The 69279-nt window shown below is 36.3% G+C and overlaps 8 protein-coding genes across 12 annotated transcripts; 3 read left to right on the forward strand and 5 right to left on the reverse strand.

Annotated features, from left to right (window-relative positions):
- Positions 1–1783: 1783 nt before the first annotated feature.
- LOC311299162 (uncharacterized protein) lies at positions 1784–3580 on the reverse strand. Of its 2 annotated transcripts, none has more exons than XM_084422590.1 (2): positions 3446–3580; positions 1784–2911 (listed from the first exon to the last, which is right to left on the reverse strand). In XM_084422590.1, the coding sequence occupies exon 2, from the start codon at positions 2860–2862 to the stop codon at positions 1978–1980; it is 885 nt and encodes a 294-aa protein (XP_084278716.1). In that variant the 5' UTR covers positions 2863–2911; positions 3446–3580; the 3' UTR covers positions 1784–1977. The 2 variants fall into 2 exon arrangements, with proteins under 2 accessions (XP_084278716.1, XP_084278717.1); XM_084422591.1 differs by having other exon boundaries at positions 3373–3474.
- Positions 3581–9392: 5812 nt separating this feature from the next.
- On the forward strand, positions 9393–11118 carry LOC311297443 (uncharacterized protein). The gene is made up of 2 exons (XM_084419705.1): positions 9393–9450; positions 9991–11118. The coding sequence occupies exon 2, from the start codon at positions 10040–10042 to the stop codon at positions 10922–10924; it is 885 nt and encodes a 294-aa protein (XP_084275831.1). The 5' UTR covers positions 9393–9450; positions 9991–10039; the 3' UTR covers positions 10925–11118.
- Positions 11119–14258: 3140 nt separating this feature from the next.
- Positions 14259–16403, reverse strand: lrrc3cb (leucine rich repeat containing 3Cb). Its single transcript, XM_084422558.1, has 2 exons — positions 16104–16403; positions 14259–15693 (listed from the first exon to the last, which is right to left on the reverse strand). Exon 2 carries the CDS (start codon positions 15668–15670, stop codon positions 14855–14857), a length of 816 nt encoding a protein of 271 aa, XP_084278684.1. The 5' UTR covers positions 15671–15693; positions 16104–16403; the 3' UTR covers positions 14259–14854.
- Positions 16404–17163: 760 nt separating this feature from the next.
- tmem86b (transmembrane protein 86B) lies at positions 17164–19559 on the reverse strand. Its single transcript, XM_084384821.1, has 3 exons — positions 19384–19559; positions 18829–19072; positions 17164–18061 (listed from the first exon to the last, which is right to left on the reverse strand). Exons 1-3 carry the CDS (start codon positions 19549–19551, stop codon positions 17607–17609), a joined length of 867 nt encoding a protein of 288 aa, XP_084240947.1. The 5' UTR covers positions 19552–19559; the 3' UTR covers positions 17164–17606.
- A 1760-nt stretch (positions 19560–21319) lies between these two features.
- Positions 21320–24619, forward strand: aspdh (aspartate dehydrogenase domain containing). Of its 3 annotated transcripts, none has more exons than XM_084434745.1 (8): positions 21320–21448; positions 21779–21829; positions 22177–22321; positions 22501–22585; positions 22667–22816; positions 22947–23170; positions 23373–23512; positions 23785–24187. In XM_084434745.1, exons 2-8 carry the CDS (start codon positions 21781–21783, stop codon positions 23820–23822), a joined length of 831 nt encoding a protein of 276 aa, XP_084290871.1. In that variant the 5' UTR covers positions 21320–21448; positions 21779–21780; the 3' UTR covers positions 23823–24187. The 3 variants fall into 3 exon arrangements, with proteins under 3 accessions (XP_084290871.1, XP_084290872.1, XP_084290870.1); XM_084434746.1 differs by having other exon boundaries at positions 21369–21463; positions 23785–24619; XM_084434744.1 differs by having other exon boundaries at positions 21382–21829.
- Positions 24620–25087: 468 nt separating this feature from the next.
- On the reverse strand, positions 25088–36592 carry gys1 (glycogen synthase 1 (muscle)). The gene is made up of 16 exons (XM_084434733.1): positions 36482–36592; positions 35218–35336; positions 33997–34178; positions 33241–33432; positions 32567–32752; positions 31980–32124; positions 31617–31734; positions 31400–31520; positions 30102–30208; positions 28733–28792; positions 28460–28652; positions 28231–28357; positions 27656–27751; positions 27372–27535; positions 25884–25964; positions 25088–25539 (listed from the first exon to the last, which is right to left on the reverse strand). Exons 2-16 carry the CDS (start codon positions 35333–35335, stop codon positions 25327–25329), a joined length of 2103 nt encoding a protein of 700 aa, XP_084290859.1. The 5' UTR covers position 35336; positions 36482–36592; the 3' UTR covers positions 25088–25326.
- A 1270-nt stretch (positions 36593–37862) lies between these two features.
- Positions 37863–53570, forward strand: pold1 (polymerase (DNA directed), delta 1, catalytic subunit). 2 transcript variants are annotated; one of them, XM_084406111.1, is made up of 27 exons: positions 37863–37982; positions 38916–39113; positions 40239–40352; positions 40445–40585; positions 40679–40804; positions 41348–41516; positions 42248–42362; positions 42444–42573; positions 43121–43287; positions 45064–45168; positions 45315–45455; positions 45551–45661; positions 45787–45978; positions 46069–46157; positions 46847–46963; positions 47098–47211; positions 48226–48373; positions 48454–48549; positions 48637–48774; positions 50440–50615; positions 50802–50954; positions 51353–51455; positions 51534–51666; positions 52765–52878; positions 52969–53021; positions 53128–53225; positions 53339–53570. In XM_084406111.1, the coding sequence occupies exons 2-27, from the start codon at positions 38927–38929 to the stop codon at positions 53424–53426; spliced, it is 3318 nt and encodes a 1105-aa protein (XP_084262237.1). In that variant the 5' UTR covers positions 37863–37982; positions 38916–38926; the 3' UTR covers positions 53427–53570. The 2 variants fall into 2 exon arrangements, with proteins under 2 accessions (XP_084262237.1, XP_084262236.1); XM_084406110.1 differs by lacking the exon at positions 37863–37982 and adding an exon at positions 38559–38781.
- Positions 53571–54268: 698 nt separating this feature from the next.
- On the reverse strand, positions 54269–60146 carry LOC311277219 (GTPase KRas). Its single transcript, XM_084387446.1, has 5 exons — positions 59805–60146; positions 59078–59189; positions 58150–58328; positions 57595–57754; positions 54269–55690 (listed from the first exon to the last, which is right to left on the reverse strand). Exons 2-5 carry the CDS (start codon positions 59186–59188, stop codon positions 55577–55579), a joined length of 564 nt encoding a protein of 187 aa, XP_084243572.1. The 5' UTR covers position 59189; positions 59805–60146; the 3' UTR covers positions 54269–55576.
- Positions 60147–69279: the final 9133 nt, after the last annotated feature.

Genomic DNA, 69279 nt, shown 5'->3' on the forward strand with positions numbered 1-69279 from the left:
CCAGCTCGAAAGTCAATGGAGAGTTACTAGACTACACTGGCTAAAATAAATTTTGCTGCCGCTAGGGTGCGTCTAGATTTCTAGACTAGCGAATCGGTTTCTAAAATCGTTGTGTCCGTTTCTGAGAAAATGAATTTTATGAAAGTTTTGCCGCTAGTACACTTCGCTATAGAACATGCTATGCGGAAGTAAAGACGCTGGCTGAGATTCTACCGGAAATACGTCAGCAGCGTTCGTGCATAGAGCAAAAAAAGAGAGACGTTTTTGAAAGTTGTATTAAACGGTCTGAAAACAAAACAGGCTTCAACTGTCTAAATATGTTCACCATGATCCATTTCTGTATATAATAAAGAGTATAAACTATATAATCGCAATAAATGTCACTATTGCTTTGTCTGATACAGATCATTTGATATGTGCTCACTTTACTTTTAATTTACTGAAAATTATGATGATAGATGAATATAAGAACGACAATGGTCATTCATTCATAACACTGTAAGTTATCCTGTCAACTATAACTGCATTAACTACAAGTTATTTGCTGCAAAAGCTTATGTAATGTGCATTAATATTATCAGTTGGCAAATGTTTCAATTATGTAACAACATAAACACCTTTCTGTAGCGTCTTTGTTTCAACACTAAATATAATGTAATAAATTACAATACTATAGGTATACCTTACAAATACACAATAACAAACAACTATAAATACAGATAATTAATCCTTGGTGTATAGGTTCGTTTTCTTCTGATTTGGGTTCAAACTCACTGATTAGCCATTTTTTAGCGTCGGAAGTTTTCAAAACAATTCCACATGTGTAATGGCGGGAATGTTGAAATACCCAATCATAGCAGTGAGCGTTGCAGCACGCCTATCAAAAGTGAGTGTTTCAAAGGAAGAGGTCAAAAATAGGATAGAAAATAGCCTATTACTTCTAAATTAGGATTTTTTTTTTTTTTTTTTGTAAACATCTTGCTAACATTATAAGTGGACCTCAAAGAACATTATAAAACCTTTTTCAAAAAAATGCAGTTCATGACCCCTTTAAAGCACATTAATACTAGGTGATGTTTTTTTGAAAATGTAAAAATTCAGAGAGTTTTATGTGATTGGTAGGTTTAGGGGTAGGGGGTAGAATCAACATTTTGTACAGTATAAAAAAATAATGTTTATGGAATATCCCAGATGAAAACACAAAGTATGTGTGTGTGTGTGTGTGTGCGTGACAAAGATGAATAATGGCTAAAAGAAAAAAATGCTTTATAATGGCATGGCATACTTTTTTATATACCTGTGCAGCTCTTTGTAACTTTGTGACTCTTTTTGGATTGTCATGTTTTGTTCTCATCACAGAGACATGAACTCAAAAGTAAAGTGATTACTCCACTTAGTGGACATAATGGGCAGTGACCTGAGAAATTATAAGAGTTATAGGAGGATATTTGTAATTTTGTAGATATTCTTATATCCAAAGTTGCTCACAGTACACTTACAGTCAATATAGTGCAAGGTGGGGTCAAGTTCCTAATGGGCTTACTTTTTTACCTTTTACATTTGCACTTCACCTGTAACCATCAATTATGAATGTGGAATAGTATTAGTATCTAAGCACTTGGTCTTATAGTAAACAACAGCACCAAATAAAGAGAAGATTCACCTTTTTTGTTTTGTCCTTGAGCATTATGACCCTGAAATATGGGTATATTACGAGTGAACAGTGCATATTGACATTGTTTGTTCCAAAGACAGGCGCACAAATGAAAAACCTCACCAAACATTTGTTGTGGTTAAAAATGCTTTATTTCATAATGAATTATAACAAAATCACAAAAGCCACTTGAATTGTGTGTGGTTGGGTGTATTACAAAACCCTCAGTGACAATATGCTTTTAAATAACATATTACGATTTTCAATGATTGTGCTTATAGTTGCCATACAGTGGCACAAATTTGATTATTTAAGCTTGAGCGCTATTGGTATGCTATGTACATTTTCTGGCCTTTGTTGCCCTCGTTGAGATTTTTGTTAATAAAGTTGACACCAGCTTTCTGATACACCTGACAGGCGTCAGAGTTGATCAGCAGAACCATGACTTTGATCTGCGATTCACATCCTTCGTTCAGGTGCCATACGTAGACATCGTTTCCAGTGGTTTTGGAATTGAGATTTACACTGACCTTTTTGAAGCCTTCATTATGAATCCTTACATTCTCCTGGAAGTCAGTGGATACATTAAGAGCAGTGAGAGCTTTGCTCTTATCGGTTGTGCGCCGATACCACAGGTAGACATAGTCTCCACCAGCACCACGATTGGTGTCTTCATCCACACGAGTAAAGCCCAGATCAAACTTTTGCTTGTCAGAAGTGAAGTCAGAAGTCGCTGCAATCTCACTGATGTAGCTCGGCTTCTCTCTCTTCACCCACAGGTACATGAGGTTATTCGTCGCACCACGGTTCAGTTCACAGCCCAGTCTCTCCCAGCCGTCTTGCAGAAGAGCAGTCTCTTCTTTGGCATCTTTGCTCACCTCGAGGTTCACAATAGGAATGTCAAATTCAGTGTTACCGTAGAAGTACCACAGATTGATGTGCTGGCCACCAGATGTATTCAGATTCTTGTCGATCTTCTCATACCCAGCGCTATCAAGACCTTTGCTCATTTCATCTAAGAATGAAAACTGAATCCTGGTCACAGGTCTCATGCCACACTCTTTCTTGTACCAAAGAAAGACCCGGTTTTTAGCAGTACCTCCACTGAGGTCAACATTGATGAGCTGATAATCTTGAGCTCCAAGTATTTCCTCATCGTCCTTAGAGGTGGAAACCCCGAGCTTTGTTATTAGATGTTCATTTGCCATTTTAGTTTCTTCAGAATTTTTCGGCACTTATAGGAAGTAGGTGAACTTTCTGCAAAAAAAGAAAGGGAACTTTAATTATTTATTGCTTTATGCAGCAATAAGAAAACTATATAAATTCTGTATACATGCATAATATTTCTTATAAAAGAACTTCAGAAGTTTTAATGCAATGACAATATTTACAATTTACATATATTCATATATTTTCTTCAAAGTAACTCAAGGTAGGAAAATATTAAATGTTACATTTTTGTTGTAATAAAAATGTTCAAGTCAAGTCACACTTATTTACAGTATATAGCACCTCAGCTTCAGATTAATAAACAACAAACAGTGTTAATGTTGAAAAAATGATAAATTATGAAATTACTTCAATTTGCTATACAGAAGACAACAGTGTCATTATTCAGTTCAGTTCAGTTCATTTCAGTTCCATAACAATGTCAATGTTATCTCAGTGTCAAATAAATGTTTGTTTTTTAAAACAATTCAGTTATAAAAGCATCTCACCAGAAGGCAATAGTGCCATTATTCAGCTCAAGTCAAATTTGATTCAATTCAGATCAATACATTACCACCTTACCAGTAGAGGACCTGGATCTTGTGTGTTGTAGAAGACAGATGAAGGATCTCTTATTTATATATCCTATAACCAGCTTCTCCTCCACTCCCTTGTTATATCGTCATTAACCAAATTATTTCTCAACCTAGCCGGCACATGACTGACCATCAACATTGAAATGTGGTTGAAGTAATTTCAGTTGCTGTTTTAATGGTTCAATAATCAAATGCTAAATAGTTTTGAAAAGGTTAACAAAATACATTTCCACAACTCATGTTGAAAAGTAAGAAACAAGGACACAATATCAATGGTAATTCAATGTGCAAAATCAAAACAAAATTCAACAGTGATTCAACCTTGGTCATAAATTTGCATGTGATACTAACTTTTTCCAATAAAAGAATGGGCTGGGGGAAAAATCTCCAAAAACTCACTGTGACCGCAGTATTTTTTGTCATAAGGTCTTTTTTTGTGTGTCATTTTTCAGTAAAGCTGTGGTTTTATCTCACATTTGATGAATTTTGTTTCATTTACCCTTAAAATGTTTTGTTTTTTTTGTGCATTTGTGTTCTTACCTATCCCTATAAGTACACAAGAAATACGCTGACTTCACTCATTGTCAATGCAAATCCATTTGACTGAAACCAAGCCATGTACGTTTTCCAAGGCCAAAAGTGATATGAAAGTAAAAAATCTTCTCTATACCTGGTTTTGATGTGCATTTAGTACATTTTTCCTATTTATTGTACTCTTTATTTGTCTGTTCTGCCCGTTAACAAGAATTCTGCATAAAATTAAGGTGTATTTTTGAATTCAAGGAAATGATTATAACTAATGTTTTACTAGGCCTAATTAACACATTAACACATTCAAGAGTAATAGATTATACATAGCGGTAAAGCACCTTTTGAATTCTGTTAAAAATCACTTTATCACTTTTCTCACTTTTAGGATAATAAAGAGAAAGTGGGGAAGAGTAGGCTAAAGTCCAGAAAAATAGAGCAAAACTTTACAGTATATATTTTACAGTATGAAATAACATACATAGGCAAGGCAAGTTTATTTATATAGCACATTTAATGCACAATGGTAATTCAAAGTGCTTTACATAAAAAAGGAATTAAAATCATCATAAAATTAAAGTCTCATTTACATTCTTAATTTTTTCAGTTTTTATATCTGCAAAACTGTAAAAAAAGTTGCTGCCTTAAATTTTTAAGTACAATCAACTTGGATGATTAAGTAATTTCAACTTAAATTACATTAAACTGACTTAAAGAACGAGTTGAATCTTGTATAATGTATATAAAAAAAGTAGACAGATGACACAGCATTATAATTTTTATGGAAAGTCCTGAACAGTACAGTAAATTGTCATCTGATCTACCACACACCACAGAAATTTGTATTAAGCACAGCAGGTTTTAGATATAAAAAAAAAAAAAAAAAAAAAAACATGATCAGGAGTTTCAGTTTATCGACTCAAATAATTTCACTTCCTAAAAGACAATTTAATACAAATTAATAGCAGTTCAATCATATACAGTATACATATGAATGCAAAATGCATAATACTGGCTCCTATAACAAATTTATAAAACACTTGTGTGAATCACTTGCATCTGATCAGTAAAGCACAGACATATAAAACCATTTAAAAAGTCAGAGGAACATGGAATTTCCCTGAATTCCATTAAGAGTAAATAATCTCAGGGTTATTAATCTCACAAAAAATCGAATCTACTGTATGTAGAACATGTGAATTTTGAAAGAGACATTCTTTAACTAAAGGAGCCAAGTATATTCAAATATATTTTCAATTGTGTGTCCTAAAGAAACGGTGACCAAGTCTCAGTATATCAAGTTTGAACAGATAGTAATAACTGTACATTTGCATGCTAAAAAAAACAGATGAACAAATTAAACAAAACTGCAGAAATAATTTATCTTGTTTCATATTCAGTTTTTGTTTTCAGTGGGAAATAGGCTATACCTTTTGTTTTACAACTTTTGTTTTGAATCTGTATTGTCAGACGACACATAGAAAAAGAATGAAAAACAGCATTTGTCACAGTTTTTAAATAGTCATTTCATAGTGTGAGTTAATGCCAACTCATCAATGTCAGTTAACCGAGGCCTAAACATCCCTATAAAATCCACAGTGAAATATTAGGAATATATCTTTACAAAGAATTTATTGAATGAAAATGTGAATCTGTGGAAAGTAATTAATAAATGCCAATCCAAATTTATGATAATGAGATATACAGTATAAGTTTATTGGGAATATATCAAGCTGTATCTACCCTGGATACTCATTAGCGATACCAAATAAAGTGATAAAAAAATGAATCAGGTTAATTTTGATTATATCTGGAGAAAGCAAGTTAATTACATTAAAAGAGCAGAGTTGACTAAAGATTTCAAAGATGGAGCTCTAAGCCATTGGCTTTGATTTCATAAATAGAATCCTAAAATTAACTGGTTAATAAAAATCTTTTCTTAATAACAATAACTTTGTTTCATATCCCCAGAGAATTGTTTTAAAAAGTGGGAGGGATAGAATTTTTGTCACATTGTCACAGATGACACATTTAAAAACAAGCCACTATAGCCATACTTTCACAAAGTCATGAGGAATAATTGGTCAAAAAGAGCATCTGATCTGCCATAAAGCACCAAAATCTATGCTGAGCACAGCTTGTTTCAGATGTTACAAAATAATTAGGAATTTGTGGCTGATAAGTTAATCATTAACAGAGAAATCACATTTTCCTTGACCTTTTGACATTTAAAGGAAGGATAGGCAATTTGTTTTATAAACACTTTTTGTTATACTGGATAAAACTCTCTTCACATCCTGGTAGAAATCAATAATAGGAGTGACCTAAATATTAAAATATGTATTTTCTGTTAAAGTCTCAGCACCAAAAAATGGTCATCCAATCATTGCATTCAGTCCGAATAAGGTTATGCAGAGTTGTAGACAGATGTCAGTCACCGAGAGCCACAAACAAACAACAACAGCCTTATACAGTTTCTCCTGAACCAAAACAACAAGCTTATGCTGTGTTCACGCCATGTCGTAACCGTAATTACGAGATAGCAACCCTTGATGTTCTACCAGGAGGAGCTGTTCAAGTCCTCAGACTCGCATTTATGCGTTTCTCTCGTGGCGCTTTCCAGACTCTACTGTGTGTATTCGTGTGTTTTAAAGAAGGTGGGATCTCATGTTTTCCAAGCTAACTTGATATTGCTAGCCACTCCGAAATTGCCTACCCTACCTTTAAGAGGTTATTACTATAAAAATATCCTATAAGTTTCAGAACTCAAAACTTTCTCATTACTCCAAAAACTCCATCATTGCCTCTTTAGCCCCTCCCACTGATTCACATGTTGGGTATGCACATCATGTCACAGTTAGTGATGGGAAGTCCAAATCTTTTCCACAAACTGGGTCTTTTGGACAGTTTGTTTCAATGAACCGGTTAAAAAAAAACTATTCCAACCAATTAATTTACATAATCACACAATGATGTCACATACATGCAATTCTATTATGAAAGCACCCAATAATGATGTGAAACGTGGATGTTTTACATGTCTAAAGCATTTATAGTGAATAAACTATATTCAGTGTAGTGGTGTGACTCGAGAACTGTTGTAACCATTACCCGTTGGAGTACTGTTGGAGTAACTCCTGCCTACTAGCTGTGTCCCAATTCAGGGGCTGCATCCTGGTCGGACCGAGCGTTGTTAAGTGGGACGGACTATAGCCTATGGAGGACTGTTCTTGTCGCAACAGGCTCGATGCCATAGACAGGAAAAGAAAGGGACACAGCGACCCCATAGACTTCAACTGAGAAAAGTGAAGTCAATTAGAAGCACTCACTTCCTGATGGCTGAGCGTACTGCGCAGCCTCAAACTGAACTTGACGACGTAGATGTGACGTGAGCAACCTGCCTGTTTTCTAGTAGCTGTGCCAAGAGAAATCTGAATCATTCCCTTCCGAATCTTGCAGAGACGGAGAGCGTGAGTAGGAGGTGTCCACACTGTAAAACCTGATGAGTTAGTTCAACTCAAACCGTTTGAGGAAACCGATTGCCTTAAATCATTTAAGTTTATTAACTCAAACAATTTAAGCATAAAAAAATATTTGATTTGTGTCCAAGTAACTCAATAACTTATTGTTAAGATAACTTGGGTAAATAAAGTTAATAGTACTAATTCTATTCAGTTAATATAACTTAAATCTATGAAGTACACTGTAAACCCGAATAAGTTGGCAGAACTCAAAACATTTAAGGCAAGTTCTGAAATTCAAAGTTTGAGTAAGCAGAACTAGCAGATTTTTATTTTGTACTTAAACATTTCAAGTTAAAAACAATTAAAATGTTTGAGTACATTAATTCATACAATTAACTTAAAACTTTCATGTAATCTCAATGTGAACACTTTTATTAGTTTAAACTTAGTTAGCTTTAAAAAGCTAATCTGCTAACATACTAATTTGCTAACATATTAGCAATAGTATGTCATACAGAAGCACTTGCTGTATGAGCGCAACAATATAAAGGGATTATTTGCTCTCAAATCAAGCTGCATGCACCACTTGTCACCATGATGGTCACTATCCTAAAGCCAGCATTAACAGAAATTCTTCTAAATTAGCATAATAAAACATGAATCACTACTAAATCTCACACTTAACATTAATCTTACAAAAAAAAAAAAAAAATTATATTACACTTAATTTTAGCATTTACTCTCCCTTTCGAGTGCCATCGGCAAAGCATGCTGGGAAAAAGACATCCCAGCCGTTTCAGTTAAACTTAAGTTCGTCTAAATTAAAATAAATAATTTCATAAAACTCAAAACAATGAAACAGTTCAGTTTACTTAAAATATATCAGTTCTGTGAACTTGAAAGAAAAAGAAAGTGCTAAATACTCATAAAAGTTTATTTGACTGAACTAATTCGTATAATTTAAGTTTGTCCTACTCAAACCACTTAATTATTTTGAGCGTTACGGTTTTATAGTGTAAAGTTTTGCTCTATTTTTCTGGACTTTAGCCTACTCTTCCCCACTTTCTCTTTATTATCCTAAAAGTGAGAAAAGTGATTTTTAACAGAATTCAAAAGGTGCTTTACCGCTATGTATAATCTATTACTCTTGAATGTGTTAATGTGTTAATTAGGCCTAGTAAAACATTAGTTATAATCATTTCCTTGAATTCAAAAATACACCTTAATTTTATGCAGAATTCTTGTTAACGGGCAGAACAGACAAATAAAGAGTACAATAAATAGGAAAAATGTACTAAATGCACATCAAAACCAGGTATAGAGAAGATTTTTTACTTTCATATCACTTTTGGCCTTGGAAAACGTACATGGCTTGGTTTCAGTCAAATGGATTTGCATTGACAATGAGTGAAGTCAGCGTATTTCTTGTGTACTTATAGGGATAGGTAAGAACACAAATGCAAAAAAAAAAAAAAACATTTTAAGGGTAAATGAAACAAAATTCATCAAATGTGAGATAAAACCACAGCTTTACTGAAAAATGACACACAAAAAAAGACCTTATGACAAAAAATACTGCGGTCACAGTGAGTTTTTGGTGATTTTTCCCCCAGCTCATTCTTTTATTGGAAAAAGTTAGTATCACATGCAAATTTATGACCAAGGTTGAATCACTGTTGAATTTTGTTTTGATTTTGCACATTGAATTACCATTGATATTGTGTCCTTGTTTCTTACTTTTCAACATGAGTTGTGGAAATGTATTTTGTTAACCTTTTCAAAACTATTTAGCATTTGATTATTGAACCATTAAAACAGCAACTGAAATTACTTCAACCACATTTCAATGTTGATGGTCAGTCATGTGCCGGCTAGGTTGAGAAATAATTTGGTTAATGACGATATAACAAGGGAGTGGAGGAGAAGCTGGTTATAGGATATATAAATAAGAGATCCTTCATCTGTCTTCTACAACACACAAGATCCAGGTCCTTTACTGGTAAGGTGGTAATGTATTGATCTGAATTTAATCAAATTTGACTTGAGCTGAATAATGGCACTATTGCCTTCTGTTGAGATGCTTTTATAACTGAATTGTTTTTAAAAAAAAAACATTTCTTTGACATTGACATAACATTGACATTGTTATGGAACTGAAATGAACTAAACTAAACTGAATAATGACACTGTTGTCTTCTGTATAGCAAACTGAAGTAATTTCATAATTTATTATTTTTTCAACATTAACACTGTTTGTTGTTTATTAATCTGAAGCTGAGGTGCTATATACTGTAAATAAGTGTGACTTGACTTGATCTGAACATATTTATTACAACAACAATTTAACATTTAATATTTTCCTACCTTGAGTTACTTTGAAGAAAATATATTAATATATGTAAATTGTAAATATTGTCATTGCATTAAAACTTCTGAAGTTCTTTTATAAGAAATATTATGCATGTATACAGAATTTATATAGTTTTCTTATTGCTGCATAAAGCAATAAATAATTAAAGTTCCCTTTCTTTTTTTGCAGAAAGTTAACCTACTTCCTATAAGTGCCGAAAAATTCTGAAGAAACTAAAATGGCAAATGAACATCTAATAACAAAGCTCGGTGTTTCAACCTCTAAGGACGATGAGGAAATACTTGGAGCTCAAGATTATCAGCTCATCAACGTTGACCTCAGTGGAGGTACTGCTAAAAACCGGGTCTTTCTTTGGTACAAGAAAGAGTGTGGCATGAGACCTGTGACCAGGATTCAGTTTTCATTCTTAGATGAAATGAGCAAAGGTCTTGATAGCGCTGGGTATGAGAAGATCGACAAGAATCTGAATACATCTGGTGGTCAGCACATCAATCTGTGGTACTTCTACGGCAACACTGAATTTGACATTCCTATTGTGAACCTCGAGGTGAGCAAAGATGCCAACGAAGAGACTGCTCTTCTGCAAGACGGCTGGGAGAGACTGGGCTGTGAACTGAACCGTGGTGCGACGAATAACCTCATGTACCTGTGGGTGAAGAGAGAGAAGCCGAGCTACATCAGTGAGATTGCAGCGACTTCTGACTTCACTTCTGACAAGCAAAAGTTTGATCTGGGCTTCACTCGTGTGGATGAAGACACCAATCGTGGTGCTGGTGGAGACTATGTCTACCTGTGGTATCGGCGCACAACCGATAAGAGCAAAGCTCTCACTGCTCTTAATGTATCCACTGACTTCCAGGAGAATATAAGGATTCATAATGAAGGCTTCAAAAAGGTCAGTGTAAATCTCAATGCCGGAACCACTGGAAACGATGTCTACGTATGGCACCTGAACGAAGGATGTGAATCGCAGATCAAAGTCATGGTTCTGCTGATCAACTCTGACGCCTGTCAGGTGTATCAGAAAGCTGGTGTCAGCTTTATTAACAAAAATCTCAACGAGGGCAACAAAGGCCAGAAAATGTACATAGCATACCAATAGCGCTCAAGCTTAAATAATCAAATTTGTGCCACTGTATGGCAACTATAAGCACAATCATTGAAAATCGTAATATGTTATTTAAAAGCATATTGTCACTGAGGGTTTTGTAATACACCCAACCACACACAATTCAAGTGGCTTTTGTGATTTTGTTATAATTCATTATGAAATAAAGCATTTTTAACCACAACAAATGTTTGGTGAGGTTTTGCATTTGTGCGCCTGTCTTTGGAACAACAATGTCAATATGCACTGTTCACTCGTAATATACCCATATTTCAGGGTCATAATGCTCAAGGACAAAACAAAAAAGGTGAATCTTCTCTTTATTTGGTGCTGTTGTTTACTATAAGACCAAGTGCTTAGATACTAATACTATTCCACATTCATAATTGATGGTTACAGGTGAAGTGCAAATGTAAAAGGTAAAAAAAAAAAGTAAGCCCATTAGGAACTTGACCCCACCTTGCACTATATTGACTGTAAGTGTACTGTGAGCAACTTTGGATATAAGAATATCTACAAAATTACAAATATCCTCCTGTAACTCTTATAATTTCTCAGGTCACTGCCCATTATGTCCACTAAGTGGAGTAATCACTTTACTTTTGAGTTCATGTCTCTGTGATGAGAACAAAACATGTCAATCCAAAAAGAGTCACAAAGTTACAAAGAGCTGCACAGGTATATAAAAAAGTATGCCATGCCATTATAAAGCATTTTTTTTCTTTTAGCCACTATTCATCTTTGTCACGCACACACACACACACACACACACACACACATACTTTGTGTTTTCATATGGGATATTCCATAAACATTATTTTTTTATACTGTACAAAATGTTGATTCTACCCCCTACCCCTAAACCTACCAATCACATAAAACTCTCTGCATTTTTACATTTTCAAAAAAACATCACTTAGTATTAATGTGCTTTAAAGGGGTCATGAACTGCATTTTTTGAAAAAGGTTTTATAATGTTCTTTGAGGTCCACTTATAATGTTAGCAAGATGTTTACACACACAAAAAAAAAAAAATCCTAATTTAGAAGTAATAGGCTATTTCTATTTCCTATCCTATTTTTTACCTCTTCCTTTGAAACAATCACTTTTGATAGGCGTGCTGCAACGCTCACTGCTATGATTGGGTAACTGCATTAACTTTATAAGTTATTTGCCGCAAAAGCTTATGTAATGTGCATTAATGTATCAGTTGGCAAATGTTTCAACTATGTAACAAGATAAACACCTTTCTGTAGCGTCTTTGTTTCAACACTAATATAATGCAATAAAATACAATACTACCTTACAAATACACAATAACAAACAACTATAAATATAATTAATCCTTGGTGTAAAGGTTCATTTTCTTCTGATTTGAGTTCAAACTCACTGAATGCCATTTTTAGCATCAGAAGTTTTCAAAACATGTGTAATGGCGGGGATGTTGAAATACCCAATCATAGCAGTGAGCGTTGCAGCACGCCTATCAAAACTGAGTGTTTCAAAGGAAGAGGTCAAAAATAGGATAGAAAATAGCTAAATTACTTTTAAATTAGGATGTTTTTTTGTGTAAAAATCTTGCTAACATTATAAGTGGACCTCAAAGAACATTATAAAACTTTTTCAAAAAAATGCAGTTCATGACCCCTTTAAAGCACATTAATACAGCAGTTGACTCATATATGAATGGAAATTCATAACACTGGGCACCTGAGCACTTGCTTGCTGTCAATAATTGACAATAAAATTGTGAATCACTAAAGCAGCTGATTAGTAAAGCAGAGACATATGAAACCATTCAGAAAGACTCAGCTACTGGGTCTAAAAAATCACGAAGACCTTGATAAACATATTCAAACATTAATATTAGAAGCAGATGCCACTGATGGGGAGCAGGTGCTGGTCCATCATGCCTACCAGGCCCGAACAACAATAATAAAAGATGACAGTGCTGTACATCTGAAGACTGAAGGGTTCAAACGCTTCTGTCGGTATAAGATAGTTTAATTTTGAGTGCAAATGTGGTGTAGTTATTAGGTGTAATCTGAATCCAACTCTTGCTACTTGTTAAAAGTAGACATCTTATGAGTAATTCAAGTCATATGGGCCTGTTGTCTGCATAATTTTGCAACCTAAGCCCAGATCAGTATGTCTATTTCAATACAGTATCAGTATATCTATTTCCATAGATACAGTATGATATAAAGGTACTGCACATAATCTCATTGTTATTGGAGTCTCACAAAAACCCACGATGGGCTCAAATCTAATATACTGTATGTAAAACATGTGTGTCCCATTTTGAAAGACACATTCTTTAACCTCAGGAACCCTATTTTAATAAATAAAATAAAAAGCTTTTGATCCGGGCAGTAACATATTTTCAATTGGTCTTGTGTCCTAAAGAAATGGTTACCAGGTCTCAATATATCACATTCTCAGTTGTTTTTAATGCATATTTCTATAAATAATGACAATCACTTTTTAATTTTCATTTTTTATTACACTGGATTATTAACAGTGATTTACACTATTGTTCAAAAGTTTGGGGTCACTAAGATTTTGTATTAATTCTCTTATGCTCACCAATCCTGCATTTATTTGATCAAAAACACAGTAAAAACAGCAATATTGTGAAATATTATAACACTTTAAATTAACTGCTTTCTATTTTACTATATTTTAAAAAACCACACACACACATTATTCCTGTGATGTCAATGCTGTATTTTCAGCATCATTATTCCAGTCTTCAGTGTCACATGATCCTTCAGAAATCAGTCTAATATGCTGATTTTTTTTCCCTGACGTTTTTCTTTTTTTCTTTTTCATCAACGTTGAAAGCAGTTGTTCTGCTTTTTGGGGGAAACCGTGAGACTTCTTTCTGAATACATTTCTTTGATGAATATCAAGTTCAAAAGAACACCATTTATTTGAAATATAAATCTTTTGTAACATCATATAAGCAGGGTTCGAATTATGATTTCATCTTTGTGGGGGTCTCTTAAAAAAAAAAAAAAATAGCCTATGAGAAGGCGCGGCGTAGCTTAATAATGTAATATAAAAATATAAAAATTTGTACATATAATACAAATTTAATAAAAAAAAAAAGCGTTGGTAACACAACTCAATTTAAATAGTACATTTGGTTTAATTTGTCGTTTAATGAGGTCTAAGATGTTGTGAGTTGTAGAATTTTCACGTGAGTAAATAAATAGATCCGACAGGTTTAAGCGTGTACTTAAGTGGTCCAGTGGTAGAACTTTTGCCAAGCGTGTCAGAGGTTCTGGGTTCGAATACATACTCATATAGTTTTTTTTTTCTTTTTATCAAATCCGATTATGTTTATCAGTGGTTGTATATCAGGCAGAGACACGTTTGTGTGCATTTTGTTTTGTAATTTCACTGGAACGAATAGAGAGTCTCCACAACGGATTGAAGCGAGTGAAGACTGTGCGCGAGCCACAAACAAACACAGTATCCGCGCCACTGATCGCAGCGGCTACGAGCACTTTGATCACTTGATTTAAGCATAAGGATGTAGTGTGATGACGATCCGAGATCCCGTGAGATCCATGTGTTTGGCATCTTGTCCTATCTTTTAAGTCACGCTACAGTAGTCCGAAGGAAAAAGTGCTTTATTTGTAATTTAAAATAATGGTGCTGATGATTTTTAGAGACCCCCACAGGTGTATGATTTTACTGCTTTCATGGGAGCTCATCCTCTCTCTATGGGAGCTCAGCTCCCACTGGCTCCCACGTAATTCGAACCCTGCATATAAGTCTTTACTGTCACGTTCTCTCTATATTTGGCTGTTTTTTATTCGATTTTTTATACAGAAACATCAATAAAAACAACAACAAAAAAGAAAAACCGGTGTGATAACTAGGTATGTAATTTTAACCCTGTTATTCATAATTGTGTTACAGCCTGGTGTTAAGTGTCAGTGACTCCTCATATCTGCCCTGCCTGTTGGGCAGAGACTTGAGATACTCGAGGTGGCGAATTGCATCTTCTTGGTTGTGCCTTACATAGCAAACTAAATAGGATATAACCATTGTAAACCAGCCAAACATTGTTATCAGCATAGCCACATCAGTGGTCCTCTGGATTGCTGTGCAGAAGTCAAGATCAGTCGCCACCAGAATGAAGGGCATACCTTGAGCCTCCAGCGCTTCAGGTTCAGAAGTGTTGCACACCACCTCAGTGAAGGAGGATGGATCCAAGAGCAGCTGTGGCATAGCCAGCTGCAGACGACAGTCACACAGCCAGGGGTTATGAGAGAGGTTAGTCTGGGCTCTGAGGTCGCCGAACGCCTTGGGGTCCAGGGTCTCCAGCTGGTTAGAAGAAAGATCCAGGCTGCTCAACGAGTCTGCAAGGTCTTGAAAGGCTCCAGGCTCCAGGTAGGCCAACCTGTTGTGGGAAAGATCTAATTTGAACAGTAGTGGGAGCCCTATAAAGGCATCAGATGGTATGGTAAGCAGCAGGTTGTTGTCTAGGTATAGATGCTGGGTAGTGTTCGGAAGGTCACGTGGCACTGCAATCAGGTGCATGTCACTACAACGGACCACCAGCCCACCGTCGACACTCTCCGAGCAGACACAGCCCTCTGGGCATCCGTTTTCTGCTTGGTGGCACAGACACACATCCAAGACGTGGAGGAGGAGGAGGGTGAAAGTGAGAGAAAGGCAGCTGGCCACAGCTTGACAGCCCATAGGCATACTGACAGTCCCGAACATCAGGAGGAGGAAGAGCACATCAGCTCAAAACAAACAGGAAACAGGAAGAAAATAACAAGTCATTACAACTGACACCCTGCTATCATTATGCTTGCTGATTGTGGAGTTATTTTGAGGATGAATGGGCACTTGTTAGGTTAATTACCACCAAGAAACTGCTAGTTTGGTAGGGCATAAACTTAGCTGTGTTCTTCAGATGTAGAGGAACGAGTTGGATATAATAACAGAAAACGGTTGATATAGATATAATTTATGCCTTCCCTATTTTTAGGGGGTTTCAGTTAATAAAAAAAATTTAATACAGCTCATGAATGTTCACTAATCGCTCCTCAAATCCGTTAATGTATACCTATAACAATCCAGAAATTCAATAAAAATGGTTTGGATAAGCTTGGGAACTTAATGGGGAAAACATGTAAAATAGGCTATTTACCTGAGAGAATAGATGATAATTCGTAACTCGCGTTACGAATGTTGTTGTCTTTAGCGCCTAAACACGGTGTGTTTCCCGTTTTGGGCTTATTTCTTCAAACTTTCCATTCATAATTTGCCTATCTGACTAATTTCGACTGATATCCTCTTTCCCTCGGAATGTGAACGTCTCTTCATCACCAAAACAACGCATGTGATGATTCCATCGGCATTATTCACAAAAGCGGATACGAGTTCATTCCTGTCTTGAAGAGCAACTTGATCGTAGAAAAGCCTCTCTGTTCACATCTCTCTCAGTTCTGGTGTGTGTGTGTGTGTGTGTGTGTGTGTGTGTGTGGTTTTGGAATACCGAAAAGCTTTCCTCACACATAACTGAAGATAACCGACAGATGGCGCTATAAGCGAACGGGGAACATCTGTCGATGATGTTTGACCTTACTTGACGCAGCACACAATACATAAGTGTCAAATCACTGCAGTTCACTTTACAAGTTATTTATTAATACTATTATGAAATTAATTTTACCCTAATAAGATCCGAAATGTTCAGTTTACTGTTTATATTATATAATAAGTAACATTTATTTCATAAAAGTATTAATAATGACTTGTAAAGTGAACTGCAGTGATTTGACAATGTATTGTGTGCTGCGTCAAGTAAGGTCAAACATCATCGACAGATGTTGTTCCCCGTTCACTTATAGCGCCATCTGTCGGTTATCATGTGTGAGGAACGCTTCGGCTCAAAAAAAAAAAAAAAAAAGAAATCTCTTATATAAACTATTAACAATTAGCCTAATAATAGCTAAATTAAAAAACAAAACAAATCTAGTATGTCTCACTATTGCTTTCATTTTGTTTTAAAAGTGGTCTCAGGTCCCATTGTATGCCACAAAAGTAAGTTATAAAACACAAAAGTATTCCATAAGATTTCAATCTATGATATTTTCATTACATAAAAAAATAAAAAAATAAATAATAATAATAATAATAATAACTTTTTACATTTGTCTTTTGCCAGCAACTAGACAACAAAAGTTTCATGAATCAGTCAATAAATACATATCTGTGACACACTGTGACATCACCTCCTTTATTTTCTGTTTAAGTATCACAAACTCATCTCTGCTCTAAAAATAGCATAATTTCATTGTGGAGCATCTGAGCATAAATATTTGTGTTGTTGGACAAAATAAAACTTGATTTAATACATTTAAATGTAATCAAAACAGTTCATATCAGCGCAGAGTCTGTTGTGAGGAGTTTACATCTGCTGCAGTGAAACTAGAAGTAAGTCTCAGCTGTTAGGTAGACTGTGTAATATTTCAGATATTTAGGGCAAGTCATGTCCACACACAATAGTTGTGGATTTACTGCAAAACAGACACATGTTTATTCAAATAGGTCCCATTTTATACCATAATCAACCCTTTTCAGTGATGATGATACACAAAGTAGTGTTTGTGTGGCATCACTGAACCAATACCCAGAGTTCACAGCAGTTTTATGATCTCTTCCACTTGTGGATATCATCAGCATCCTCCTCCAGCATTGCCTTCACGTCACCCAGCGCAATCATCAGCTGTGCCAGGTAGTATGTTGTCATAATAATGTGCCTTTCGTATTCTATATCAAAGACATTGAACTTTGTCAGTGCAATTGTGAGGTCAGAAGCCATGAAGACCAGGCTCCCCAGCAGGACGAGCGGCCGCCGCGTGCGAACAGCCAATGTAGCCATGACGACAATGAGCAGCACGTAGCCCCCTATGGCTGGGACGAGGACGTCAGCTTCTGGATCAAGCCGTAGGAAGGGCACCAGGTAAACATAAAGGCCACCGCCGATCAACCACAGTGGGAGGTAGAGGATGTAGAATGAGAAAGACGAAGATGTTGCAGAATATCGTGATGACAGGAAGGAGAAAGAGTAAAACAAGTGGGCCAGAGCAAAACAGCTCATTCCTGAAAAAGAAAACAGAAAGAGATTGGACTGTGAAGCAGGGTTATTATAATAATTAACTAAAACAATAATAATAAAAAAATTCAAATTAAATATTTGTTGCCAAGGAAAGATTTCAAATTTTCCTTTACCTGATATAGGCTACTTAAATAATAAAAACTGAAATAAAAATGAATAAAAGATATAGACTTTATTATGTTTTTATAATAATAATAATAATAAAAAGACAAAATCAGAACAAAATTACAAAAACTTGAACTAAAATTAGATTAAACACAAATTCAAACCATTAATAAAAACTGATGTTAAAATAACACTGTTGCGGAGAATTATGATTAATGCTATATTAAAATGGAAATAAATTTAAAGTAATTAAAAACATTTGTATTAAAAAATGTTGCAAGTTCCATAATTCTGAATGGTAATTCTCATTTTATTCTCATTACTGTGATTACAGTACTTACAAATACGGTGTATATATCAAGTTAAAATAAAGACTGAACAAATTAGTATCATGTTGTATTAATAGTTTACAATTTAAAAAATGTAATATTTTAGTACTATTTTTCATTGTGGTGATGACAGTTTTTATGAAGAAATTGTGCCTAACTGCCATGAAAATAATATCTGTAATATCCCAATGTATATACATATATATATATATTTGGGTGAAATATGGCCTGGGCATGTTCTTGGTAAATTTTGTGTCATTAACCCTGATAGTCTTACTCTTAAGTTAAGATATGGGACAGAAAGAAATAACTTTTACCATGAATAAAAAGGTCTGGCCAAATAAGGCAAATGTCTCCACCCGCTGAGAGCAGCAACCCCCCGGCCACACCCATTAGACTCCGCCCCCCATTATAGCTGAACACCAGGAGGACCAACGAGAGGATGGGAGCAGCCTTTATTCCAGCAGCCAGAAGAGAGGGGGCGGAGTCTGGGATCCACAAATAGAAGTATATTGTGCAGGATGCAAAAAAAGGCAGGAGGTAGAGAAACAGTACACAGCACTGGAAAAGAATGAAAACAGTACAACCATCAGTTATAAAAACACACAGTCTGCACATTCTGCTCTAAAAAGAATTCTAACAGTATCACATTTTTTTTTTATTAAACATCAAATGCAAATATCTTTGTTATGAGGAAATGAAAACATGATATGAGTGTGAAGCCATAATACTAGAACAATAATTGTGACTAAATGGGAGTCTGAATATTTAAACTGGATGTTTGTGAATCCCACAAAAGCACAACGCCGGTGTCTGTATTTGTGTGCAGGTGTGTGTGTGTGTCTGTGTGTGTGTGTTTTTTTTGTGATTACCGTGTTTCTGCGTTGTCTGCGGTCAAAGGCACTTGTCTCCAGGATGTCCATCTCTCTCTTCTGGCCTAAACAGTCACACACACACACCGTTCTCAGATGTGGGCCACGTATATTCCACAACTGAGATCTGTAATGTCCCTGTGAACTATGTATACCAGTGTGTTTCATTGGCTGGGGTAGGTCTGGACTTTGGACCATTATGAGGGAAGTGTTATCTGTCAGATTGTTCTGTCATAAACAAAGTACACCCCTCACTCTCTCTCTCCTTCTTTCTGTGCCTGTCTCTCCCTCTTCTCTCTGCATTATGGCCTATTACCCTGTAGTGACATCATCAGTAAGAGCAAAGGTTTGATGATTGAGACACAAGTTCAGGAAGATCATTTTTTATTATTATTATTAATTATAGAAAATTATCTTTCTCACTTTGATGTCTGCCTTTTCAGCTTATTTTATTCATTTTATCAGCTTTTCTGTTGTGTTTGTAGATGTCAGAGTAAGGAGAAACACAATAAACTTTTTATGTACATTTTTATATATTTAGGTTGATATAAACAATTATCCAAAGTATTGTAAGTATTTTAAATAATCATTGTAATTCTAATTCTTTTTCGTTATTATTGATTATTAGCTTCTCTGATGGTAGTGGTTTTAACTGCATAATCAAAACTGCTGGAGATATTTCAATTTTTCCACATGGTCACCCATATGAGGGCGCCACGGAGCCGCAGAGTTATGATGCAAAAAAGAAAAAGGGAAAAATGAATATATTTGTATATATGTATATATATATATATATATATATATATATATATATATATATATATATATATATATATATATATATATATGGGTCAATGACGTGACGGGTCATTTTTCTGTCCAAAGGCCTTAATAATAATAAAAAAAACAAATATATAACATCCAAAGTAGGTAGTACAACTTGATCTCTTTTACTGAATCCAAAAGGTTTTAATTCTATTTTACTACATATAAAGGTATTTTAAAGATTTTGAAGTGTCAAAAGGTCATTCGGTAAAACTGATATAGTAAATATTTAAATGGAATAATATTGTTTTTAATAACTAAAGGAACTACAATAATACAAATATAAAGCAGATAAGGCTCTCTTTTTTTACATTTCCCCTTTTCTCCTTTCCCTGTGCAATGTTTTACTTGAATATGTTGGAGTGTTTAGAGTAGTCCAATAAATGATTACATTTATGAGATCAGTGATCATTTTATTTAATATTTCTTCTGTGGTACACACTATATATTATCTCAACATCAATGTCAAATCAGTTTTTAACTTTCAAACCAGTGGTTAAACCGAATTACTTTTTTGGTGACACATTTTTTCCACCTTGTAAAAAATATATATTATATAGCCTATATATAAAAACAGTGTTAATTGATTGTACAAACCACAAAATCGTATTGTTAACACCTAGGTAAACAAAAAAATTGTTTCAAATATAGTTATATCTCCATTCTATTTTTTTGACACTTTTAAAAACCTTATTCGTCAATGACCCATATATATATATATATATATATATATATATATATATATATATATATGTATATATATACCCCGTCTATGGAATCAATTGCTTCTGGACATCCGCCTTGAACCTTCCATTAACATTTTTAAATCAAAATTGAAAACATACCTCTACTCTCTGGCGTTTTGATACTTAATATCCTTGTTTATATATATATATATATATATATTCTAAATACATTACATGTTTCATATTTTGGGAGTCTAAGAATATTTGTGTCTTACACTTGTTAATAAGGTGTTTTAAGACCTGCAGATATCCTATAGATAGATGGCATGGCAACTTAATAAGGTTTCTTCGGTTTGGGTTCAGGATCCCCGTTTCTACCATAAATAATATTACAGTGCTCCTTTAAAATATCCAAACGCCAATGGATTCACACACAAAGTCTAATCATTAACATGAACTTTAACCAGCTCTATCCAACAATCTCTCCAGTTTAAACAGCGAAACAAGAGATCGACGAACATCGAGAAGAAAGAGAGAGTGAAAATAGAGAAAAGGTAAGGATTAAGCAGGTAAGTGAAGGTTGAGAGGAGCGATTGAGATCAGTGTGTTAGAGATAAAGGAGAATATAGTTGGACGGTGACATTGGAGAAAATGAAAAGGGGGAGGGGCCAAAGTTTTAATCAAGAGCATGTGTGGGGAATATACATGCAATATAAGCAAATCTTCTTGGCCTACATGCTGTTTCCATGTTTCAGAAGTTGCAAAATAGACTACACTGTTATACAGTTGTGGGTAATAATTAGCTCCCTTAAACTAGCAGACAAACCCTGGAGATTAAACATATGCTATTATGGTTCTTCTGAATCTCTTTTCTCACTTTGTAGATATGGCTGATAGATCCTTAAAGGTTGGAATTGTGGGATATGGACATTTAGGTGAGTTCTCCAGTGAAAACTTCGGTTTCAGCTTTCCCTACATTGTATTACACATTGATTTATTTAATTTGCACTTAAAATATTGTATGTTACCTGACAAAATAACCATTTATTATTTTTAAATATAACATCTTAAGGCCATTTTCTCAGTTAATCAGCATATAACCATATATTTTGTCATCGGACTTTTGATTCATTTGTGAATCTGTCCATACCACAAACCACTTAAATATCATGAAAATGTATTGGTCAAGACGTGTGGAAGAGCTGCGATTACTCGTGTTCAGTGTCAATTGATGTTCTGTCAAACCATAAAGCTTGTATTTCATCTTTCTCTCTACATTCAGGACAGTTTCTTGTTGAGAACATCCAAAGGGAAGGGCCTAAAGTGGGGCTGCAATTAGCATTCGTTTGGAACCGAAATCCAGACAAACTTAAAGATTCATTGCCCAAAGAGCTCATTCTACACGACCTCTCAGATTTCACGCGCAGGTAAACATTGCAAATATGTTTGTATGCATGCACGTGCATGTTGCATAGGGGCACTTTTCCCCAGTCATATCCATGGCAAAAAGTGTCCCAATCGACCTGAATTCACCTTGTTTAAATGTAAACGGGAGAGCAAAACATAGCACTTATAAGTGTTTTTGTGTGTGTTTGGTGTGTTTCAGAGTAACTGATGTAATAGTGGAGGTGTGTCATCCACAGATAGTTAAAGAATTTGGGGTCAGATTTCTGTCGCACGCTCATTTCCTGGTAACTTTACTGTTTACCTCTATATAATCACCTGAAATCTTGTTATAGAGCCATCCCTGATCAAGTTTTTCCCTCCCTCAGGTGGGCAGCCCTTCGGCCCTCTCCGACACCCAGCTTGAGCACGAGCTCCGCACTGCTGCAAAACAACATGGGAAAACACTTTATGTGCCCAGTGGTGCTTTATGGGGTGGCCAAGATATTCAAAAAATGAACGACAACGGAACATTGCGGGTGAGACCATTTTATTATAATTATTTACTGTACAAATTTGAACAGGTGGTCAGCAAAGTTAACAGCTAAAGTTCAACTTAAGTTTTATTGTCCCTCCCACAGACATAGTTTTCAAATGTCTCTCTCGTAGGCTCTTTCCATCCGAATGTCTAAACATCCCTCTTGCTTTCGACTGACTGGTGGCCTGCTCTCTGATTGGACGGAGGGAGAGGGGAGGCGGGTCTTGTACCATGGCTCAGTAGCAGAGCTCTGTCCCATAGCCCCCAACAATGTGAACACGATGGCAGCTGCTGCCATAGCCGCATCAAAGTTGGGCTTCCATGGGGTTACTGGAGAAATTGTTTCAGACACCGCGTGAGTTGCCAACTGGTCCTCAAAATGTTTCATTCCTCTTAAGACACAATAAAACTGCCTCCATACCTAGACTTTTCAGCATGTTGCCAAGTAGTTGTCCACTGGCAAAAGTTAAATAAAAAAAAACACTATGCTTCAGGTTTGGGTTTTGTTCAGATCCCTAACCTTGAGTATGAGCTTCTCTTCTTGACCTTCTCTCCAGATTAGCAGACTACCATATTGTGGAGGTTGAGGTAATAGGTCCAGATGGGTTCTCAGTGAAAACAGTAAGACAGAACCCCGCCAAACTGGGAGCTGTAACAGGAAATGCCACATACAATTCCTTCTGGAGCAGCTTACTGGGTATGTTTGCATAAGAAAGACAGATGGAGTGTATATAGCCAAAAACCACAGTATGTGCTGGACATCCTGAGCCAAATCTGGTTTACACAGATAATATAGCCATAAAAAACAATTCCATCATAAACTTTTGCATTCTTTTGTAACCATCTTTTCTATCTGTCCAGCTTAAGTTTGAAAATGAATGAAAAGATACATTAATATATGCGATTACATAACATCTCTGTCTTATTATATATTACATTATATCTGAATTATGTTGTCTTTTTTTCCAGTCTGCAAGGGTCATGGAGGGAGGGTATATCTGTGTTGACAACAGTGGATTACTGCAGAAAGTGTACAAGTTTACCGAAGAATAACAGTTGCACATGATGAAATGATAAATAAAAAAAACTGTCGTCATGTCAATAATGTTGTAGACTTTAATATCAGTTGTACAGCCGTGACAGACATGACAAATTTAAACAGTGCTCGTGTGTATTTGTATTACAGTATCAATGATCCTCCAGTGCATTTGTTTTGCAGGTTAGCTTTTGCTACTTGCTTGTGATTCTTTAATATGTTCTTTAATAATGATAATGATAATAGCTGGATACTGAGAGTAAATGTTTTTGAGAGTACATAATACTGCTAAGGGAAATCTGGCCGTGAGTAAAGAATCGCAAGAATGTTTTCGGATAACGGTACATTGTCATCATTGACTCATACTCAAGTCATTTGAAACATGTATGAATTTCTTGCTTTCATGAAACACAAATGGAGAAGTTTAGCTCGTTGAAATTATTACAATGAAAGTGAATAGTAATGACTGTCAAAGCATGATTTTCAGTAAATAACAGATTCAATTTGGGTCTGTTCTTAAAACAAAGATCTTGTATGACTTTAGAAGACAGTGAGCCATATGGACTATTTTTATTATATTTTTATGTTTATATATTGAACCTTGATTCATTCATTTTCTATATAAAAGAGAAATTTCATTTGTGGTCCACAGAAGAAAGTCGTACAGGTTTGGAACAATGTATAAATAATGCATTGTTTTAACCTTTCCTTTAAAGAATTGATGAGGCTCTCATTACTTATAAAGGTCTCTTTAAAATAAATGCTTGTAACAAATATGTTCTTCATCTCAATTAGTTTATCATGGTAAGACTTGAAATTAACACTTTCATTTGTATCTTCTTAACTTTTCACAGTGGCCATTTGAATGTCCGCTTAAAGGGTTAGTTCACACAAAAATGAAAATTACCCCATGATTTACTCACCCTCGAGTCATCCTGGTGTATATGACATTTTTCTTTCAGATGAACACAATCTGAGTTATATAAATGGCTCTAAATATGGATAAAAATATCCATATTTAAAACTTTATCGACTAAAATAACTAGCTTCCGGCAGACAGCCGTACGCATCGATTTACGGTGGAAGACTAATCGGCTTGCGTAGTTTTTTTTGGGTGAACTATCCCTTTAAGGCCGGCATCACAGACACACAGTTGGAGGTCAGTTTGGTATGAATCCATAGGAATTGTCATCTGAATAACTCAAACAACTGAGAGCAAAGATTTAGTAGTAGCTATTGTAATAGGCCTTGTATAAAAGACACCAGTGAAATCTTCACAAACTATGGCTCACCATATACTTAAATATCTTATTTATTTCTCTTCACAAAACCAACATGCAAAAACATTGTTTGCAGGCATTACGTTCACTTTTAGGGGAGTGTTATTGTGTTTAAAGTGTGTGTGTGTCTATATATATATAAGTGCCTCACAGTATAAGCTACAGTTTGTGTATGTATGCATGTAGGGCTGTGTTTTAGTTTTTCTCAGGGAGACCGAATGTATGATTCTTGTTTCGGTTCGGTACATTAAGCGGTTGGCGGATGTTGACCCGGTCTTTCTCTGCTTCTAGATCTTCGTCATACGGTTCCTCCTCATCCTCACCCTCACTGTGATGAGGAGACGAGTGAAGCGAGTGGGCAGGAGAAGGGGGCACAGAGGCAGGTCGCGGGTAACGGAAGCCTGTGGCCTGGATTACGTGAATAAAAGAATAAATGTCAACAAATATTTGCGTTTTAGCTCATAGACATTAACCAGATCTGTCTAGAGCAGTCAGTGGTTTTCAACCTTTTTGACTACAAAGGCCCCCCCCCATTGTCCACAACAGTATTCAAAAGCCCCATGACTTGTCTAGTTGTTTGTAACTAGCTTGAAAAGCATTATAAAAAATATTTTTTACACTCAATTTCTGCCAAAGTCCCCCTTGGACGTCTGCTGAGGTTGAGACGTCTGGGATTAGAGTTCAGGTTGAGAACCACTGGTCTAGATAATTCAATTTAAGACTTATAAACTTAAGTCATCGTTTTAACTTACTGAAGTGGGTTCTTGAGGCTCATAGACGTATGTGTCCGGGAAAGCTTTCGCTAAAGCCATATGACGGGCAGAAATGTAATACTAAGAAATAAAAACATATCATATTAGTTCAAGAACAATAACCTGTTAGCTTTATTGTTTTGATGCATATACAGTTATTTGGACACATCTTGTGGCTGACAGTCCGAGATGGTCCTCACTGCCAGAGGTGTAGTGGTAAAAAAAGAGGTGGGTAAACTATAAATTCTGGTGGACCACGACGTGGTCACCCGGTAAGGTGGGCCACTCCCTACCGGTGTATATGTGTATCCTGATGACATCGCTATAGGCTATCATTTGATGGCACTACCAAGGGTATCTCTGGTTGTTCCCTCATCATAGGTCACACAATATTCAATTCATACTTTAATCTAAGTTCTTGTTAAAGAGACTCAAGAAGGAATAATATGGTTGAAATCTATCAAGTGTGACTAAATGACAAAACAGAGATAACAAAAATATTTAAGAGAGATAGAGAAGGGAGGCTTATATCCAGGGCTTCCAATGCAATGCACTTGTACATAATGATTAGGGATTTGGGATTATTTTCATAGTCGATTAATCTGTTGAATATTTTCTTGATTAATCGATTAGTTGTTTGGTATATATCAGAAAAATGTGGATCAGTGTTTCTCTGTAGAGGGAAAAGTGTTTAACCTGGTGCAGGCTTGATTCCCTCTGAATCTCTTGTACAGTTGGGTTTCGACATGCTCCCTAATCCCTACATTAAGCCAGCTGCCTGTAATGAATAAAAAATAAAAAAATAAACTTTCCTGTTGCATCTGCTATTGAAAAGGCCGAAAATATGCCGTCCCGCCCCTCCGTGTTCGGCAATCAGGTTTCATTCTCGCGCTGCTTGTTTAGTAATTTGACGAGCGTGTCTTTTCCGCTCCGTGTGTGCGCCGTTCTCTTTGTTCCGTGTGTGTGTGTCGGCGCGCTGCGCTCTCTGCTCAATGTTCCGCTCTGTGTTTGCGCTGCGCGTTCTGCTCTGTCGTTAACGGCCCCAATGCTGGATGCTGCACTGGAAAAGCAAAGTCCGCTCAAATAACGTGACATTTAGAGGTGGATAAACACAAGTCAGAGGTGGATAAACGCACTTTGGAGGTGGGTAAACGCTATTTTCGAATTTTGGGAGGTGCGTAAACGGCGTTTACGTGCGTTTAGCCTCCACTACATCCCTGCTCACTGCAGAACACGAAATCCAGGGGGAGGAGTTGGATCCAGATCCAACTCCTCCCACCTTACATATACCTAAACCTACCCATCTCCACCCCCTGATCGCTAAACCCACCCCTAAACCTACCAATCTCCACCCCTTAGATCTGGATCCAACTCTGCCCCTTGGATCTCGTGTACTGCAGTGAGGTGCTACTGGACAGTCCTGGGTGGTATGAACATGGGAAAAGCAATTCATTGAGTGCGCGTGTGTGTGTGTGTGTGGTGTCTTACCCTGCCCAGATATCTCCAGTCTAGCAGGTCACTGAGGCGCTCGGTTCGGTTCCTTTGAATGATCCTCTGCCTGCGGCTCTGCTGACAGAACTGAAACAGGAAAGATGTCAGCTGATTACAGGACTCATCCACCCCACGATACCGCCGATCCAGAATATAGATACCTGAGAGAGAGGGAATTAAGAACCAAATAAAACTGATTCAAACAAAAATGAGACTTAAAAAAAAAAAAAAAATCTTGTAGCTGCTGTTTATCTTTTCCACCATAAATGTACAGCTCTCACCATAAGCTGATGGGTCAGCAATGTGCTCCTCCATGAAACAGCCAAACCCAGACAGGTTAGTGGAGATCGATGGGATACCCATCACTGTACACTCAGCTGGGAGAGAGATGTGTTCAGTGTTGAGTGGCAGTTATTAATACACATTTAATTCGTTCATACACTACCGTTAAACTGATTGGGGTCAGTGAGATTTTTTCATGTTTTTGAAAGAAGTCTCTTTTCCATACCAAGGCTGCATTTATTTGATCAAAAATAGAGTAAAAACAATAATACAGTGAAATATTATTTTATTTAAAATGTTGATTTTTAAAATTCATCCTAATATGCTGATCTGCTGTTCAAAAAACATTTCTTTACCATTTTTTTTGTAAAGTAACACTTTTTCAGGATTCTTTGATGAGTAGAAAGATCAAAAGAACAGCATTTATTTGAAAAAAAGTATTTTGTAAAATTCTAAAAATGTCTTCAGTATCACTTTAGATCATATTAAAGTATTCATTTCTTTAAAAAAAAAAAAAATGTTGACCCCAAACCTTTGACCAGTAGTGTACATATAGGAGTGTGTGTAGTTATACCTGGTGTGTATCCCCAGGGCTCATAGTAAGATGGAAATACTCCAAGGTGGCAGCCTCTCACAAACTCCTCGTAGTCCATCGGCAGGAGAGGAGAAGTTGAGGAGAGAAACTCTGGATGGAAAATCACCTAGCAGAAGGATAGGAGTCTTTAAAAGTGTATTCAGTATTTTTCCCACAGAAAAACGAATCAATTAGTGAGCCTTTAATTATATACAGTGTGTCTGTGTACCTTGACTCGGTCCTGAGAGGTGTTGAAGAGGCCGATGCGGCGGATGCAGTTGAGGATGGGGTCACTGCTGTCCTCCAGCATGTTGTGAGTGCAGACGGGGGGCAGACACTGTCGTTGGGTGGCGAAGATGGCACGCTTCATTATGGTGAAGTCCTCTTTATCTAACATCTTAGATACATCAGGCAACTGCCCTCTGAGAACAAAAAAGAGAGCAATGTCACTCCGAAGAAGAGATTCACACACTTTTTTGATGCAGTCGAAGAGGCAACTCACACTAAAAGTGATTCGTAGAGTTTCTTCCCAAAGCGCTCCTTCACAGTCTGTGCAGTGTCCCTAACAATACAACAAAGATGCAATATCACAACAAAATCCATTCACCGTTCCAACAGACCCCCGAGTCCTTGAAATTAAGGGTGCTTTCACACTAGCACTTTTGGTGCGCACCCGTGTTCGATTGACGTCAGAGTTCAGTTCGTTTGGATGATGCGAACACTGTTTTCCGCGAACTGTACCTGAATCCGCATTAAAAAGGTTGGTCGGTGGTACACAATTGTACTAAATTGCGGAAGTGAACCGCTATTGATGACGTATGACCCGATAATACTGTGTTTGTGTGGGTTTCACTCACCTTCCTGACAAGCTGATGCACTGCAAGCAGAGAAAATGTACATTTAATTTCCGTTCGCCTTCTGCAGTAAAGGACTCCCGCCTTCTTTAGAACATTTGCGGCAAGTGTTATGTGCTGATGCTTTGAAAATGTAACCAAAGGTACAAAAAACTAAATATAAAAGTGAGGTGAGCAACGCTATGCATTTTGCCGCTATCTCCTGTGTCGTCGTTATCAAGCAATAGGGGTAAACAGCTGCTGCTTTGATGTCGCAAACGCATCACGGTTCAGACACAAATAATATAATTATTTGTATAAGCAGGGGAAGGGGGAGAGGACCAGGCAATCGAACCAAGCGTGAAAGCACCCTAAAATGTTGAGAAAAAAAAACAAACAAAAAAAACCTATATGTGTTTTTGAGCAAAATGATAATGAGTAAATAATATTTATGTAAAATAATTAATAAATAACTGTAATTTTAACTATTCCTTTCAATTAGGTGACATTATGACTGCATTTAGTTATTCTTAAAATAAACAGTAATTCTTTCTACATCATCATACATCCTTCACTGCAGAATGGCAGCTGTGTTTGGACGCTCTAGACCAGTATTGCGATTGTTAACTAAACCTATTTAAAAAAAAATGAAATTAAGCTGAAATAAAATAAAAAATAAATATTAGAAGAAAAATTTAAACCAAGGAAAATTTAAATGTTGCATTAGCAACTTACTGATTAAAAGGTTTAAGTTAAAGTATTAAAACTGCTCAAATTAAAACTGAAATAAAAATACACTATAGATAAATTAATAAAAAAACAGAAGCACATAACAAAATTACTAAAACTAAAATGAAAATTGAAAATATAAAAACAAAAGCGAATTCAAAATACAGTATAAATAATATTACATTAGCACTGCTTTCAGGACATGTGGCGGCATTCTAGGCGATCTTGGGAGTTTAAATGAAGTAGGTAGGTTGAGCTACACAGTGTCATTCACAATAGTAGTCCTCACAGTGCAGCTGTCATGGTTACCAGAGCTGTTTCCGTACGGCTTGGCCCTTCAGGGTCTCCACGTTGAAGTTGTTGGTACGAGCAGGCATGATGAAGAATGCTATTACAGTCACCTCACTGTGATTCACCTAGAACCACAAGAATAATGTTTAAAATCAAGGTCACATTTAAAACTTTTCAAACAAAGATTCTTCATCTTTATAACATTTTAGTTGTTTGTACTGTGACATATCAAATGCACAGTGTACACTAATGATACGCAGATCGCGCTTATATCCACGGGTTGGGCGGGCCAAGTAATACAAAATAACATTCCAATTAATTGTGGGTGAATGAGATCAATCATTATATTGTGTTGATTTTATTAAAGACACAGAACTCTCATTTCACGGTAAAACGCAATGAACGCGCACCACTCTTTTATTTTGTTTTCAACAACAACGTGCATTTCTTCAGGGAGAACCAATCAAGGAAAAAAATATGCCTAGAGCACCTTCTTAGTGGTCATTATATAAAACACAAAGGGAAAAAAACTTACATTAGATATCGCTTAATAACTTAATAACAGTTTTAAGTAATATACACAAGCTTAAAGGGGTGGTATAATGCCCCTTTTTACAATCTGTAAAATAAGTTTCTGATGTCCCCAAAGTGTGTTTGTGAAGTTTTAGCTAAAAATACCCCACAGATAATTTTTTACGGCATGTTAAAATTGTCCCTTTTTGAGGGTCAGTAAAAACACGTCATTTCGTGTGCATCCCTTTAAATGCAAATGAGCTGCTGCTCCCAGCACAGAGGGCGGAGCTTCAAGAGCTTGTGTGTTAGCAGCTCAGATTACCTCACACAGACACACACTAAAATGTCAGAAACTGTTCTGCCTTTTATGTTTAAACTGGAATCGGACAATGATGGAGACTCAAGAAGAAGTGACAACATGTAGAATGCAACAGGACGTTTCTGAATGGTTAGTTGATTCACACAGTGCAGTGACGGTAACTTAAACAATTTAAGTTTGAAGCCTCTTTTTAGGCTATTAAGGAAGTGTAATTTTGACAAAGAACAACTTTTATTTAAAAATGAATGTTCATTTAAAAGCAGCCTACTTCAGTGTAATATGTTACCATAACATCACTGAGAATTTGAATAGGCTAATTGTAATGTGACGATCGGGTGCAGGTCAGGTGATGATATCTGAATCAGAGAAAAATCATAGGTTTGGGTGGGTGGCAGGTGAATTATTTATTTTTAACAGCGGATTCAGGTGACGTTAGAGCTGATCCACGCATCTCTAGTGTACACCCTAAAACACAAATACTTGCCCTCAGAAGATAATTAAGTCTGGCCAATGCTTCAAGAAAGATATCAGCTCCTTTATTGGAGAATTCATAGCGTCCAGCAATAAAAAGAAACACCGTCTTGTCAAGGTTAAAATCTAAATGCCTGCAGGGAACACAAAACAACAAGAAAACATATGTATGACAAAGTGTTATCGTATATGGACATGTGAATATGATTGCGCGTATTATGAACCCTGACCCATAGAAATGGCCTCTGACAAACTCCTGGATGCGCGCTTTACTCTGAGCGTGGAGGTTCTGGAACTCATGCATGGCTGAGAACTTCTTCACATTCAAACCGTTAGGAGTCACAATATCTGACAGAGAAAAGTGAAAGTTGATAGCAAATGGTTAAAAATAGGTTAAAAAAAAACAGCAGCTTCCTGGACAAAATTCAATTTTTTCCATTGAACTAAATCAGAAAGGCACCTGAGTGAAAATGAGGTCAGAATCTCTTCTAATACCAGATCAATCTGCCCATAATGATATTTTTAAATGGTATCATCTGACAGTGCCATTACACCATTAGAAATGCAGTGTATTTTTAAGAAACTAAAGTCACCTGGTTTCCGCTTTAGTAAGTACTCGGCCTCAATGGCGGTGATCTGAGAGACGGTGGTGAAAACGTGAGTACAGCGGGCTGCTGCACGCTCCAGACAGTACCGGTGATAAATCTGCCTGTCACCTGCCTCTTTATCCACATTAAACTACACATGGAGAAATAACGAGAGACACTTCAGAACACTTTCTTAAAAGGTAAGGAATTTTTTTTATGTTAAAATACTTTCTCTTAACCCAGTTTTTTGTTTATTGACTAGTATTAGTATGCTATTCATGGGTTTATCTCACCAAAAAGTGTCAACACTGAGCCTCCCAGGCACCATCAAAACACTTGCACCCAGTGCAGATATATTGGATGGGTATATTAAAAAGTATATTAAAGATGCTCGCGTTTGCTCTAGACAAAGTGTTAATCTACTCAATTGCTTACTCATGACACATTGCAACACAGCTAAAAGTATTCCTAATATGTTTGATCTTTTATTGAAAGTACGCTAATTTTAATTTGACCTTTTGAGACATGCCTAATAAACAGTAATGGGGAAATATCACATATTCACAAATACACAATCTCTTGCACAAACGAACCTCTGCGAGGTTGTTGTAGAAGTCGACGCTCCCGGCACACAGGTATCGGCCGAGCAGAGTGGCGTGTGTGGTGAAGATTGTTGCTATGGGTAACTGGCGCTGCCTGCATAAGACAAGCCCCAAACCTGCCAGCCACTCGTGAAAATGCGCCACGATGTGAGGAGGGTCGTCACACTGAGCTGCATACTGAAACACACATAACCATAATCATAATAAATGAGAATTAAACATCTTTTTTTATGTACATGTTCCAAATAAAAAGATAAGATGATTCACTTAATTCACTGGGTTACCAAAAACAATAGGTTATTTAATATCTTAAATAATATTTTGTTGAATTTCCTGACAAAAAAAAAAAGACAAAAAAAAGTACTTTGCACTAACAAAATTAATATTCATATAGATATTATAAAAAAGGAATGACACACACCAGTGTAGTTAGTTAACTAAAACTATTAAAATATAATAATACAATATAAAAGATTAAATACTGAAATTAAAAACTTAAATGAAAGTTAAAAAAATTCCTAAAACTGAATTAAAAATAAGTTAAAGCTAAATAGAAACTTAATAAATGACAAAAGCAAAATTTCTAAACCTTAAACTGAAAATACAAAATAAAAGCTACCAGCAATTAAAAATATTAATAAATACACAAAAACAACACTGCACACCTCTCCCAGCAGCCATGCAGTGAGGAAGCCAAAGAGAACCGCATCGTTAGCCTCTCTGTCGAACCAGGGCACACCAATACCACATTTCTCCCACAATTCACTCTTCCAGCGGTCCAGAGACCAGGCCGTGAAGCCCACGTCTAGCAGAATCACATATGGAGAGCCTTCAATCAGCCATCGGCCAAAATATACCTAGGGAAAGCGGCAGAGGAAGGAATGAAGTCAAAAACTTTGTCACGTTGCTAAAGATTTGAAATGATTCATTAAAACATTAATGGACTTGCTGGTATTGTCTTCATACAGTGTTGCCAAATTTATTCAAAGATCACAATCTTTAGTTAATACTTTCTATGAGAAACCTGGATGATGGTAAAGTGACCTAGTAATAATGCTGGCACCAATTCACAAAGTCTCTCTCAGGGTGAAATTTTCTCAAAGAACCGAAATAGACCTCAGTCTGGCTGTAGGACACAGATATAGCCTTTTAACCTTTAAAACACACACACACACACACACACACCCACACACACACACACACACACACACACACACACACACACACACACTTTCCAGAATGAAGGTTTAGGGTTTCACTGAGGATAAGAGCAGATTAAAACAGGCTGTGTGATGTGTGTGCACATATTAGTCTGGATAAACAGGAGGTGAACAAACCCAGAGCTAGAAATTGTCTTTTTTTTTTTTTTTTTATATGTATTACGTCAACTAACCAGCAAGGATGTGTGTGCATTTGTATACCTTGCACCCACTGCTGTTCATTTTATCAATGGTTCTTCTGAGTGCTGCATTACAGGGTTCGATCAGCTCCACTTGCGTCCTGACATTGGACTCCATATACGGGCCAACTAGAAAGTAGTTCTCACCCCATTCCTCGCAGGTCAGACGCGCCTTGGTCTGGATCACCGTGTAAATGCCACCAACTGCCACAAAACGAGAGTGGTTAGATAACCTTCAATAGATGTTTAGGTCCAGCAAAGAGAAGGCCACCCAACCCTTTAAACTTGACGTTGTCGACGGCTATCGCAATGTCTCCTTGACCTTTATCTAATCTAGCTGTCAATAGTATATGATATTCACAGAGTGCAGAAAATACCAACACTAGAGTCACATGATGGTATGTGGATGGATACAGTGTCTGTGAACGCTTGGCGCTTGAGTCATGTGGCATATAGGTTTTTGTGGTGTGACAACAACAACAGTATCTGGTTTCTCCTTTTCAAAACTGTAGATTAATGTAGACTACCTAATAACTCTCTGCAAATCAATTGGTTAATTCATTGTATTGTATTGCATCAAAATCCTCTTTGTATTAACCAAATATATTGACAGTTTCTGTGGAAAATGCAATAGGCTATGTAAAGTACAGTATGTTTTGTTTACCAGTCCAGCTCTGGTTATTGGAGATTAAAAACCTTTATTCAGTTTATCTTTTATTGAATGAAAGGTTACACTCAAATATTACAACCCTAAAACTCTTTATTTTTGTTAGTCTATTCATGACATGTCAGTGTAAAAACAATACAAATATCTTAACTAACTTTACTACAGTTCAGAAGTTTGGGGTATTTCTGTTTTTTAAAGTAATGTATACCGGTAATTGTATTCAGAAGGATGCATTAAATTGTTCAAAGGTGACAGTAAAGACGTATCATATAATATTAAAAAATATTATTTCAAAGAAACCTGAAAAAATAAATCAGTTTCCACAAAAAGCAGCACAACTGTTTTCAACATTAATAATCAGAAGAGTTTGTTTCTTGAGCACCAAATCATAATATTAGAATGATTTCTGAAGGATCATGTGACACTGAAGTTTGGCGTAACGATGCTGCAATATTTCACAATATTACTGTATTTTTGATTAAAAAGGAAGTGTAGATTTTTGAGGATATGATTTGAAATGTCTATGATGATACATTAGCAACGAAACATCATACCCAAGAAAAGAAACACGCACACCTTTATTAGAGACCTCCCATGCGATCTCGAACAGAACTGCATCCTCCCGATCAAACTCTTCGTCCCAGTCCTCCAGGCCAGACAGGGAGGTGACCGACAAACTGCGCGACAGTGGCATGCTGGGTAATGGAAAACAATGATAATATCAATCCATTTATGTTTTTAGTCTCATCTACATTGAACTCCTGACATTTAAACTAATGCGTAACTTATATCCATCATACAATGACACATATAGCCTTATGTGACACACAAGAGCTGTCTACATCAGTATATGACCTTCAAGCATGCACCACACACACACACTTCCTCACTTTCCCCAAATTACAACACTTTATATCCACAGCATTTCATTATAATGACTCAACTTCCAGCATGGCTCATTGGCTCTTCCTCTCTCAGATTTGCACAAGGAAACACATTTGAAAAAGCCTCTTATGAGCAAGAACTATGAGCAAGTGCATGTTCAGATCAGGAGAGAGGTCTACAAATACATGGTGACATTATGCCTTCATCTCAAGTCTAGGCATGATCTTTCATACATCACAACACTAAGTAATACCGGGACAGTCAATCACACCATCACTTACACACCCACTAATTACTACATACATTGAGCAAAATGAGGCCTGTTTTACGAGAAGGACAGAAAGTAATTGAGAGAAGAGGCTTACACAGTCCCTATAAACCCAGCCAGAATTCATTAATTAAATAACGGTACTTAAAGGTCCTCCATACATCATAAACACACCTTCACGCAATGGCTACTTGGATTATGAAACCCCAATATATATATTATATTGAAGTGTTGGTGAAGTGTCATTTATGACTGGCATTTTACCACCGAGTCTCTTTCGGATGCATATGGTTTGAGTGAGTGAGTGAGTGCGTGAGTTCGTGCGCGCGCGCCCTGACATGGTACGTGCGCTTTGACCACACAGGAACAGTCAAAGGCAGAACGTCATTGTCACCATAAGAAAACAACATATAAAGTGTTTCGTGGGCATAAAAGTGAGAGTGCATAGAATAAACAGGTGGACACGATCAAAAAAGGTTAGCATTTAGTCTTGCACGTTTGAGGAAGGACAGACTGGCCAGGCGAGAGGAGGCTGCAAAAGTGGGTTAGACACGGGTAAACGAAGAGCACTGCGCGTGACAGTAATCACGGGCTTTGCAGATAGAAGATCATTTCCCTCTCCGGGTTTTAAAACGCACGGACATATAATTTCAAACTGACAACACACAAAAGCTGTTATGCACTCACCCTGCGGTAGCGTCTTTTCCTCGCTCAGCGGCGCAAGCTTCGCATCTGCTGAAATCAATCACCAGGAGGATGATTTGACAGTGGGCGGAGTCTCCTGCGCAAATTCACCTTGTCTGTTGGACAATTTAGCTGTCCGTCAGCGTGACAGCTCGCACGCAACCAGTCACGTCATAAAAAATGTGGGCGTGTCTTATCTGACGCCGTCTCCGCCTCCTTGATGTCTGGGTAAATGAAGAGAAACACTCACTTCCACAGAGAGCTACAGTAGGCGTTTACCTGAATGATCATTTTGATTGGCTAAACAATTTCCTTAGACAACTCATAAGGAAGTTAAGCTGTTGGCTTTTTCTGCTTTTTGTGCGCATTTTCAGCTGCACATCCTCAGAAACCAACTACTGCCTTGATCAATAATCAAAGACCAATGTACGTAAATTACAGAAAATATAATAAAATTGTATTTAAAAAAGATGTAATGAATATGCATATATATAGCATATTCATTACACCTTTTTCTAATACAATTTTATTATATTTTTTGGTCTTTGATATATGCGTATAATGCTTTGGCAATATTGTATGTAAACACAATCATACCAATAAAGTGCTAAAAAGCTGAAACTGAAAGGGCAGTGTAGTTCTTAACAGCAAGGATGTTGCAGATAATGCAACACTAGATCAGAAATACACACAAACACTGGCAGTCCTGTTTTTGTAGAGGAGGACTTGCCACAAATATAACTGTTCATAAAATAAATATTTGTATTATTATAATTATTTTATGTTTTTGTTGTTATTATTTTTATTAACATGACTGATACCTCATTTTATTTTTTGTTGTGACTGCTTTTAATTCGTACATTGATGCTTTGGCAAAATTTTATGTAAAACAATCGTGCCAAATTAAGCCCTTTGGCTCCGAAAAATAGAACTTGCATAGTATATAATATGGTAAATATTTCTATTCGTTATTATGTACGGATTATTATTTGTTTATTATTCATGCAGCCGCAACCTTCGAATGATAACAGCAACATCAAGTAAAGAAAAAATACCCATATTACAGAATAATATTTGACTGCATTTAACCTGTAAGGTCTAATTTGTGTTTTATAATATGTATAATTCTGGCACACATACGACCCTATCTATCTATCTATCTATCTATCTATCTATCTATCTATCTATCTATCTATCTATCTATCTATCTATCTAAACTGTTTTTAATCACTTAATCACGACCCTCTCAACATGGCAGTTATCGTCGTCCATGAAGGCGAATCACTTCCTTCTTTTTGACCAATTGCAGTCCTCCGTGGACCCTACGCAATTTTACTCACTTCCTTCTTTTTGACCAATTGCAGTCCTCCGTGGACCCTACGCAATTTTACCGGGAAAACGGATGTTGCTCATGTCCGGTGGAAACTGACATTCAACACTGTGAAGTGGCGGGAGATTTATCTAGTGCATATATGGAGTAATAAAGCTCGAGCTGGAATAAAAGGTGAAAGATTATGTATTTGTTCCGTGGCTAGAGTTCACCTCTATGTCTGATATAGCTCATTTTGCGATGTTGCATGAATTAGCGGACTCTCTTTATTGTTTGTATATTGCTAACATGTTTTGCTATGTTTCTTGTTTGTCCAGTTCGCCTAGTATATTATTTAAAACGCAATATAATACGCCATGTGAAAATAAACAGCATGAGCCTGAATCATGTTTATACGATTTTATTGTTGCTGTATAAGTATGTTTCTTTTGATTGCTGAATTACCAGTTACGATTAATTATAGGTAACGTGAAAATAATAAGCGTGTGAAAAAGTTATACAATGGGCCTATAACTTGTGTACAATGCTTGGTAAACCCCTGTGAAAATATGAATGTTTATGCACATTGATTTTCAGTAACTATGTTGACTCAACCTAAAGACCCTCAGATCATCAGAAATTGGTTCTAAATGTTTTATAAGTAACGATAACATGTCTGTCTAACTCTCGAACCGCATGAACAAACAAACAGTAAGCAGGTTGTTGAAAAACTGTCTCCACACGTTTGTTCGTCTGTTTCACTAGCCCCGCCCCTTTTATGTAATGATGTAGTCAGGTACTCCATTTTAATGTTATTGTTCAACGTTTTGATGTTATTCTTTAGCTTTGAGAAGTTGAGCTAAGACGTTTAATTATGTAGCGTGTACTTTATCTTTATTATATTCCTTTATACTCTATAAATAATTTGTTATAGCCTACATATTCTGTATTCCACACATATTCCGTTGACAAGATCGAATAGAAGTGATCGTTTGTAAGTGTTTTGTTGTTGTTGCTTTTTTTGGTTTCAACTAGTTGAAAACATTTTAAAGATTCATCTCAGGACGTTCTTAAATGTGTTTTTGAGTGTTTAATTTGCTCATCAAGAGTTGAAATTGTTTTTGCAAGGCTGCTTCAGAATGGACTTTAAAAGGCGCAATGGAGGTCCTGGAATGGGCGGGGCTTCACAGGCCAAGAAGGGGAAAATTAGCACAGAATGGGAGGATAGTCCCTCCCAGTTTGAAGAGGAACTGGCTCTATTTGATGAAATGGAAATGGAGGTGGAGTCAGGGGAGGGTCAAGCTGGCCATGATGTCATTCCAGTGGGTAAGTATGTTTTGTCTTTTTTTTTGTTTTTTTTTAATGAATTAAATTTAATTAATTATTATCTACAAAATATTCAAAACAACATACCAACCGATGCGTACAATTACAGTACAACCAAAAAGAAAGAAAGAAGCCAATTCCATAATTCTAATCGTAGAACAGAAAATGCATGAACTATATATATATATATATATATATATATATATATATATATATATATATATATATATATATATATAATATACATATATATATGTATATATATTTTTTTATATATACATATATAATGTATATATATATATATTTTTTTTTTGAGGTGTAATGATACCCTCATGTCACGATTTGATACATATCACGATACTGAATTCACGATACGGTATTATTGTGATACGATACTCCAAGACATATGGTAAAAGCCAGGTTAACAAAAAATGTACTGTTGATTAAAATGCTAAATTTCGTATTACGTTGGGAGTGGAAATGAATAGGCTTGGACTTGGTGCTGGTTCTGAAGCTGAAAATACAGAATTATTTTAGACGAATATGCTTGGACTCTGTCACTGATTAGATATATTTAAAATAATGTAGGCCACTTTTTACTGGTAACAGAAGACATTTGGCATTATCAGGACCCACAAATATTCCCCCATTGCATTATAATACATTATATTCAACATTATACATATTTTAATGTACAGTAGTACTGACACTAAAACTCTAAACTTAAATTTTTTCATCACAGAAACTTTCATTTTGGGTGAACTATACACAATTCAGATGGTGTGTTTCCACGATACATACTGTTGCACTATTGTATTGCGATATATTGTGACACCCCTATATATATATAATCATAAACTAATTGACAAAACAAAACAAATATTTTATTAATTTTCACAAAGGTTCCCACATCTCGTTAAAAGCTTCTACTCATAGTATTGCACCTTGGATCATATGGTTAGATTATATGGTTAATTTCCTTATATTTCCAGTTTTGGAGAATAATTATTTTCACAGACTGTTTTTGTCTTTTTTTTTTTTATTACATTTAGTTTTTTATATGCAAGGACAAAAATGACTCGATAACTTGGTGACCCTTGACATGATCTATCCTCTTTTACTCAGGTGAGTTATTCTCTGCTGATCTTAATCCACGTTGGAAACGACCTCATGCATCGCCTCTTCAACCAAACTCAGACACACTCATTTTTCAGCAGATAGACTTGGATTACTACCTGGGTGAGACACACATGCTCTCTCACAGATGCACACACACAAATTCATGATTTCATCTAGACCTCTCCCTCAATGTGCTGTCGTCTGGTGTTTAGGATTTGCGGTAGCAGGTATGCCTGGGCAGGTACAGGGCAAAGTGCCCATAGTACGCATGTTTGGTGTGACGGACAGTGGAAATAGCGTGTGCTGCCACATTCACGGATTCGCCCCGTATTTCTATGTTCCTGCCCCCAACGGTGAGCCGCCAATTACAGGATGCTGCTCAGTGTCATTGCGATGTAGTAAAGCACATCGTTCCTGATTTCTCACTGTGTCTGTGTCTCTCTCAGGTTTTACAAATGCGCACTTGGCTGAGTTTCAGAGAGAGCTGAATTCTGCTGTATTGAAGGACATGCGCTCCAATAAAGACAACATGGCTGTCACTGTGCTGGCAGTGGACATCACCACAAAAGAAAGTAAGTCATTTTAGTGTAAATGTGTGTGTATATACACTACAATTCAAATGTTTTTTTAAAGATTTTTAAAATGTTTTTCAGAGAAGTCTTTTCTGCTCACCAATGTTGCATTTATTTGATCAAAATACAGGAACAGTAATATTGTGAAATATTATGACAATTTAAAGTAACTGTTTTCTATTTTTTATATATTTTCAAAGTGTAATTTATTCCTGTGATGGTAAAGCTGAATTTTTAGCATCATTACGCCAGTCTTCAGTGTCACATGATCCTTCAGAAATCATTCTAATGTGACAATTTGCTGCTTAGAAAACAATATCTTATTATTATTATTATTATATGTTGTAACAGTAATATTTATGTGCAAACCATGGTACATTTTGTCATTCTTAACTGTCACTTTTGATCAATTTAACGTGTCCTTGCTGAATAAAAGTATTTATTTTTATTTTTTTTCAAACATTTAAAGGTAGTGTAAATGGAAAATGGAACTGTTTGTTTGACTTGTTTGTAGCTGACTGACTTTTCCATATTTGCACTAAGGTATGTATCATTACCATGGAAACCGACCTCATGACTTTCTGCGCATTACCATGGCGATGCCACGTCTGGTTGCCCCAGCGAAGCGTATCCTGGAGCAGGGCTTTAAATTTGCCAGTTTTGCCACCCAGAGCTACCAGGCTTTTGAAGCCAACATTGACTTTGAGATCAGGTGTGTGTTTGTGTGTACTTGAAAGTTTATGAAACTGGTGATTAGAGCTGCACAATTAATCGTCAAAAGATTGCGATCTCGATTCAAACACCCATGCAATCTTATTCCTTAATGACAACAATTCGGCCTCTGACAAGTACGATCACAGCCAACATTGAAACCTGCGTTGGCGCAGCCGTTGACCCAGAGAGAACAGTCGTATTGTTGGCTATAGGTATTAAACGGCTTCACAAGGCCATGTTCACACAGCAGAAGAATACGGTTGTCAGTCCTGTATTCGAGTCCTTAATACAGTTACGTTCACACATAGCGGGAGTGACGACCGCATTCTAGAACCAAACTCGCAAACATACATTTTCAGGACTCACAACCACATTCTCAGAAAACACGCGCTGTTTGAACGGAACAGGACTGGACAACTAGTCTGCCACGTCATACAGTGCGAGAGAGCCACTTTGTCATTGAATAAAAAAAAATTGGTTTAATTCAAATGAGTAAATAATACTTTAACAGACTGCCGCTATTAATGCTTTGTCAGAACCTCAAGTAAAAAAAAACATTTTTATTTAGTTGTCTGTTCAAAATCGTAGGAGACGATCTCTATTTTAAACAAAAAATCGTGATTCTCAATTTATCCAGAATTGTGTGGCTCTACTGGTGATGTGTGGTAGACATTGATTGCTTGACCTGATAAAGCACGTAAGGTCTGATGTATGTGCATGTGACGGCAGGTTCATGGTGGACAGTGATGTTGTCGGTTGCTGCTGGATTGAGCTTCCAAAAGGGAAGTACAGGATGAGGGAAGAGAGAAGTGAAGGACAGACCGATTCAAAATATCCAGGAAAGGTAAAAAGAAAAACAACAACTACAGTCACTTAAGGTATTAGAGTGATCCATTGAATTGTCTTTAACTGATTTCTCTCTCAGGTTTCCCTGTGTCAGTATGAGGTGGATGTGGCATGGAATGATCTGGTCAGTCATCCAGCTGAAGGAGAATGGCAGAGGATCGCTCCACTCAGAGTCCTGAGCTTTGATATTGAGTGTGCTGGCAGAAAAGGTGTTTGTTTAGGCATTATACCTTCTCTTTAAGCTTAGCTTATTCTAATTTTGCTGCATTGGATTGTTTGACTTCCCATAAAACCATTTGGTAGAAAGTTGTGAAATTTGCCATATTAATATTTCATTTGGAAATCATTTTGGGATCAATCAAACTTTTTAGCACCTTTTTAGCACAAGTTAAACTTTTCATTGTTTTTAGTTAATACATAAAAAAAAAATATATATATATATATATCAAATTGTAAAAAAAATGTATCAAATGTTATTAATATTTGTATATATATACATATTGCAGTTGTTGGTGTTTTAAATCAAATGATAAAAAAAAAAGTTTTTGTCCTGCATCTTTTTAGAGATTTTTGATATACCAAACCATTTGTCTATGTAATGCATTACCAAACTAACATTACCAAACAGCTTATTGTGTCATTGCCACCATGTGTAATTAGTGTGCTTGTTCTTGGCCTTGTAATTGCCTGCAAATAAAAGTATTGTATCTTGCTGCGTAACTAACTGAACTGTTTGTGTGTGTGTGTGTGTTACAGGTGTGTTTCCAGAGCCGGAGATCGACCCTGTGATTCAGATCGCCTCTATGGTGCAGCGTCAGGGAGAGAAGGAGCCGTTTATCCGGACAGTCTTCACCTTGCAGAGCTGTGCCAGTATAGTGGGCTCCCAGATTCTCTGCTTTACTCAGGAGAAGCAGCTACTCCAGGTACGTACTCACAGATTCTCCAACTATACTTAAATGGAAATGTTTACATGTGTATTTTCTCTAAAAATGTAAATGTACATGGTGCCACTTCAGGGCTGCCCCCTAAAAGTCGACTAAATTTTAATCAGTCGGTTAGTCGCAGAAAAAAAGAAAAAAAAAACGGGTCCTTGCAGTAATATGTCGGGCTGAAAATCCAAAGTGGGGGAACATTTTGAGATGGACCACAAAAAGGTGACATGCGACCTTAAACATGACAAAACGTACATAGTAGCCTAACGTTAGCCACTTTACATTATACTTTACATGGCCGCTCACTCTGTTGTTAATGTTATTGTTAACCTGCTCTAATTTTAGGCGCATATCCAAGTTTGGTAGCTAAATTAGTACCGCGCTTCCTGCACTACGTTTAACTTAACTTTCACGAAGACCGGCTTCATTGTGAGCAAAACGGAGCTCACTTTATTTTCCCCTGCATCATTGCCAAACTTGTATTTGACCTTTTTCTTAAAATGCTAAGAAAGTGCAACTGTGAGTCAGGTATAGCCTAATTGGCCACATTGTTGTAGCGTTTCAGTTACGTGTTTTTATGTAATGCCTATTTATTTTGTTTGTGTTCGGACCTCTGCGTTTTCATTCAATGTTAAAGCTGCTTGTGCGTCGGCCTGATTTTGTTTAGACTCTTAAGTGTTTTGGTTTTCTGTATATTTGTTTACTTGTTTACATTTTGTAAAAAAAAAAAATATATATATATATATATATATATATACAGTACCAGTCAAAAGTTTGGAAACACTACTATTTTTAATGCTTTTGAAAGAAGTCTCTTATGCTCATCAAGCCTGCAGTTAAAAACAAAAAAAAACAAAAAAAACAGTAATATTATGAAATATTATTACAATTTAAAATAATGGTTCTCTTTTTTAATATACTTTAAAATGTAATTTATTTTTGTGATGCAAAGCTGAATTTTCATCAGCAAGTACTCCAGTCTTTGGTGTCTTATGATCCTTCAGAAATCATTCTAATATGCTGATTTATGATCAATGTTGGAAACAGTTGTGCTGCTTAATATTTTTTTATAACCTGAGATACTTTTTTCAGGATTATTTGATGAATAAAAAGTTAAAAAGAACTGTATTTATTTAGAATAGAAATCTTTTGTAACAATATACACTACCGTTCAAAAGTTTGGGAACAATAATTTTTTTTTTTTTAAGAAATTAGTACTTTAATTCAACAAGAATGTGTTAAATTGATAAAAGGTGATGGTAACGATTTATATTGTTAGAAATGTTTTTATTTTGAATAAATGCTGTTTTTATGAATAAATGCTGTTAACGTTTTACTCATCAATGAATCCAGAAAAAAGTATTCCAAAAAAATATATTAAACAGCACAACTGTTTCCATAATTGATAATAACTGAGTATCAAATCATCATATTAGAATGATTTCTGAAGGATCATAAGACACCAAAGACTGGAGTACTTGCTGATGAAAATTCAGCTTTGCATCACAAAAATAAATTACATTTTAAAATATATTAAAAAAGAGAACCATTATTTTAAATTGTAATAATATTTCATAATATTAGTTTTTTTTTGTTTTGTTTTTTTGTTTTTAACTGCAGGCTTGATGAGCATAAGAGACTTCTTGCAAAAGCATTAAAAATAGTAGTGTTTCCAAACTTTTGACTGGTACTGTATATATATATACATACATATACACACATATACTCACAAATATGTAAATAAATGTATATGTGTGATTATATCAGAGTTGGGGTGAGTTTATGAGGACAGTGGATCCTGACATCATCACTGGCTACAATATCCAGAACTTTGACCTTCCATACCTCCTCAACAGAGCTGCCACCTTAAAGGTACAGTGTTTTTATATGTTTTAAAACAAAAAAAAATTTTGGGTGGAAAGTGAATAAACCCAGTAATGGCACATGTCAGAAAGGCTTTTTATTAGAATTCAGGCAGGGGATGATGATTTGAGTCACTTGTCTTTCTGTCTCCGTAGGTGAATATGTTCCCATATCTGGGTCGTGTGTGGGGCATCAAATCAGTTCTGAAAGACTCCAGCTTCCAGAGCAAACAGATGGGTCGCAGAGAGAACAAAACTGTGAATATGGAAGGACGTGTGCAGCTCGACTTATTACAGGTATGCACACTTAAACTCAGACTCTCACATTGTTCCATCAGATTGATTCATGACCACTTATGCTGTGACTCACCAAGTTTTTTCCTCTGTTGTAGGTGTTGCTGAGAGATTATAAACTGCGCTCTTACACACTAAACGCTGTCAGTTTCCATTTTCTGCAGGAGCAGAAGGAGGATGTGCAGCATTCTATCATCACAGATCTACAGGTGCAGCCAATCAGATCTCTGTTATACTCTTATAGCCAATCAGATCCCTCAACACCATCTAAGACACCTGGAGTCCACTAAACCCTCAGAAAACTTGTCTTTCCTCTCTCCTTATTTTTAATTAGAATGGGAATGAGCAGACCCGCAGGCGTTTGGCTGTATACTGTCTGAAGGATGCGTATCTGCCCCTGCGTTTGCTGCAGAAGTTGATGTGCGTCATTAATTACATGGAAATGGCCAGAGTAACTGGGGTGCCCCTGACTTACCTGCTCTCTCGCGGACAGCAGATTAAAGTGGTTTCACAGCTCCTGAGACAGGTCTGCGCATGTCTATCTGTAACATATGTTAATGTAACAAACCTAGCCAACATTTAATGTGTATGGCTTTATGATTGTTTTATTGTGTAGGCTATGAAGCAGGATCTGGTGATGCCGGTGGTGAGGGCAGAGGGAGGGGAGGACTACACTGGAGCCACTGTCATAGAACCAGAGAAAGGGTTTGTACCCACTTTTGTGACCAAATTCTCATTCTCAAATCAGAGTATAAGTAAATTGCATATCTTGAGTTCAAAAAAAAAAAAAGCAATCATCAAAAAGTACTTAAACACGCTTCTGTTCATAAGTTTGGGGTCAGCAAGAGTTTTGTTGAGAAACTTTCATTCAGCGAGGATGTATTAAATAGATCAAACGTTACAGACAAAGAAAGAAATTTATACTGTTACAAAAGATTTCTATTTGAAAAAAATGCTCTTTTACTATTTATTAAAGAATCCTGAACATTTGTTTCCACAAACATTGAGCAGCATAACTGTTTTCAACATTGATAATGGTAAGAAATGTTTCTGGAGCATCAAATCATCATATTAGAATGATTTCTGAAGGATCATGTGACACTGAACACTGGAGTAATGATGCTGAAAAACATCACAGGAATAAATTACATAAAAAAAATTTAAACCAGTTATATTAAATTGTACACAATACTTCAAATTATTACATTTTTACTGTAATTTTTATCAAATAAATGCAGCCTTGGTGAACGTAAGAGACTCTCGTGAAAAATCTTACTAACTTTTTAACAGTAGTCTAAATAAATAAATAAAAGTACTTAATAAAGAGCTTTATTTATTACATTTGCAACATTTAGGTTTTGTAGATGATTCACAAATGCCGTATGTGTTTACAGGTATTACAGTGTTCCTATAGCAACTCTGGATTTCTCCTCACTGTATCCCTCCATCATGATGGCTCACAATTTATGTTACACTACTCTCCTGCAGAAGGGCCAGGTGGACAAACTGGGGTGAGAGGAGAGTGTTTGTGTGTTTCATGTGATGTTCAGTTTTTTTCTTTGATTTGCATGAATTTTAATTGTGTTGTTCTCCATTTTGTGACTAATTGAAGCTGTGCTACTATTTTGTGTGCATACGTTTTTAGTCTGGCTCCAGAGGATTTCATCAAGACCCCCACTGGTGACATGTTCGTGAAGAGCTCTGTGAGGAAGGGCCTTCTCCCTGAGATCCTGGAAAACCTGCTGGGCGCCAGGAAAAGGTGATAATTTCAACAACAAAAAATGAAGATTAAATAAACGTCTTCTATTCAATACCAAATAGCCATTCAGCATTACAGTAAAATGAAAAGCTATCAATTTTAACATTTAAAAAAAATATATATATAACAACATTTAATTTAAGTGAACTTAAAACAACCTTCACATAAACCCATTGTAATAAATGTCACATTTACCAATGCCCTTCAATATATCAGGGCTCAATTTTTCCTATTGGCCCAGTCAGACCAGTTTAGAATTTTACTTCGCCTGTCAAAATGCACAAAAAAACTATTGTTTTAATTGTTTCTGAGCCATGTAACCTTGTAAACAGTGCTTTAAGATTTTCAGGTAGGTCTAACAGGTAGAGGATATATACAGAAATTGAATAAAGTTATCAAACACTTCAGTCTTCACTGCATAAATTATAAATTAAATATAGATTAATCCTTATTAAAGTAGTGAGTGAAGTAAAGTATTAGTAGTGAGTGAGTGATTTTCTTTTTTCTTTAGTTTTTTGATTAACATTAATAACACACACTACAGCAGGTTTATTAGGCTGCTGTCACTTTAAGACCTGCCGCACATGAGACAGATCTGACGTGCATCCCATTTTCTCACAACACTTTACGTTCATTTAAGACTGTGCTTGCGAGGATACTCGACAAAACATGCATTTTTGCATGATTGTATGTTTTTGTCCATTCAAGTACTGTCTGAAGCAGCTTTCTGTGCGCACGAGTCGTGTGTGTCACGCAGACAGGAGATTCATAGATGCGCACCGTTACTGCACCTCGTTCTTCTTTTTGTGTCTTATCGCAACGCACTGGAACGGTTTAAAAGCATTTCCAGAAATAAGAGCGTGATCATATATTGTAATGCTAGCCGAAGAATGATGGGGGAAAAAAACATATGCTGCGTTAATTACGTTAAATATTTTTAATGCATTAAACTTGGGAAAAAATGACAGCCCTATTAAAAGGTATTGTTGTACCCATTATTTGTTGTGCCTCTAGGGCGAAGGCAGAGCTGAAGAAAGAGACGGACCCCTTTAAAAAGCAGGTGCTGGACGGAAGGCAGTTGGCTTTGAAGATCAGTGCGAACTCAGTATACGGGTTCACTGGGGCTCAGGTGGGCAAACTGCCCTGTTTGGAAATCTCACAGGTCAGTTTCAGCACTCACACATGGGTAAATACTGTCAGCTTTAGACAGAGATGCTTTAAGTTCCTCTCTTTCATCTGTAGAGCGTCACAGGCTTTGGTAGGCAGATGATTGAACAGACCAAACAGCTTGTGGAATCAAGATACACAGTCTCTAACGGTTACCAGGCAGATGCAAAGGTATTTAATGGCATAAATGTTGTTGTTTTTTTGCCTTCGTTTCAATGCACTGAAAATATGTAGTGATGCAAATCGAATGTGTTTCAGGTTGTCTACGGAGACACAGACTCTGTGATGGTGAAACTAGGTGTGGCCACTGTGCAGGAAGCAATGAATCTGGGAAAGGAGGCAGCTGAATGGGTCTCTTCCCACTTCGTTCCACCAATCAAATTAGAGTTTGAAAAGGTACAGGAAGCAGGCCAAGATTTTGTAACAGATGCCATCTAATGTTATTATGGTAACACTTTATAATAAGGTTCCATTAGTTAACTACATCTGTTAAAGGTGGGGTAAGCGATATTTCAAAAACGCTGTTGGACATTGTTGATATTTGAAATATAACAACTCTCTTCATTGCTCCGCCTCCAAAACTCACACTCCAATCCTAACTGCCCTGCTTTGAGTCAGTCTTGAATCCCGATCCCCCAGGCAAGTGCACTAACAATAACGCTAAACACAGCATTCTCAAGCAGTCGTCAGCGCGACTCTAGTCCCAGCGGTCTAGGACCGTTGGCTGAACGTCTGATGCATATGGCACACTTTTCTGGAAACACTTCAGGAGTTTCGAAGTCGCGGCCTGATTGGTTGAATTCTACAGGATGTCCGCGAAACGTGTGTGTCGCGTTCTTTAACGGTCCGTCTGGAAACCAATGCCACAAAACAAAACCCCTCGTGGAAGAAGAAGGCCGTTGTGTTTACAACTGTGTCAAATGAGCGCTTACCAGGATCAACTAAGCGCTGGATTTTCAAAAGTATGTGAAGTTCGCGGCTCCATTGTTACAGTAAACTTGCACAACGTTCTTGAATGAATCATTTATTAGATGCACGCCGATCTGTTATTGTAGTGACATCGGCATTATATTGGCACGCCCCTAAACATGACGCGGAACAAAACGAACTGTGATAGGTTGCGTGACATGTCAAACGTCCTCTTGGCCAAGAAAAGCTGCGATAGAGTCCTGACCTTCTGCCATCAGTCTGAAGGTCTGGCTACGCGAGACTAGCACGACTCTTACTAACTGGCCTCCGTTACGCATGCAATCCAAGAGTGTGGATGTCTGTTTGTCATAGCAGAAGCGCAACAAAATAATGCTTCACGAAAAATAAAGCGCAGATGATGAACGAATGACAAGGAAGCACAAACAAATGTACGTACAGTACACAATAGTAATTACAAACAAGAGTTGGTGGTTAGTTGCCAACAGCACAGCAGCTCCAGACAAAGACACAGAAACCCAGTGTTACCCACGTGTGGAGCCGAATCAAAGCAACATCCGCGTCTGTTTTCAGGCCTTTCCACTTAGCTATCTGGACAGTGTTTCTAATATCAACGCGGGTCCTAAAGCTCTTGCCCAGACATGACGCTTTATTTTCCAGTGATTTCTTCTGAGCTTTTCTCTTTTGTATTGCGTCTCATCTCTCTTTCTGCAGTCTTTCTTCAAATCTCCCTCTTGCCCGTTCTCTCTCCTCCACCGTCATACTAATGCTGATTGGCTACACGTTTGTTGTTGTTTGTTCGTGTGTCGGTCTGACTAACTACCAAACAGCGTTTTTCATATATCGCTTACCCCACCTTTAACACGAGCTAACTATGAAAACTGCAATTATTAATTCTTAGCTAATGTTAATTTCAGCATTTACTAAAACAGTATTAAAATCTAAAGTTGTATCTGTTAATATTATTTAATGGACCTGAGCTAACATGAACTAACAATGAACAGTTGTATTTTTATCAACTATTAAATACTGTAACAAATGCATTGCTCATTGTTAATTCATTGCATTAACTAATGGGACCTTATTGTAAAGTTAATTATTCTTAATAACTTCTGTCTCATTCACATTTTTCAGGTTTATTACCCATATCTGTTGATCAATAAAAAGAGGTATGCCGGGCTGTATTTCTCTTCCGATGCTGAACATCATGATAAGATGGATTGCAAAGGAATAGAGACTGTCAGACGAGACAACTGCCCTCTAGTGGCCAACCTTATCAATACATGCCTCCAAAACATCCTCATTGACAGGTACAAACATTGCCACACTCAGAAAACCACCATGCGCTCGTATACGCAACAGTGATGCACGTACTAGCATGCGTAATAGTGAAGACATGACTCTACAAGCCTTACTAAAAGCCTTTCAATGGGCAACACCATTCATATACCAACATGCACATTAATTCACAGGAATAATAATGTGTGTTGTTTCAGAGACCCCGATGGAGCAGTAGCCCATGCTAAAGAGGTGATCTCTGACCTTCTGTGTAACCGCATTGACATCAGTCAGCTGGTCATAACTAAAGAGCTGACACGTACCGCACAGGAGTATGCCGGCAAACAGGCTCACGTCGAACTAGCTGAGAGGTGTGTGTTCTTTAACATCTTGACTGTTAATTCATACCTGCAAAATTCGCCATTCTGACATTGAAATAGGCTATTCTCATGATACATGCAAATCCGAGGAGTTTGCATTTGGTGTGGGGGAGGGTTATATGAATGTATATCTGAACGGGACTGTCTTCAGAACATTTTTGATGGCTTTTTTTATGATGCTTTATAAAGTAGTGTTTATAAGCGAAGCACTATTTTGTGTAGCCACTGTATTCCTGCTTTTCCATAAGCGCCACCTACAGTCAGAGAGTGAATCTGCATTTTCATTCAGCCTGTTTTTGTTCAAACCAATTATACATAACATACAGGGGCGCCTTCAAATAACCAGAGTTAATGCGCATTTAACCAATTTCCACCAACATGGGTTTTAGGATGCGGAAGCGTGATGCCGGTAGCGCTCCAAACCTCGGAGATCGAGTTCCGTACGTCATTACCAAAGCAGCAAAGGGAGTGGCGGCATATATGAAATCAGAGGTCAGTATTGTGTATTGTCTGTTTTGATGTGGCTGATTTTCTGTACTGTAGTTATAACTGCTGAGTTCTGTATCTCAGGACCCCATCTATGTGCTGGAGAACAACATCCCTATAGACACGCAGTACTACCTGGAGCAGCAGCTTTCCAAGCCTTTACTGCGCATCTTTGAGCCCATACTGGGAGAGAGCAAAGCTGAGAGTGTGTTACTGAGTGAGTATCATCTATTACAGGGTAACTAAACCCCTGGTCAGAGCCTGACTCCACCCACTGGCAATATTTGAAAAATGCTAGAAAAGTGGGCAGACCCCAGCGGAGATAGAGGGGACAAACAGTGAGCTAAAATGGAGAGTGACTCACAGGGTCACAAGACGACGTAAAGTACATGCATCTGATGAGTTTTATCGAGTTGATGTCAATAGCACGCTGTAGGCATATTCATATTTTGCCGCTATGTGAAAAAATCCAGCAAAATGCGCCGGCGCGTTTGTCGACCCCAGAGGATTAACTTTAGCCTAACCATAAATTGTGATTAAAATATATATGATCACTCACATCAAGACGCCGCTGCAGTGGTGGAGTCCTCCATGCAGGAGTAGCAGCGTTTGGCACTGCGTCGCTTTTCAGCGCGAGCTGTGTGGAGAAGCCCATTTCCACCTCTATTGTGTTGGAAAAGCAATCCCGCGTAAAATGCAGGTTTCACACTCACGGTCTTCCAGGCCAAGTGCATGCAACCACTGGCGCCTAATTTCCAAGTCTGCTGGAAAGCTATGCAGTCCAGCAGTGCTGTTGCAACACTACACCTACGTACCCTCCTGACCACTGTAGTAAATACAGATAAATCTACGCTAGCTCGTACCAAGGGCGTGGTGAGCTGGAACCTGCTTACGTCACCTGCCACCGCAAACATCCAATAGGAAATTTCAACTGCAGTAGCCACCGTTCAACCTGAAGAGGGCAGCACTCAGACGTTTTTACACCATATATTGTAGAATTAAAACACTTTATACCCAAATGTCAAAAAGGTTACTCGAATCAATGAACAGCACTAATAAAGCCCCATTCTTACAGATCATTAACTAAAAAAAGTTGGTTTAGGGTTTAGTTACCCTTTAATCCTACAAAACCCAGGATGTTTAAAGTCGGCTCGAAATGAAAATGATTTGCGAAACTACTGTTTTTAGTGCAGTCAGTCATTTCTATTGTTTTGTGGTATATAGCCTTTTTATCTCATCACATTCAAATAAAACTGCAAACTGTGGTAAAATAGAATTTCATTCACCGTGCCGTTTTTTTGCTGTGTTGTTTCAGAGGGAGATCACACACGCTGTAAGACGGTCTTGACATCCAGGGTCGGTGGTCTCATGGCTTTCGCTCAGAAAAGAAGCACTTGCATTGGCTGCAGAGCTGTGCTCAAAACTGATGGTATGTATCAAGTGTGTGTGTTAGGCAAAACTGGAGCTTCAGTAGTACCACAAATCACAAAACTCTACATCTGATGGTTTTCCTCTTCAGCGGCCGTATGCGACTTCTGCAAAAAGAGAGAGTCTGAGCTTTATCAGAAAGAGGTGCGTTTTGGTTTTTTATATATACAGATCCTGGCAAAATTATCTTTGTACGTGGGGCAAAAGATGTTCTTACTGTTGCTGAAGATTGTCCATGTGTGTCTTTTAGATTGCTCATCTGTCAACACTAGAGGAGAAATTCTCTCGCCTGTGGACTCAGTGTCAACGCTGTCAAGGTTCACTCCATGAAGACGTGCTTTGTACCAGGTGTTTACACACATGCACGTTAGGCCTACACAATATATTGAATATTCACTATATATTTTGTAGGTACAGTTGATATACCAGTGGTTCTAAATAATAAATTCTCTCTTTTTCAGTCGAGACTGCCCCATCTTTTACATGAGAAAGAAAGTGCAGAAAGATTTAGACGATCAGGAGAAGCTCGTTTCCCGTTTTGGCTGGTGATGGAAGGGGATTTTTTTCTTTTTGCCTTCAGCTTTCTCAACGTTCATTCATCCTCTTACCTCAGTGAAGGAGTCTGTCACACTCCAGATTGTAAAGAATCTTCTTTTTTTAGTGGTTGAATAAATAAAATGCATTTTTGTAAAATTGTTTTCTTTTGTCTGATTCAACATTATACTTACAAGATGTAATTTGACTTTTTTTTTTTTTTTTTTTTTTTAATTCAGATTTTAAATGTCATAGTTATAAAAAAAACTAATTAAAATCATAATATCACTTCAATTCATGGACATTTCTATTGTCAATATTATTCTTTATAATGCTTTGCTCTAAAATATTTAATCAGATAGAATAGTGATCCTTTACCATGAAGCTACTTTTTTAAAGAAAAAAACTACAGAGCAGAGAACAAAACATTTAAATATCATCCCTAGCCAATATTTAATATAGCATTCATGCATGTTTGGGTTTTAGTCATTGTAAGTCCAAGATATATTAAGGGCAACATACAAGTATTTGAAATATCACACAGATCATACCAGAACAAAAATCTTTCTCAGGCAACCTAGATCATATGGATAAATTAAATTAGGAATTAAAAGACAAAAATAAAAGGATATTTCTTGCTCACAGTTCCTTGTTGTTTTAACTTCAGGTCATACCAGGGCAGTTGCATCAGCTTTTCTGAATATTCTCAGAAACGCTGATGCAACTGCCCTTGTATGACCACAATAGTTGTAACACGACATACCTGTTGTAACACTTTATAAAGCAAATATAATAACTGAGAAGTTATAGTTTCAACTACAATTGGACGTTTGAATATTAAGGAAATCACACTGTCATCTAGCCAAAAGTCTCTTTATTCACAAAACATATAACTACAGATGTCAATGTGGCAAAGGGAATGCATCAATCACAAGTTTTGGTCACATGTTTAATCAGAACCAAAACTATTACTGTCTCCTGTCAAACTAAAGAAATGTGAGAAACGGGGGTGGGGGGAGAAATTTCTCACCTTCCTCAACCAAGCCTCTTCACTGGTGGGAACATCTCTGGCATTTTACACACTTCATCATAATACATGAAATGGTAATGTCCAATATAATGCCAGTATGTGTAATGAAAAACAAAATCAAAACTTTTACAAAAATACAGAACTTTACCATGAAATACTGCTGGTAAAAAAAAAAAAAAGAAGAGAGCTTGATTTATTTGAATTTCATAATTATAGAAGGGCTACATTAAGTGAAGGACAGCTAAGTTTAAGTCCAAGCCATGACAACAACAGAAACCTGGGGGGAAATGGATTCTGGGAAGGTGATGAATGTATGACATGTAAATTTTTGTACAAACTCCCCAAAAAGACAAAGCAAAAACTATGGAAATCCCCTTTTGATGACGAAATTACAGCATTTTTAGCAAGTACTGATCTTGCTGGATAAATCCCACAATGCGTGAGGTGGAAACGCTTTTTAAGGTGTGCAATACATTATGCTAGTGGTTTTGAATGTGGCGACCACTTGCTCTAATGTGCTTTCCCACAGGCCACAGAAACTTTTAGGGGACTTCTTAGCTTCCTCATTCCCGACCACCGCTAACAAAAGCATGCGGCTTACACAGTTGGAGATGAGACGTAAGGCTTACTTAAAAATAGTTACCCATTACCGACTTAAAGTATATCCCTTCACCACCTCATTCATTTGTTATAAGGGTCAAAGTTCCTTGCCGTCGTGGTTCTAAAGTACGACTGTAAAACTACGACATACGTCAGATCTTTTTAGCACAGAAGAGGAAGCAGCAGCGCAAGGTTGTCGAGTCCACTTAAGACTGAATTATCCAGCCGAATATGATAATGCGAGGTCAATATATGTCTTTTCCAAAACAATTCCACAGTTGCATGGTTCTCATTGAGGTCTCATGCGCACATACATACATACATACAAACAAACAAACACATACAGCAGCCAATCAGGTTCCTATTCCTCAAAGGCTGGTTGGTGTAAGACACAGGGAGCGATAAGAAAAGGAAATAGGATGTGTGTGTGTGTATGTGTGATGCTACAGTAGTGTATGCGTGTATGTGAGTATGTGTGACCTTGAGTGCATTGCTATCACAGGGGGGTGCAGTGCGAGGCTGTACGCGTGTATCGCTATAAAAGAGTGCAACGTCTCTGTGTGTGCTTTTTGCTCTTCTTATTGCTGCGGTTCGTCTCCTTGTATCTTCGGATCTCCCGCACAAGAGAGTAAAATGCCTCCTCAACTCCCTGTAAAAAGAAAACAAGATAGATTTCGAATTAAAGGTGAACTAAGTAACTTTTTTTACCTTAACTGAACAGCTTCGGAGTCATTGGAATGGTTATATTACTTATTTCGGGTTGAACGGTGGTCGTTTCGCACCCCCCTGGTGCCCGTGAGCGGAAAATACGCACTTGCAACTTTGGGGCGGCGGGCCACCGGCCGCCGCGTCAGGAAGTCTCACGTGATATCAGGTCTCGCGATGTAAACAATTGCTTTACGGCCAAAAGAAATCTGCTAAAATGCCGTCATTATTATCCGAACCTGAATGAAGAAGACGTTTTAAAGAATATCCCATCTGCTTTGATGTCGTTGATCTATAGCCTCTGGTGTCTGAGAATAGCCAACGAGTTTTTACAACAGTGTTGTCAAATATCTATTCCGAAGCTGTGGGGGGAGCTCTAGAGAGAAACCTGCGAGCAAAAAGCGAGAATACAGCGAAGAAATCCTGAAGTTACTGAATGCAGCTTTAATGGTGCTTTATAGCAACAAGCTGATTCATGTCGAGCAATCTGAGAAGAAATCACAAAAGTGTTGGTTTTGTGTCAAAACGTTTGTTGCACGAGTACTCAGGTACTCAGGTACTTGGATAATGAAAACGATGATCGCCATGACTTTAAAAACTATATTTCTTTTTTTCTAGGCATTTTGGGCGCTTCCTGAGGTCTGATTGGTTAACGTTACACAGCATTTTCACATGTAAAGTGAAACTATGGATTTGAAAGCACACAGTAATGCCTGGAATCACTTTGATCATGAAAATACAATTAAGTGCAAGATGTGCAGCGCCAATCTGCCATATACGTAACATTATAATGTGAATTGTGAACACTATAGAATGTTGTGAATTCCTTGTGCATTAGTTGCCCGTGTTTCAGCGCGTTGTTACGGGAGTAGTTCTGGCTAGCATGTCACTTATTTCAAGTTCACTTGCATTTGCGTCCTTTTGTGCAGATACAAGCTGTAATGCTACATTTATATTGTGTATCTTGTACACATTGGATGTGTCATATAAAACAGGCTTCAGTTTACTGGTGTCCATTTAGCTTCACCTCATGCAGCTATTCCAGTTATGTTGATGTTTCTTTTTCAAAAACACTGATGCATTATTGATAATCTAGCAGTGTTATCTTTCTAGTCATATTTTTATGTTTTAATAGACTTTTATTTGTCAACATTAATTTTCGCAACAGTGTTTTAACTAAAATATTTCATCACCACCACGACGGACACGGCCCGCCCCCCCAAGTACTCGTTCTTTTTTTAAAACCTATTAGTATTGGTAACACTAGTCCCGTCATCACTATCATTGTGTGACTTCAGGTTTGCTGACATATTTCTGGTGGGTTGGGTTATGGTGAGCCTTTTAGAACCTCTAAATTTAACAAACTGCTGTGAATTATTGTGCTTGATTAGTGTGTGCCATATTTCTCCACCAGTAATAACTACACAGATGTGTTTGTATGTTGTGCTCACATCTTTTGCAGTGTCTCGCGCATTACAAAGTGTTGTAAAAATGTGGTAAAACATGGTAATTCAACAAAAAAAAAACAAAGCGTCTCTAGGTTTTTGCGTTCGGTGTGAATCCCTCATAATATTGCTGTTGTTCTGAATGCTATGATGGTGTTCAGATCAACAGCACATTCCGTGAGTGTGATATTGATTTTATACACCAGTTCAATGAACAAAAGTTAATATTGAGTAATTTATAAAGGCACACTATTGGCAGTGATCTCATTTTAGCTCCGACGACAAAAGCACACATCCGTCAAAAATGCCTGTCTTGCACATGATTGCATATAAGAACAGTGGAAAAGCAGCGCAGTGGAATGCATTTAAACGTCCCGTGAACTTTAAAATCGTCTTCACTCACCTGTCGCGTCTTTGCAGACGTTTCAACAAACGGGACCCCGTAACTTCTGGCGAGCTCTTGAGCTTGACGTGACTCTACAGTACGTGAAGCCAGGTCACTTTTGTTCCCCACCAGCACCATTGGGACATTGTCGCTGTCTTTGACACGGTTTATTTGCTCCCTGCACAGACAACACAAAACAAGGTTATTATTTTTTTTCACACAGCCTGATTTCTGAAACTAGGCCCTTCTCTAATACCACACTGGTTTCCTTACTCAACTTCAAGGGACAAAAAAGGAAGTCAGTACATTAATGCAGTGTAGTGACTTCCTGCTGAATCGACATCTCTGACCTGGAATTTTTAGCTCAAAACTTTTCCATTTGATCATATTTTAAGTTTTCAGGAAGCAAGAAGCTTTATTGGTAGTTAAGATGACACAGACCCAAGCAATTCCTTGAGCATGCAGTCCACAAATGTCAAATATAATATGAGAGTATTAAGTCTGAAAGACTATTTGATGGTAACCGATATACTTGATGTTAATTGGTTTGTCCATATGTGTTTGACTATGTACCTGTAAAGGTGTACGTCCTCAAAGGACTTGGCGTTGTTGATGGCAAAAACACAGAGAAAGCCCTCTCCTGTCCTCATATACTGGTCTCTCATGGCACTGTACTCCTCCTGACCTGCAGTGTCCAGGATGTCCAGCAAACACGTCTCCCCGTCAATCACAACCTGCTTTCTGTATGAATCCTGCATGGAACAGATTAGGGCCCAATGAAATCCGTTTTATTTTATCCCAAATTCCATTTGAATTTTTCTGCACTCTGATTCAGTGGGCAAATTAAACGTTAGTAATAGAAAAATTCATGAAACGTATACAATTTAACAATTTTTTAAAGGTTTATAAAAGAAATATATTTTAGGGCCCTATGAAATACGTTTTATTTTTTCTCAAATTCCATTTTATTTTTCCCAAATGCAATGTTATCTGTTTTAATTTTTCTGGATTCCATTGTAATGGTTTAAATATTTTTTAATAATCAAAAAAGGATGTCTAATCAATTTAATTCAAAAAAACTTTATACAAATTTATATTATTGTTATTATTATTTATTTATTTACAAAAATAGGACCATATGAAATGCTTTATTTTATTTCAGAAATTCTGTGTTGTGCGTTATTTTATTGTATAATTTATTATTAAAAACAATTAAATGAAGGCATAAAATATTACCAATTTATCAACTGAAAATCAACTGAAAATTCAACTGAAAATTCAACAATTCCTTTTATTTTTGGCAAACAAAGTGCTGCACAACAATAGAGGTTTACTGTTAAAATTAGAACAAATATTGCGTGATTATTCCTTAAAGGTTTCATAATTGTATTATTATTACTATATTATTACATAGGTACATTCTACTGTACAATAGTATCAATGTGTGTCAATTTCTTTTTGCCCCAAAAAAGAGATCATCTTAAAGAAGGTGAACTCTTACCTCAATAGTGGGGTCATACTCGTCTACAAAGTGATTTTGAATGAGCTGGATGGTCAGTGCACTTTTCCCAACGCCACCAGCACCGACAACTACCAGCTTGTATTCTGTCATTCTGGATGGAAGAGAGAGAAGGTGAATGGGAAGGGGGTTAGAAACTGGGGGTACAAAAATATTCTGACTGGATTTATTCAGCAGCAGCTTGGAAAAAAGCATAACCTTTAGTGATACAAGCCAACTACTCTAACTGGTACACTTATTATATACATCATGGCAGAGTTAAAGGGCTGAACACAAAAGCAGATCTGCCACTATTCACTTTCATTGTATGGAAAACAACTGCAGTGAAAGTGAATGGGGACTTAGGCTGTCATTCTTCCTTTTGTGCTCCACGGAAGAAAGAAAAGTCATACTGGTTTGGATCAACATGAGGGTGGGTAAATGATGACACAATTTTCATTTTTGGGTGAACTGTCCCTTTAAAAAGCGGAAAAGAACATACATACACATTACATAAGATGGTTAACTGAGATTTTAAAGTCGGTGCATTATGTCAAGAAATCATATTCAAATACATTTAAGACTGAGGTTGAAGATAACGTTTACTCAGTTCTTATCTAATTTACTTAGCCGGCAAGTAGCAGACTGAAACAACAGCAGTTTTTTTACCTTTATCTCAAGTGCTATCAACAGGTAAGAAGTTATTTATCGGCTTATTTGTGTATTTTACCTCGCGTGTGGTTGTTAGATCAGTTCGGCTCGCCCAAACGAAGCGCTTCGAGATGAATTAGTATTGAATGAAGTCCAAGGATTAGCCCCTGAGCCTCATTACGATCGACCAGACAAACTAAACTCTCCCGAGAGTCGAAGACAGGACGGAATTATTCGGGCTGGTGGAACTTCAACCGTGAAAAAAAAAACCTATGAAGCTTCGTATTTTAACTATGTTTCTCCACTCTAATCAAATTTTACGAAAACCCAAATAAATCCGCCCGTAGAGTCATTAGCTCCTCTCGGCTAAGACTCTCCCAGATTCATTGAGGGCGAGGAGCGAGGTGGGATCAGTGGAGGAGATGACCAATGAGATTTGCCCGGCCCGTCAGCTTTTTAAATCCTATTGGGCGAGAAATAAACGGAAGTAAATATTGACCAATGTCAGTGCAATGCCTCTTTCCAATTTCTCCATCATGTCCCGCCCCGTAAGTATGGGCCAATCAGGTTCGTTTAATACATTAAAAGGCCAGAGATGAACGTCAAACCATCAAAGGTCTCAGTAATCTATCTGGATCCGTTAATACAGTGACAATGTTATCACTTAGCTCTTAAAAGAACATACAATATATAGTATGGGGGTAAATTGATGCCAAAACCATTGAAAATGGACAGACTAAAAGTCACAAATAGATATTACAACTTGTAAATACAAAGCACAATCTACAAATAGATTAAAAATCCGCAAACAAAGTCCTCATGATCCTCAAATGTAAAACAAGATCTACAAATAGATACAAAGTCCTCAAACAAACTCTTTGTGATCCACAAATATAAAGCATGATCTACAAAAAGATTAAAAATCCACAAATAAACACATCCTGATTCACAAATAGAAATCAGTGACTTGTACTTGAAAACCAGAATTTGGATGAATGTAAAGTGACTTGTTTGCAGGTGAAGATCATGTTCTGTTTGTAGATTGTGTCACATTTGTTTTCAGAATTCTGACACTATTGTTTCGCTGTTGTGACAAAATAATGCCATAATCATTGAAAATTAAGAGACTCTGAGTCAAAAATGCATATTACAATTTGTAAACACAAACAAGATCTACAAATAAATTTTAAATCTGCAAACAAACTCCTCATAATCTGCAAATGTAAAACACAATCTGTAAACAGATTCCAAATCTGCAAACAAACTCCTCATGATCCGCAAATGTAAAATGCGATCTACAAATAGATTTAAAATCCACAAACAGACTCTTCATGATTCACTAATAGAAATCAGTGACTTATACTTGACAACCAGAATTTAAATGAATGCAAAGTGATTTGTCTGCGCATGAGGGTCATTATTTGTTTGTAGATTGTGTTGCATTTGTTTTCAGAATTTTGGCACAACTGTTTCGCTGTTTTTCCCATTAAAAAATCTACAAATGCCCTCCTCACAATTTGCAAACAAACACAGTCTAACTTGTATTTTCAAACCACTGTAAAAAGACATTCTTACACATTCTGTGCAAAGCTCAGCATGCAAGTGTTGAATACGCGTTTGCAGATCACAGGGCATTCACAGATCCCTCTACACGCGTTTGCAGATCACAGGGCATTCACAGATCCCTCTGCATACGTCTACAGATCTTTTTGGCACTATCTTTCCGCAGAGAGTGTGACTACGATCCACACGTGTAGTCAGCCAATCAGGGGTATTGCTTCAATGTGATGTCACGCCCCCTCAATAAGCCCTTTTCAAAATAAGAGCTGACACTTCTTGGATAGGTGGGCTGTGCTCACTGCCATTTACCGTTGCCGGTGTTGTACCGAAATCCGACTCCCCGGACAAATCGCACTCTCTTTCGCATGCACGCGCAAGCGAGTTTAAATGCACTTCCTTTGCTATATTCATTTATCGATCGATTTTTCACACAGCAAGCACCCAGATCCTGCATGGAAGCTTAGTCTACACTTAAATAAATTAACAGAAAGTGAACTAGTGTGGATAAAAGATGCAAAAATAGATAGCTATCAAAACAAAACTGTTAATTTCACTTAATTTAACTGAACTTATCGTTTGTGTGTTAAACACGATGTGGTTCATAGGAAAATACTGTATTACTCTCCCCATTGCACATGAATGTCATTAAAAATAATAATATTTAACCTTTTTTCACGAAGATAGGCTTTAAGAGTTCATCAAAAACATATGTATGAGGCAAATACCTGTCTTTTCGTTTCTTTTTTTTTTTTTTTTTTTTGCTTAATTGCGTCTTAAACATAGAAATAAAACAAATTATTGGTGATAATTGAAAAAAGAATGTAAGAAACCTTAGACATTTTTTTTTAATTAATAGTTATTTTCCAGCACATTAGGGCCCAGAAAAGCAGTATTTATTTAATTAATTCTTTCAATTTTACATCTTACATAGCCAGGGCCGTTATAGACATTAGGAGGCCTTAGGCAAAATTCATGTTGGAGGCCCCCACCCCCAATAAAAAAACACTTGAAACAAATATGATTCCTAACCTTTTTATTTATACAACATGTCATTTTTAAATTTAATATATTTTTACTTACACAGTAGGCTACATAAGTTTGGACACATTGCTATTTTTAATGTTTTGGGATTTATTTGATCAAAAATACAGAAAAATAATATAGCCTAGTGAGTGAAATATTATTAAAATTTAAAATAATGTTTTTCTATTTTACTATACTTTAAAATATATTTCTGTGATGCAAAGCTGAATTTAGTGTCACGTGATCTTTCAGAAAACTTTATAATATTCTGATTTATTATCAAATGTTTGATATGGTGCTTAATATTTATTTTATAACCTGAGATACTTTTTGTTCAGGATTTTTTCGATTATTAAAAAGTTGTTTTAGAAAAGTCTTCACTATCACTTTTTATATATTTAACACACCCTTGCTGAATATTCCTGTTTTGGGTTTTTTTTTTTTTCTGTATTTTTGATCAAATAAATGCAGGCTTGTAGAGCATAATAAGTAGGCCTAACTTCTTTCAAAACCATTAAAAATAGTAATGGGTCAGACTTTTTACCGGTAGCCTACTGTATAGGCTACATATTAATCAAACTTTATCTAAGGTAATCTCTTTTTTGTTTATTGAAGACGATCGCTACTGAGCATAAAAAAAGAGCTTTTTTACTAGTCAGCTCCTGACGCGATGTTATTCATAAGCGCAAATTCAAAGCGTCGCGTCTGGGCACTAATGACGCTCGCGCTCTTTTAAACTCGTAATAAAGCAGTGAATGATTTTTGCACTGGTGAAATCAGTTGAACTCATTTTGTGTGAATGTAAACTGTACATGTTACTATACATCCAAATAAAATGTAGGCTATTTAATAATTTTATGATTATATATTTTTTAATATCCGATATATTGTTTTATTTTAAAATATTTTAATAATAATTCATATAATAATTTAATAATTATTAAAATATATGTATATAGTTTTACTTAGAAAGTAGTTTTATGATATATTATTAATATTATTATATTAATATAATAAACATAATAATTTAATAATAATTAAAAAATATGGTTTACTTGGAAATTGGTTTTATGATAAATATTATTTTTATTATATTAGTATTATGATAGATATTTTTTATTTTATTTATTTTGAAAATATATTTTAATAATAATTAATATAATATACTCTTATATATTAATTTACGAATAATTAAAAATATACATATATAGTAGCATAATGTCGAATTCATCGGGCGGATGTGCACTTGTGAAAATCGCGCGCGCTAATTCATTCCAGGCATAGCTAACGGTACCTTGTTTGCACACTTAATTATCACGTTGTTTTTCCAATGGATCCTGGGATTTACGAAGAATTATTTTTATTTATTTTTTGGTTAAAAAAAAGAACACCTGACAGCAAAGCAATTGCTCCAGCTATTTTAATTGTATATTCATAAGCTATGTAAAATTGAAATATTTTTTCATTATTATTAAATTGTTATGTTTATTATATTAATATAATCATATTAATAATATATCATAAAACTACTTCCTAAGTAAAAATATATACATATATTTTAATGATTATTAAATTATTATATGAATTATTATTAAAATATTTTAAAATAAAACAATATATCGGATATAAAAAAATATATAATCATAAAATTATTAAATAGCCTACATTTTATTTGGATGTATAGTAACATGTACAGTTTACATTCACACAAAATGAGTTCAACTGATTTCACCAGTGCAAAAATCATTCACTGCTTTATTACGAGTTTAAAAGAGCGCGAGCGTCATTAAACCAGGCTTTAGTGCCCAGACGCGACGCTTTGAATTTGCGCTTACAATGAATAACATCGCGTCAGGAGCTGACTAGTAAAAAAGCTCTTTTTTTATGCTCAGTAGCGATCGTGTCTTTCTCTTCCACTTGATGTGTGTAGCCTATAGCATATTTAAGGTAACAATGCAATACATAATAGTAGCCTATAATATTACTGATATTAATAATATGACAATATCTGCAGTCAATATTGATTAAATGGGAGGGAAAAATCCTGCCCATACCGCAGCTGAAGAAATGATAAAAGCACTTATGTTCTTCTACTGAAGTGGTATTCTGGAACTGTGAATAAATTGAATAAAACAGCAAAATAATAACAACAACAACAACAATAACATCTTCAATAAACAAAAAAGAGATTACCTTAGATAAAGTTTGATTAATATGTAGCCTATACAGTAGGCCACGGGCGTAATTTCCTATGGGGACAGGGGGGACATGTCCCCCCCACTTTTCAAAATCCCGTTTGTGTCCCCCCCACTTTCCAATTCGTTATGATGATTTTTTTTTTTTTTTCGCACACCGTCATCGCCACGGAGGAGCAGGACAAAGAAAGCCTGTGCCGATGCGAGCTGCCGCGTCCAGGAACGTCGCGTCCACACTCTAAAAATAGCTCAATGAAAGTTCTAATGAGCAGGGAGCGCTCCTGACACACGCACACGACGCACAGACAGCGCGCCAGAATCGAATTACTGCATAAGGTGCATCTACGCGGGTTCACGCAGGGGCGTAATTCGTGAAATGCACTCCCGCTGGTTGAGCGCGGTAAAGTTCGTTTTGGGTTCGATATTAGCAGGACATTTGTTCTACAGGGTCGGTAGTCTAACAAAGATATCAATAGCAAGATTAGTTTTAACATTATGTGACCATTGTATATCGACATGATGAAAATATTCATTCAAAATCATTCGTGCATTAATGCTGCATAATTGATAATGCTTTGACGCGTTTCCACAGCACACAATGCTTAAGGGAATGTCTGCCAATTCCACCAACTGCGTTAAACGTAGCCTATAATTTCTATTATTTAAAATGACTTTTAACATTTAAAAACAGATGTTTTCAAATTCCAAAGCTTGCAGAAGGTTCCTAATGGCAATACTGACTTAGGCTACAGGTAGCCTTGAGTAAATTAACTTGTCTAAGAAAATGATTCATAAAACGTATAAATATCAGTTGAGCCTATGTTTACTTTCGTCACTGACACAGACGGAAATGAAAAGACTATCAGTCTAAGTTCAGCTTTAGGAGGGGAAGAAATAGGCCAGGATAAGAATACTGAGAGAATAAGAAATATGAAGATGAGGAGAGAGCAGGTATTGACAAATAATCTAATGACAAGGTTTTAAATAGCCTATTTCTTATAATTTTTTGGCCTTCAAAAGTCCTAAATTACACATATGTAGGTCAAAGAAATCCAAATTTTCTCGGGGGAGCATGCCCCCGAACCCCCCTAACTATGGGGGCCTTGAGTCTTGATGGGCACAGGAAAATGTTAATCCGGCCCTGGGTAAATATGACATTTATTATGGGTTTAAGTGAGGATTGTTTAAAGTTCACTTAAATTAAGTTGTTATATTTTTGAAGCCTAATAAATATTTAAAATTTGGGGGAAAAAATAATTTTCATCGAGACATCGGTAGCTATATTAATATCAGTGATACATACTTTAAAATATACTGTCTTTATGTTGTTTCTACATTACAGTGGAAATTGAGTCTCACTTTATTTCAATTTTATTTACACACAAAACATTAATAGTGAACATTTTTGACTTTATAAAATGATTCTCTCACGTCTTGGCAATCGGCCCCTATTGAACAATAAAAAAGTAAGACATCTTTTTGTTATACATAGTTTAGTAGCCTACTATTCTTTTTGGCAGAATTTATCATTATAATCAACTTAATTATTTTCAAAATTATTATTATTAATTATTTTGTATCACCATAGTCCCTAAATGTATGTAAATGCAGGAAATGGGATTCAAATAGAAAAAATGTTCCCCCGTTTTGTGTCCCCCCCACTTCTCAAACCAAAGTTACACCCTTGCAGTAGGCTACCGGTAAAAAGTCTGACCCATTACTATTTTTAATGGTTTTGAAAGAAGTTAGGCCTACTTATTATGCTCTACAAGCCTGCATTTATTTGATCAAAAATACAGAAAAAAAAAAAAAACCCAAAACAGGAATATTCAGCAAGGGTGTGTTAAATATATAAAAAGTGATAGTGAAGACTTTTCTAAAACAACTTTTTAATAATCGAAAAAATCCTGAACAAAAAGTATCTCAGGTTATAAAATAAATATTAAGCACCATATCAAACATTTGATAATAAATCAGAATATTATAAAGTTTTCTGAAAGATCACGTGACACTAAATTCAGCTTTGCATCACAGAAATATATTTTAAAGTATAGTAAAATAGAAAAACATTATTTTAAATTTTAATAATATTTCACTCACTAGGCTATATTATTTTTCTGTATTTTTGATCAAATAAATCCCAAAACATTAAAAATAGCAATGTGTCCAAACTTATGTAGCCTACTGTGTAAGTAAAAATATATTAAATTTAAAAATGACATGTTGTATAAATAAAAAGGTTAGGAATCATATTTGTTTCAAGTGTTTTTTTATTGGGGGTGGGGGCCTCCAACATGAATTTTGCCTAAGGCCTCCTAATGTCTATAACGGCCCTGGCTATGTAAGATGTAAAATTGAAAGAATTAATTAAATAAATACTGCTTTTCTGGGCCCTAATGTGCTGGAAAATAACTATTAATTAAAAAAAAATGTCTAAGGTTTCTTACATTCTTTTTTCAATTATCACCAATAATTTGTTTTATTTCTATGTTTAAGACGCAATTAAGCAAAAAAAAAAAAAAAAAAAAGAAACGAAAAGACAGGTATTTGCCTCATACATATGTTTTTGATGAACTCTTAAAGCCTATCTTCGTGAAAAAAGGTTAAATATTATTATTTTTAATGACATTCATGTGCAATGGGGAGAGTAATACAGTATTTTCCTATGAACCACATCGTGTTTAACACACAAACGATAAGTTCAGTTAAATTAAGTGAAATTAACAGTTTTGTTTTGATAGCTATCTATTTTTGCATCTTTTATCCACACTAGTTCACTTTCTGTTAATTTATTTAAGTGTAGACTAAGCTTCCATGCAGGATCTGGGTGCTTGCTGTGTGAAAAATCGATCGATAAATGAATATAGCAAAGGAAGTGCATTTAAACTCGCTTGCGCGTGCATGCGAAAGAGAGTGCGATTTGTCCGGGGAGTCGGATTTCGGTACAACACCGGCAACGGTAAATGGCAGTGAGCACAGCCCACCTATCCAAGAAGTGTCAGCTCTTATTTTGAAAAGGGCTTATTGAGGGGGCGTGACATCACATTGAAGCAATACCCCTGATTGGCTGACTACACGTGTGGATCGTAGTCACACTCTCTGCGGAAAGATAGTGCCAAAAAGATCTGTAGACGTATGCAGAGGGATCTGTGAATGCCCTGTGATCTGCAAACGCGTGTAGAGGGATCTGTGAATGCCCTGTGATCTGCAAACGCGTATTCAACACTTGCATGCTGAGCTTTGCACAGAATGTGTAAGAATGTCTTTTTACAGTGGTTTGAAAATACAAGTTAGACTGTGTTTGTTTGCAAATTGTGAGGAGGGCATTTGTAGATTTTTTAATGGGAAAAACAGCGAAACAGTTGTGCCAAAATTCTGAAAACAAATGCAACACAATCTACAAACAAATAATGACCCTCATGCGCAGACAAATCACTTTGCATTCATTTAAATTCTGGTTGTCAAGTATAAGTCACTGATTTCTATTAGTGAATCATGAAGAGTCTGTTTGTGGATTTTAAATCTATTTGTAGATCGCATTTTACATTTGCGGATCATGAGGAGTTTGTTTGCAGATTTGGAATCTGTTTACAGATTGTGTTTTACATTTGCAGATTATGAGGAGTTTGTTTGCAGATTTAAAATTTATTTGTAGATCTTGTTTGTGTTTACAAATTGTAATATGCATTTTTGACTCAGAGTCTCTTAATTTTCAATGATTATGGCATTATTTTGTCACAACAGCGAAACAATAGTGTCAGAATTCTGAAAACAAATGTGACACAATCTACAAACAGAACATGATCTTCACCTGCAAACAAGTCACTTTACATTCATCCAAATTCTGGTTTTCAAGTACAAGTCACTGATTTCTATTTGTGAATCAGGATGTGTTTATTTGTGGATTTTTAATCTTTTTGTAGATCATGCTTTATATTTGTGGATCACAAAGAGTTTGTTTGAGGACTTTGTATCTATTTGTAGATCTTGTTTTACATTTGAGGATCATGAGGACTTTGTTTGCGGATTTTTAATCTATTTGTAGATTGTGCTTTGTATTTACAAGTTGTAATATCTATTTGTGACTTTTAGTCTGTCCATTTTCAATGGTTTTGGCATCAATTTACCCCCATAATATAGTTAGTGCTATTTTTGACTGTCAATGCATTTATAAATAATGCATTTCACAAATAATAAAAATTGTATTATCATTTAGTTGTTACTCAATGCCTTCCTCAATGATTAAGGTATTAACCACCAAGGGTTAACGTAGTCAATTTGTAAAATCTAATAAATAATAAATAAAACATCTAAATAAAAAAATCATTGTGTACAGTAATAAAACAAATCATTGTATACTGTTTTGCCGTTTCCCTTTTATTGTTATATCATCGAACTTTTCTTAATGTGTGTAAATGTGTGTATGTCTGTAACTATGCTTTGGCGATGTAAAGCCTTTTGCCAACAATTAATCTACTTGATTCTGAATCTGATAAAAACTCTCTTATTTATCTAGAGTTGACTCATTCTAACCGCTAGATGTCACTGTCAACACGACACAAATCCCTCTTGTGCTTCCTATCTGAATGACAGATGGATAGAGGGATTACCTTGGTGATTTTAGACAAAGATTAGAGGACAGCAGATGCCCTCTGTGGATGGAGAAGAGCATGAGGGGAGAAAGGAGAGATGAATAAAGGTATAAGCAGAAAACCTGATGAGTGTGTTTGTGGGCAAGTAATCAGAGTGGTGCTGATTGGGGGAAAAAAGGAAGGA

Source organism: Rutilus rutilus (genome assembly GCF_951802725.1).
Source record: "Rutilus rutilus genome assembly, chromosome: 1".
NCBI lineage: Eukaryota > Metazoa > Chordata > Actinopteri > Cypriniformes > Leuciscidae > Rutilus > Rutilus rutilus.

Excerpts from the sequence above, each read along its gene's own strand:
- LOC311299162 (XM_084422590.1), bottom strand. The coding sequence starts at position 2,862 with ATGGCAAATGAACATCTAATAACAAAGCTCGGGGTTTCCACCTCTAAG.
- LOC311297443 (XM_084419705.1), top strand. The coding sequence starts at position 10,040 with ATGGCAAATGAACATCTAATAACAAAGCTCGGTGTTTCAACCTCTAAG.
- lrrc3cb (XM_084422558.1), bottom strand. The coding sequence starts at position 15,670 with ATGTTCGGGACTGTCAGTATGCCTATGGGCTGTCAAGCTGTGGCCAGC.
- tmem86b (XM_084384821.1), bottom strand. The coding sequence starts at position 19,551 with ATGAAACACACTGGTATACATAGTTCACAGGGACATTACAGATCTCAG. Across the intron at positions 19,073-19,383 it reads GCAGACAACGCAGAAACACG|TGCTGTGTACTGTTTCTCTA; the intron begins GTAATCACAAAA and ends ATTCTTTTCCAG. Across the intron at positions 18,062-18,828 it reads GCCAGACCTTTTTATTCATG|GAATGAGCTGTTTTGCTCTG; the intron begins GTAAAAGTTATT and ends TTTCTTTTTCAG.
- aspdh (XM_084434744.1), top strand. The coding sequence starts at position 21,745 with ATGGTTCTTCTGAATCTCTTTTCTCACTTTGTAGATATGGCTGATAGA. Across the intron at positions 22,586-22,666 it reads TGTCGCACGCTCATTTCCTG|GTGGGCAGCCCTTCGGCCCT; the intron begins GTAACTTTACTG and ends TCCCTCCCTCAG. Across the intron at positions 23,171-23,372 it reads GAAATTGTTTCAGACACCGC|ATTAGCAGACTACCATATTG; the intron begins GTGAGTTGCCAA and ends CCTTCTCTCCAG.
- gys1 (XM_084434733.1), bottom strand. The coding sequence starts at position 35,335 with ATGCCACTGTCGCGCAGTTTGTCGGTCACCTCCCTGTCTGGCCTGGAG. Across the intron at positions 32,125-32,566 it reads TCTACAACAACCTCGCAGAG|TTTAATGTGGATAAAGAGGC; the intron begins GTTCGTTTGTGC and ends CTCCATGTGTAG. Across the intron at positions 27,536-27,655 it reads TGCTGACCCATCAGCTTATG|GTATCTATATTCTGGATCGG; the intron begins GTGAGAGCTGTA and ends CCTCTCTCTCAG.
- pold1 (XM_084406111.1), top strand. The coding sequence starts at position 38,927 with ATGGACTTTAAAAGGCGCAATGGAGGTCCTGGAATGGGCGGGGCTTCA. Across the intron at positions 46,964-47,097 it reads GGCCAGGTGGACAAACTGGG|TCTGGCTCCAGAGGATTTCA; the intron begins GTGAGAGGAGAG and ends ATACGTTTTTAG. Across the intron at positions 52,879-52,968 it reads AGCTGTGCTCAAAACTGATG|CGGCCGTATGCGACTTCTGC; the intron begins GTATGTATCAAG and ends TTTCCTCTTCAG.
- LOC311277219 (XM_084387446.1), bottom strand. The coding sequence starts at position 59,188 with ATGACAGAATACAAGCTGGTAGTTGTCGGTGCTGGTGGCGTTGGGAAA. Across the intron at positions 58,329-59,077 it reads AGTATGACCCCACTATTGAG|GATTCATACAGAAAGCAGGT; the intron begins GTAAGAGTTCAC and ends TGTTCCATGCAG. Across the intron at positions 55,691-57,594 it reads CGTCTGCAAAGACGCGACAG|GGAGTTGAGGAGGCATTTTA; the intron begins GTGAGTGAAGAC and ends TTCTTTTTACAG.